The 72089-nt window shown below is 40.7% G+C and overlaps 1 protein-coding gene across 1 annotated transcript; it reads left to right on the forward strand.

Moving 5' to 3' along the window:
* Positions 1-1804: 1804 nt before the first annotated feature.
* Positions 1805-17459, forward strand: LOC149029013 (external alternative NAD(P)H-ubiquinone oxidoreductase B1, mitochondrial-like). Its single transcript, XM_089140098.1, has 10 exons — positions 1805-2044; positions 4050-4326; positions 5344-5550; positions 5748-5998; positions 7304-7523; positions 7631-7735; positions 14960-15223; positions 15344-15465; positions 16524-16643; positions 17120-17459. Exons 1-10 carry the CDS (start codon positions 1956-1958, stop codon positions 17205-17207), a joined length of 1743 nt encoding a protein of 580 aa, XP_088996224.1. The 5' UTR covers positions 1805-1955; the 3' UTR covers positions 17208-17459.
* The last annotated feature ends 54630 nt before the right edge of the window (positions 17460-72089 follow it).

Below are 72089 nucleotides of genomic sequence, written 5' to 3' on the forward strand. Positions count from 1 at the left end.
GCAGGTACTGACGAGTATGACAGCCAGTACTACGAAGCACAAGATGCATACTACTCTCAAGGTGCTAGCGGTTACAAAAATTACGGTGAAGATTCCATGTGTGATCATGCTGCGTACCAGGATTAGCCATGTCTTGGAGTGAAAGCAGTCGTGCTTGATTTCTAATGTTTATATTTATGAAGACGTTCTTTATAAGACGGAGACCTTAGTTTAGTTGATAGAACAATCTTCCTCTTTCTTTTAGCTTTTGTTTCCCAGATGTAATAGTTTAGTTTTGACTTTCGATCTACTATTTGCTATAGTTGTGGAGTGATTTTCCGCACACTCTACATTTTGATTATTATATGGGTATCATTCTTTTCACACTCTGATTATATTGTCATTTTCTCTTCTTATCTTGATCTCTTTGTTTATATAATGTTACATTGTTTATATCTTATTCATGATTATGTGATTGTATATGTGGGAGGATGATTTCCTCGATATTTGATCTTTGGGGCTGTAGATCACACAATACCAGGTAGGGTACAGGCTGGGTGGATGTGACATTAAAATCCCTTGCAAGAGCTATACAAGATTATGTTCAGAATGTGTTAGATGCTCAGCGGAGGGGTGAGTCCTTGTTTAAATAGTGTATGCGTTATCTTTTCCGGATTGGGCAGGTTTTCTTGACGAGAGCTGTTATTTCTCCTTGGACTACACTCCTTTGTTGTTCGTCCTGCTCAATCATCCTTGTAGTTGACCTTCTATTTAGGGCGTTGTTGCCATATAGGTCCAGCATGAGTGACGCTCTTCCTTGGTTAGTCGGTAAAGGTCTTGACTAAGTATTTGGTTTAGCCCCACTCGCGTCCGAAGCCAGTCGGGTACAAAACCTCCCATATCACATCCCAATCGATGTTGTCTTCCAGATTCTTCTCTTTAGACTTCTTCTCAAATTCAAAACTTAACAACACCAAGAGACATAATAAAACACAATTTTTTCGTGCTTTATGGCTATACCTTGAATGTATTTATAGATTGTAGGAGCCTTAGAAAATGAATTCTAAAACGATCAGGAAACTGAAGTAAAAACTAAAATGACAGGCCAACTAAACTTTTTTTTTTTTTTTGGGGAAAATCAAAGGCCAACTTAATCCTTATCAAAGTAGAAAATTAAAAAATGAAAGAAAGAAACTAAATGTGTAACACTAATTTGGTTTAGTTGACCCGACTGGATGGACACAAAATGACTCTGCGTCGAATCAAAAGTCAACAAAAGGTAGTTCATCATCAGAAAGGCAAAAAAAAATAAAAATAAATTATATAGATAATTATTCAACTTTGTCTTATTTCATTTTTGTCTATTACTTATTCGTTGATCCGCTGTTTTTTTTTTTGGTAAACGTTGATCCGCTGTTGCTGGTGAAGGAATGATTATCTTGGAAGATATTTCTTAATTAAAATCTCTTCCTTTTTTTGAAATTATAGCTTTATCTTAAAGGGGTGAGAGCGTGACTGCGTGAGACTATTATATGTATTACAAGGAGTATGTACCTGTCATTACCTAGCAACCCTTCGATGGTCTAAAAATCTAAAAATCTCTTTTCGGTGTTTTAAGTTGTAACGCTTTAGCATCAATTGTTTATTTCTACTCTCATCTGAGATCCTATTTTAACGGATATGAATGCTCCTACGACCTTATCAATAGTTATCATTGATGCTTCTCCTTGACTTGTTGATCGTTAGTATTTCCCGCTGCATTTTTCCAATTTCTAAGAATAAATTAATAATAAAATCTGTAAATAAATTCAAAGCTTCTACAGACAGACAGTTAAGTAAACATATCGTTGCCTATGTTCTTACGGTATCAGCGGAAGAGTGAGAGTGATTGTGAATGCGAATTGTGTTTTCCTGGATCCAGGAGCAACTTCACAGAAATATCTGATTTTGGCTTCTTGATCTGAGATTTCGCCGAAATGAGGGGATTTTCCTTCATTGGCCTAGCTTCCAGAGCTTTTCATGACAACCCTTCTTTGTCGAAGCTGCTGCTTCTCGTCACCGTCAGGTTCTCCTCTCCGTTTACTCTGAATTTTCTTGAAGTTGCTCTTTTCTCAATTTAGCATGCGATCACGTTAGTTTATTCTATTTCGTGTCTGTGGATCTTCGGGTTATTTTCGTCGGTTGATTGAGTGTTGGAGTTCAGTCTAAGTCTTCTTAGTCTAGATTTTGCTTTTGCTTGTCTTGATTAGCTCTGTGCTGTGCGGCATTGTTGTTCTCTTATCGTCTTAAGTACACAGTATTCGATGGACTACCTAATGATCTAGGAAGAAACTGCTTGGAGTTTCTGTTAATTTTCCTCTCTGTTTAGATCCTTTTTTGGTAGTTTACAATATAATTTAATCGAGATTAACTTTTAGTCTTACTCGCAATTTGCGTTGTGGATTACTTCGTCGACGTTTGTTTAACTGTAATAATAATCAAGAAGCTTTACTATTCAAGTAGAATTTCAAGGAGGAGAATTACGGTAATAATGTGTTGTAAAGAAGAATCTGTGAATGAAGAATGGAAGAATGGCAATGACACTTCTCTCTGCTACAAACAACAACCATAAGAAAGAGTCTTCACTGACTATTCGAACTGATGGACAGTAGTAATGCCCTCTCCTGACTTAGACGGAAGATGATGTTCTCATAAATATTCATGAGGCACACTCTATTATACTGTCCTCTGTGGTAATTTTGGCTTTATATTTCTTGGAGGTGAAAAGTATGCATGTGATATCACTTCAGGTTTGGCTGTTTAAATAGGCTGCAGTCTGATTTGGATTGCTGGGGTGAGTGAAGCCTATCAAGATCATCTTGTTATCATGCAGTAGATCCTACCAAAAGTATGACTGGCTTTCTACTGTTGATCAGGAAACAAACACGCCCATATCATTTAAAAGACAGCAACTCCCTTATTTGCTTTCTCCTGCGTAGATTGTAGCAAAATCACACAGTTTCCATTTTGGAAGGGTCACATGGTGGTTTTCCCCTGAATTTCTGTGTTGTATTCTGGTTGTTGATTCTCAAGTGGCGTGGTGGGGTGGGGGCCTGGAGTTAGGAGTTTCCGGTTGTCTCTGTAGTTCCTTCTCCTTTTCTTTTCTTGTGTTTCTTTCTTCTCTGCTTAAATTTTGTTCTAGTATCAACTTTGTAGTTTCTTCTCTTTCTTTTATACTTTCTGAAAGTTTGATCTACAGCAAATTTTGCTGCTTTTCTCTTTTCTGCACTTCCACTTCCACCCAAATTTTTTTTCCCATGTCAGAGCTTTTGCTTTGTGCCTATCCAGAGGTGTTGACCATACTGTAGGATTAGACTTCCTTGCACTCTCTCTGGTTGTAAGTGGCCTCCAACTTCTTGATAAACAAATTTCTCCAGTTGTTCTATTGATCAAGCTTAAACTTGGCACTACTGAAAATTTGTAATACTTCAAATTGAAATGATAATGTTATTTCCTGAAATTCTGCAAAGTTCTTGACTGAATCAACCTTAAGATTCGGTTGGATTCTTTTCCATGAATCAATTTCTTGGTTTATTTTACGTCTCAAAACCTAAATAATTTCCTGCAAGGAAGGATATACTTTGTTTTTATAATTCAGTACCACTTTCAGCTTTCTCTAATGCTTGATTTACCAATATGATTTTGGATATCTGGGTCATTGGATTTAACCTGTATTAGTTCTAGGTTTTTGAATAGAAAGCAATTTGGAGATTTAATGGAAAATTGATTTGAATAGCAGAAATTTCAAATATTGAACAAGTGTCCAAGTTTTAAATGTATCTGTACCAAAGTGGAAAAATAGCAGTCAAAAAAATGTTTCCATGAAATAAATAAACTGCCACACCCTATTATTTTTCATGCTGATTGATTACATGTGGGCAAGAATCCCTAGGGAATTTTCCTTTGAGCATGTTATACAAGCGGCTCCGTATGCAATTCTCTCTTCCAGTGAATTTGTGGTGTTTAATGTTGTAGACTTGTGGCATATCAAAACTACTCATTTATTGTACTCATGGTGTTGCTTATTACAGTAGTGGAGGTCTCGTGGCTTACTCAGAAACACAGTCCGGACTTGGCACGCAAAGTGGCCAGACTCCTAAAGTAGAACCCAAGAAGAAGAAAATTGCAGTGCTTGGAACTGGTTGGGCTGGCACTAGTTTTCTTAAAGAGTTGGATGTTGCCAAGTTCGATGTTGAGGTGGTCTCCCCATGTAACTATTTCACGTTTACACCTTTGTTACCAAGTGTCACATGTGGTACTGTGGAACCAAGAAGCATCATTGAGCCTATTCGGAATATAATGAACAAGGTGAATACATTTTCATAGCACATTAAACACCCTTCTTCAAGAGATAGAAAAAAATTTAAGCTATTTCTTTGAATACATTAGTCAATTTCCTGTCAAGCTAAGATAGTAGGATTCAGTTTATCCCTCTCATTCTGAATGTAACTTTGTAACAAGCACTTACAGCTTTACCATGCTACTCTAGTTTGTTTGTTGTCTTTAATAATATATAGTACAGATTTCCACAGTTGATCTTGGTTTCTGTCTTGGTATTTGTAGAAGCCAAGGTAACTCAGTCAAAATCCATAACCCTGCATGTAATAGTCTTGTGAAGACGAGCAGATGACATACTTTGGATGCATTCTCCTCTTGAGCACCATACTCAAGAGGTTACTCCATATATACTTCCATCAAGATCACCATTAAGAAAGCATTTTTGATATTTAGTTAAGACAGAGTCCTATTGACCAACGAGTTAAGAACACGACAAGATCAGTTCAGACATGTTATCAATGGAGAGAAGAATAATTGAAGGGAAGAAAGGAGTAACTGAGGGAGAGAGTTTATGCCCTCATTTTATTAAATGATAATCAAATCTTAGTAGGAATACTAGTGAAAGCCAAAGACAAAGGACAACTACCAAATTTAGAAAATAGCTAAAGTGACGTGATATGTAACAAGAAAAGACCTACTAACTACTATCCCAAGGTACAACACTGTTTTGTGGAATTCTAACCATCATACAAACTGTACCAATAACTAAAGAAATATGCCAGTAGTTTGTTGTTCTGTAAAAGTCATCTGCTTCAGTGCAACATAACTTAGAATTTGTCAATGTGGCACATTTCTTTTCACATTTGATGGTTAGTTATAATATTATCCTATTTTTATGTGATTTACGTTCTCATATTTTCAATTTTTACTTGACTGATCTGGTAGTAAACTTTTACATATTACTCTGTGTGTATCTCCTATTTATGGATAAACTTTCCATGTTCATCTTCACTTAACTGATCTTGTTTTCACTTTTTTTCCCCCAAGAGTGGTGGAGAAATTAAATTTTGGGAAGCAGAGTGTGTCAAGATTGATTCAGCAAATAAAAGAGTTCTTTGTCAATCTAGTCATGGCAAAGATTTAGTTGGGAAGTCAGAGTTTTTCGTGGATTATGATTACTTGGTAGTAGCATTAGGGGCTGAAGTAAATACTTTCAACACTCCTGGGGTTAAGGAGCATTGCCATTTTCTGAAGGTAAATCTCATCCTCCTTTTTAAAGTAAAATGTTCCAGTAGATTTTGATGATTGCCATCTGTTGGATGCTTGTTACTGTCCCAGATGGTTTTTTCTTTAGCTCTACATCTGAGACATTGATAATTTGATCTAATTGCTATATGTATTTTTTAAAGAAGGGTGGGATCTTTTTAAGGAAAATATGCATTATTGTGCAGGATTTAGAGGACGCTAGAAGGATCCGTCGAAATGTGATTGACTGTTTTGAAAAGGCTATCCTTCCAACTCTAAGTGAAGAAGAAAGGAGGGCGAACCTTCATTTTGTAATTGTTGGTGGGGGTCCCACTGGTGTTGAATTTGCGGCAGAGCTGCATGATTTTATCCAAGAAGACTTGGTCAAGTTATATCCCATGGTTCAAGAACTAGTGAAAATAACAGTGATTCAGTCAGGAGATCATATACTAAACACGTGAGCAATAATTGATTTGTGTATTGTTCTCTAGCACTTCCAATGATACTTTGGCAGAGTGGTATGCTTAATGGTGAATTATATATTATTCCTCTTTTCTTTTATGCTATTAATTGAGGATGGGGATGCGGGTTTCTTGTTTGAGTTGTCATTGCTGGTTGAAATGCGGTGGCTTGTGCAGTTGAAGGTTTTATTTATCTATGCTGCTTCATAGTGCTTCTTGAAATGAATATGTATTTTCCATATGACTTATGGTTCTACTTGAATATAAAAAAAAAGCATCCTGGTTAACGAGTCTCCTACTACTGCAGGATCTGGGAGGGGCAAACTATACACTATGCGCAGCCTTATCCCGAATGTGTGTAGAGAACATCTTCATATTCCAACATACAAACCTATGGTTGTTGTAATAGGGCAACTTAGGAATCAAGACTCGCCCCACTTGTGCTTCCACATTAATATCTTCAACAAAATTATCCACTGTGTCATGAAGAGTGGATGTAATGGATTTTATAGCAACCAAGAATTCTTATATGATTGATGACATTTGTCGGACCATGTAATTCTTTCTTTGTGCATGTACCTATTTCTGTGGGAGCTATGAATTCAGTCTGTCTTGCAATTCTACTTAAGATTCCCACCTTTTACATTTCTATCAGTGATCTGGCATTGATTATAATCTGTTCTCTGTCTTACTCTCATGAGTAAAGCTAAAGCAGGACTGTGGATTCAGAAACTTGATTTGGAAGACTTATTGTGTGGTTTTCCTTTTTCGTGAAACCTGAGACAGTAGTCTACCACTGGATATTGGATTCAAAATAATATGTTATATGGTGCTACGGTGGTCATGTTATTTAGGTTTTACAGTCTTCCTACTGTATAATGATATACAATGCATCAAATGCACCAGGGGGACTTGTAGAGGTTCAACGATCTTTATAATATCATACTTGAACCCTTGATTGTAATGTCTTGGAAACCTGGACCTGGCAGGGCTGCCCAAGAACCAGGGTTTTGAGTGGTTTGTCTAATCTGACATGAATTTGGTCAAACAACCTTCAACCAGAAGCCTGGTCCAGATGGATAAATTGGTGGCTTGAAGTAATCCACCACTATCGCTGGATTTGGAGAGGCCTCCCATTCTAGTTAGGTCATCCTATATTCCAGGTTAAAAAGCATTGCTTATGCTTAGAAACAATTGTACTAGCTCCACTCTACATGATTCCATCACTGTGTGATAACTGGAATAGGAAGGTAGTGGCATTGGCACTCAGAAAAATAAATTTATATTTTTGGTTCCTGTAGGTATGACCAGAGAATTAGTTCATTTGCTGAACAGAAGTTTCAAAGAGACGGTATTGAAGTGCAAACAGGATGCCGAGTCATAGGGGTTTCTGATAGGGCTGTTACTGCAAAGGTGAAACCTACAGGAGAAACTTCTACTATACCATACGGACTGGTTGTCTGGTCTACTGGTCTTGGGACTCGGCCTGTTGTTCGGGATTTTTTGGAACAAATTGGCCAGGTGCAATGTGTTAAACTCATTCTTCTCTCCTATTTTCTGTTCAAGTTATCTATGTTATTGTCATTGTTGTTTGCAATCTATGTTAATTTAGGTTATGCTACATGTAGACTAAAAGACGTGCTTTAGCAACTGATGAATGGCTGAGAGTCGAAGGGTGTGATAATGTTTATGCTGTTGGTGATTGTGCTACAATAAATCAGCGCAAAGTCATGGTATGTGCATCACTCAGCTTGTGACTTAGCCAAATTGAGAAGTCATTTTAGTTAGCTGATCATGGTTTCGACGTATAAGTTCCTTGCCATAAAGCTACAAAATCTGTTAATATCTGTGATTTTCACCCTCCTTAATAAAGAGTGCTCAGAATTTTTTTATTTTGGTGGGATTTGATTGCTACTGAAACCTATATGTTTTGGCAAAACGGTCAAATCCAACTTAATCTGATTCATTTTGATGAAATAACAGGAATGACCATTTTGGTGTAAAAAAGTGAAAAATTCCCAACACTTCAGTGAGTTCCTATTTTATCATCATTTCGCAATAAAAGTTGTTAGATTGTGGTGGGGTACCAAAGTTTTAGTTTGGAGTTTGGCTTCAATTTTCTTAGTGAGTTCCTATTTATTTGTTTCTAATTTTTTAGTGCGGTTTCTGTATTATTGTTTCTATTTTAGTTTCCATGTGTATGGCTGAATTGTAAAGCCTAGTGGTTTTTAAAAGTTAGTTTCTGTCTCTTTCAGCTTCTAATTTCATAACTAGGAAGTTTTATTTTTTTATTGCTGAGAATATTAGCTGATTAACTCCACTAAGTCTAGTTTATTTTTGGTAATTACAAGTTTCTTTTCTTTTCATTGAGCAAACTTTGGCTGTTTACAGCCCTCTAGTAATGATTCGAGTATTGGTTATTGAAGCTTTGCTTTGAATACAATATTTTCTTGTCCTACTTGTAAGAAGGGCCAGGACCTAGCTGTGAAAGCTAAACACCTAGGGTTCATGGAACCTTGCTGTCAACTGTTAAATCCTAGGGCTGAAAGAGCCTTGCTGAGAGGGCTAAACCCACCTCCCCTTGCTCCGTTTCTCATGTTTGAGGTCTATAGCTACTGCTCCTGAACTGCTACTTCTGTGGGGGACCATCATGCTGAAGGCACTTCACCCCAAAGCTGCTGCTGATGATACAGACCTGCTGCTACTCCGCCATTTGAATCATTTTTGGTGACTAAAATTAAACTGGTTCTTCTTCACCTACCCAATCCCTGTACCCCCCCCCCCAAAAAAAAAAAAAAAAAAAAAAAAGAAGAAAAAAAAAGAAAGAGGATAAAACCACTCCTTATCCGCTAGTTGGTTTTATTTGCTTTCCATCCAACTCATCTTTCTTTTCATTTGATTTACCATTTCCCTCATCCATCTCATTATTCTGCTATTAGACCGTAAGTTTCAACCCAACCATTGGAATCAAGTGAAACTTGCAGCAGTTGTCCACTGCTACAGTAAAACCTTCACTCGAACCAAGGCTGATCATAGTTTTGGCTGGTTACTTATATTGTCCCAGTTTCTAATTTTGTGGGTTTATTGGGGCTAAGCTATTACTAGTCTTAGCTTTACATTACATTCTCTCTCTCTCCCTCTGAGATTCTCCAGTTTCCTTTCTTCACTCCCATTGATCTGATTATCTCTTTGAGATTCTTTTGTTTCCTTTCTTCCCTCCCCTTCCATTGATCTGATTTCTTCCCATAACTACACAGTTGCGTCCTTTTCTCGGGTCTAATCACAGAGTATATTGTTGGTCCTGCTTGCTTCTAAGATCTTTAATATAGATTTCTAAATCACATCAATTGTTTCTGTGAAGTGGCAGCAGAGCCAGAGGGGAGAAGAGAAGAAAGAAAGGAGGGGGGAAGAAGAAAAAGATGAGCGGAAACACCTTTGGAAGCTTTACGTTCTTTTTAACCATTTAGTAACCCAGATCTCATATTTATAGAATGAAAAATGATCACAATTTAATATATGAAACACAGAAATAGCATTTCTTTTTTCTTTCTTTCTTCTTCTTTTTTTCCCCTCTTTGGATGAATGAAAAAAATCATTGACCAAAGGGGAAAGAAAAGGGATACAAGAGATAAGGGCAAAGCCTGGCCAAGCCAACGGCCCAAATCAGAGCAACACAAGGACAAAAGAAATACATTAAGAACTCAAGGCCAATGGCCTAGGCAAACACCAAGAGAGAAATTAGTGTTTTTTATTTGTCTTCTTCTTCTTCTTCTTCTTCTTGGAAGAATGGAACTCCACAACGAAGCCTTTATCAAGGTTGTGGCGACCTCTAGTAGAACAATTACTCCACCTGGGATCCCAAAGAGGGGGAAGGGGTTTTTTTGAAGAGGAGTCCTCATTCTCAGAGTTGTGAGAAACAATTTAAGGAAGGATCAGGATCAGGAGAGGGGGAGGGAGAGAGTTGGGAGTAATGGAAGGGATGGGTTAAGGGAGGGAAGTGGGACAAAGATGGGTGTGTTCGGCAGGGATAAAGGGGATGGGCCCAGCCTTGAAATGAAGGGGGAGATAGAAGCTGGCTTAACAAAGGGGTCCCTGGCCGGAGGAAGAGATGAGAAGAGAAAGAGGGGATTGGCCAAGAGGGGCAGGACGGGATAAGAGGGCCAGGATTGCCCAACCCAGCCAAGGGGCCAGGAGAGGAAAGAGGAGTGGGGAGAGGATGAGGGGGAGGGGCGACCACGAAATGGAGGAATTTTGGGTAAATTGAGAGGGACACTACAGGAAGGAGCAGTAGGAGGTAGAGGAGAGAGGGGACCACGGGGCAGAGCTACAGTGGGAGGACAGAGGAAAGGGATGGATCAACGGGATGGTCAGAGGGGGAAGAGGTAGCAGTAGGCAGACCGTGCTGCAATGGCAGCAATACTAGCAAAAGTGTTCCAAGAGGGGCCAGTGGAGTCATTAGCCTGATCGATGACAGAAGGCCTGAGCAGTGTCAGAGCAGAAATTCTCCCTATTCAAAAGAATGCAGCAGTGCCATTGACAAAGGAAAATAGGTTTCATCCCTAGACCATGGGCCTCCTTCAAGAGCTTTGCATTTGTCTTCCTCATCAGCAAACTTGAACAAGAAAAATCCATGGTCTTAAAGAAAAACCTCCAACGAGCGAACAAGCAGGTTTTCATTGCTTCTCAAGAGAAGATTTAACAATAGGAAAAGGGGGCCTGGAACCTAGGAAGTGACCAACTAGGCAGCTGCTCCAATGGGAAGCTTCATCATTTAACACTCCAACAAGACAGGAAGCAATTTTTGACCATCCATCAGGGGGAAGGGGATCAGATGAAGGGGAAGACCAGCATTGGAGGGAAGAAGGGGAGTGAAGAAGAGCGAAGACCAGGGAGATGGGAGGGAGAAGAGGGTGCCAGAGCAATGGTAGAAGGTGAAAGGGTGGCTGCCATTAGATCTTCTCCAGCCTTACGAAGCTTGGAGTTATTGTGATGCCCCACATCTTTTTATATTATTATTTTATCATTGTGTGGGAATGTTTCAATCCTCAACATTATTAAAGGATTATGGTGGTTGGATCATGTGTCAATGGTTTAACCAAATGTTTCGAGTGTAATTAAATGATAGCTCAAATGGAACTGGATTCCAATTAGTATTTTGGTCGAGATCTGACATCGCTTATGGGTCCTACAACGATGGAATTAGACTGAACTGAAAATAAGGAAATGATCAGCATAATTTTCTGAACCCGGAGGTATTAATATTTGCATCCCTATGTGGGCTCTGTGTAAGGAAATAGAGTGGGCCCACAAGCCCATAAAGAAGCCCACTAATTATTTAGTTAAATATATATGTATAAGTTACGGTATCTTATATAATAATTAAATAATAAAATAGAAAAAGTTAAGGAGAGAGAAAGAGGAGATGACACCTCCCCCTCTCTCTCCCACCTCCTCACGTGGAAGACAATTAAGTGTCTTCTAATGCATGTACATATGAGATTTATAAAAAAAGAGAGGAAGTGACACCTAAGTGGTGTCTTCACTCCATATTATTATTTTATATAAATAACTTTGATAAGGTAAAGAAAGAGAATCAAAGAGAAGGAGGCAGTTCTGCGTAAACAGAGAGAAGTGCAGTGGAGAGAGAAGAGAAAGAGAAAAGTACAAAGAGAGAGGAGAAGTGGAAAGGAGAAAGAAGAGAAAGAGAAGAGAGAGGAGAGAGAGAATGCAAAGAGGAGAAAGAGAGGGAGAAGAGAGAAAAAGTGAAGGGGAAACCTTAGTTCCGCATGAATTGAAATAGCCAAGGATTATTCGGAATATAGGAGAGAGGATAGATTTTTAACTGAGGCAAGATTGAGAGACGAACATGGAACAAGAACAGGTAAGTGATATTGACTAACCTATGTATGTTATAAGTGGGTGATTCCACTTAGTAAACAAGTGGCATTCACATGTTAATATAAAATCTACCTTATTTATTCACTTATGCAACTTATGGAAATGCATGATATATTGCTTTGTGAATAGAATAGAAATGCATGGGATCAAATGACAGCTTAAGAACTTGATTGAAATTCTTGAATTGAAACGCCGATAGATTCTTGAGGTGTTAAATTATGAACTTGAAATGATGCTTATGCTTGTTAAATTCAGAATTACTGTGCATGTTTTCTTATTTAAATGACGGAATTGTATGAATTGTATTAAGTCTTATTCAGATAAGGCTAAGTGATAATTGAAATGCAAATGGTACATTAAAATGGACAGGGTATAGTAATACAAGACTGCAATTGAATATATATAGAGGAAAGAAAAAGAAAGAAATAAAATGTTAATGGCTTTTGTAAGTCCTGGTAATTAGTGTACCCAAATGGGAGGGCATGAAGCGGCTTCTGTAAGTCCTAGTACTTAGTGTACCCAAATGGGAGGGTATGAAGCAAGACTAAAAAGTGGAAAGATAGACTAAACCGATGATGGCCTCTTGTGGAGAACACCTAGCCTTGTGCCAAAAGATTGAAAAGAGAATCTCTTAATGAGAACCTCTAAGACTGAGACTGATGCCACTTGTGTGGTTTAGATTGAAGGTGTTCTCTCTACAGGTAGCGCTTAGGTCTGGTTTAATAAAGAAAAAGAAAAAGGAAAATGAAAAGAAAATTGGAATGCATAATGTTATATGACTTTGATGTGATAATGGATGCATGATGAATTGCCTGACTTACTTATATGGTTGTCTATATTGCTTACTGGGCCGCAAAGCTTACTACTGTAAACGTTGACAGGTCCCCATATACATGACAAGGGCAAGGGTGTTGCTACCCAACAATGCCTTTAAAGTTGAAGATGGAAACTCTTTATCTTTTTGTTGCAACTGATGTTTGCTTAATTGGACTATGAATGTATATATTTCCTTTGAGACTGTATGTACTTAACTAGGTACTATTGAAAATATGAATGAAAACATAATAGGACTTTGGATTGTATACATCATATGTTTATGAGTCAAACTGTCAAACAGGTTATCGGTTTTGGTCCTTGGAAATGTTTAGTTTACCATTGTTTTTTTTAGTAGTTATAAATAGGTTGATAAGGAGAGGAACTGTCATGTGCCCTAGTTGAATGTTCGTAATGTGGGCCCCACCAAACCTGTGAAAACTGTCGTGATAGTTATCCTCTTAAAGTTGGAAGAAGGTGAAAGGGTGGATGGATCAGTCATATCTCTAAACTATTAACAAGAACATTGTTGTGAAACCGACAAATGTCACCTTCTTAAAGCAAATGACCACTCAGAAATAGAGTTAAATCAAACTAAACTTCTTAACAATAGGTTGAATGGCCCATATGGTTGAAGCCCATATGGAATGGTAATTTCATCTTTTTCTATAAATCCTAGAGAGGGTTTAATTTTGGTGTTGAAGAAGAGAAAAAGAGTGACATCCAGAATAGAGAAGAGAAAAGAGTGATTCCCGGTTTTGGAGAGGTTCTGTCCATTTTTAATCAAATGCTTTGTTGGTTGGTCATTCGGTCTCTGATCTAGCTGATTTTTGGATTGCAAGTTCATGACCACTTGCTCTTCAATTTTCAACGACTGGATTGTGCATTTGAGGTCTGCTACTCAGTGTGATTGGGGCATCACTGTTGCCTCTATTTGGTGAGATCTATTTGAGTTTTCTTGTTTTCTTTCTTCTAGGGTTCGTTTGGCTGATAATGTATACCGAGACTAGTTATTCTTGATAAGTGTTGATGTTTGCCTCTGGTTTTATCTAGAGAAGATCCTTGTATTTCCATTGATTTGGTGATAGTGGATTTTTGGGTGGAGTATGGTTCTGTGGTTTTTTCTCTTACATTGGCATTGATTTGGTGATAGTGGATTTTGGGTGGAGTACAGATACTATGCTTTTTCGTCTAACATTGGAGAGGTTTTCCATGTTAAAAATTGATTGTGTTATGTGTGTGTGCTAGTGTGGATGTTGTTTATAATGTATTTTGCAGCGAAGTTGTGTCCATAAGATTTTGCCCACTTTGTATTCGACATATTGCCCGAAGAATCTTTATTTGTTTGTTTCCTAATAGGTTCACCCAACACCCCATGGGGTTGGGGGAGAGAAGATTTCTTTGTTTCCACTGTTATTGTCAACCAAATGTGTTTCTATTTGTCATTCTTCTCATCAGTCAGAGACTCAGAGGTTATCGAAGAGGTAAAACACTAAAAGTAATGATCAAGATGAAGGGCACGGTCTGATCAAAGTTGCATTTGTTTTGATTTGTTGGTCTGATTTCAGTTGTGAACCACATGATCAGATTCCATCAAAGATATGTCATTTGCTAATGACCATCAGGAGGTTGTGACGGTTGTTTGTTATATGCATCAAATTATTGCACGATCAGATCTGAAGTTTGTGGACGTCAATCGAGGGATGCTGATCCTCTCATTTTCTAAATTTTTTTTCTTCTTTTTTTTCTACACAGGAGAATTGATGCAGGGGAAACTGGCTAAACGCATTAGGGGACCCAAATTAAGATGAACCGGTTCCAATTGGGTCTTTTGTTTCAAGTATATTTAGTTTATTATTTGTAGGGTTCTAGTTTTAATAGGTTATCTAGTGGTATGATCCATCATGATTTTGTTTCATTTATGAGTCCCATAGAGTAAAGATTATCAGTTTCATGAACGGGTTGGCATATGAGAATCCTGCACTAACTAGTAAGTACAGTTGCAAGTGGAGGTTAAATTGTAGGTAATTTTTCTGTACTCTACAATTGGGGTGTGCTCTGGGTATTTCCTCTTGTAACTTTTTTTCAGGTGAGCTTCCTTAGTTTTCCCCATCTCCTATTATCCTTTCCTCCTTAGTAAAGCTTCTTTATGTGCTGCCAACCATTATAACTTTATACCAAAAAAAGTTCCATTCACTTCTCTAGCATCTAAAATGCTTTTTGGTTTAATATCGTTGTTTCTCTAGGAGGACATTTCAATGATATTCAAAATTGCGGACAAAGACAATTCTGGTACCTTAACTGTCGAAGAGTTCCAAGATGTAATTGATGACATCATTGTAAGATATCCCCAAGTGGATCTCTATTTTCAGAAAAATCATTTGCATAGTGTGGCTGATCTCTTGAAGGATTCCCAAGGCCATGATAGGAAGGAAGTGGATATTGAAGGCTTCAAATCAGCACTTTCTCGTGTCGACATGCAGATGAAGAGTCTTCCAGCAACTGCTCAGGTGATTAATCTTTCATTTTTCAGTAAGACCTTTTTCTAAAAACAAAAATCTTACAATCTTGTGGACAGTAAAATAGAGAAAAAAGTAACCTTTAATCCTTTATATCTTATGAAAAAATAGGTTGCGGCTCAACAAGGTGCCTATCTTGCGAGATGCTTTAATCGCATAAACGAGTGTGAAGCTAATCCAGAAGGTCCACTTCGTTTCAGAGAATCTGGTCGTCATCATTTTCGTCCCTTTCAGTAAGAATTTTACTTTGTGATTCTCTTGCTTGTGTTTTTTTTTTTTTTATTGTTTCTGAGAGTCCATTTAACTAGAGTGAATTGAGTAATAACCTTGAAGTGAAATTGACAGTTCCGGTGGTAATCATTAAGTTTTTAGTTGAAGAATTCTCTTTTGGTTTCAGCTGAAAATGGTTTTTGATAAAACCCTACTAATACTTCCCAAAATCAATACAAGAATGCAAGAATTTAACAAGATAACACTGGCTTCTTTGGTGCTAGACACCCCCCACACCTCACAGTGTCCCTCAGCCTACGGCTGCCCAAGAACTCTCATAAAACATTCTATACTCTCTCCTCCCTCTTTCCTTCTATTTATTATCTCAAATAACCCTAACTAACCCTCATTCCACATGGCCTCATCCTAGGATCCTAACAACTCCTCCCTCTTTCCCTCTATTTATTATCTCAAATAACCCTAACTAACCCTCATTCCACATGGCCTCATCCTAGGGTCCTAACAGTTTTCCACTTCATGATGACTGGTTTACATCAACAGCATTGGTTCCCCTCCTTCCATTTCTTGGCACGTCATTGTTACAAGTGAGAATTTCATTTTACTTCCCTTCTAAGCTTGGGGTCCCAAGTTGAATTGGAACACCAAATTTGGACAAAATCTTCTGCCATGATGCAATATTCAAATTATTACCAAAAAAATTGTTCCCTGCTGGTATGATGCCTACTGGAAAGGCTTTTCTTTCTCTGCCCGACTCTTTTAATGTCACTTGACTTCTCTTAGCAATGAAATTATTTGTCATCAACTAAGCCTGAGTTGATGAAACTGATTTGTAAACTTAAGGAGCATTATCTAATGAGCCAACAGTCAGATGCTCCAACTGTAACTGAAATGTTGCCCTTTTGGGGGAAAGACCATTTGATTCCCTACTCAATAGCTGTCACTTGGTGGACCATCAGTTGCATGGAATATCCTTTTCTTATTGTATGTGACCTTTATTTTCTAAGATGCTCGATGTCAAGAGTCATGGAATATGTAATTCTGCTCTTTATATGTCCCTTAGGTACAAGCATTTTGGGCAGTTCGCTCCTCTTGGGGGTGAGCAGGCAGCTGCAGAACTTCCCGGGGATTGGGTTTCCATTGGGCACAGCACCCAGTGGCTCTGGTATTCTGTATATGCAAGGTAATACTCTAGCTTTAGTTCTGTAATTCAGTTGCTTGAAGAACTCAGATTGGATGTTAAGAATGAAGACTTTTCATTGTCTGACTCAATTAACTCTGATTTCACACATTTTTCTCCATTTCTGGTTCCAAGCCTCTTTGTAATTCAGAGAAATCCATTAAACTGGGTGTTACAAATGACAAACGAATACTCATCAAGCTTAGGATCGAGATGCCAATCATTAGATTTGATTGTTATATATTGTGTAGTCTTACATGTAGAATGTGAAAATGCAAAAAATCTCATGTCATCTGAGGATGTACCACAGAATATGCATATAAGCAATGATCTCTGACTGGATACATTTCCATTACAAGCATGGGTGTTTAAAATCTCATGATCCAAACTGATGATTAACGTACTTGACCCCTTAGGAATTTAGTATTATTATTATCATCAAAATGTATCTCTAATGAAATTCTTTTCCTCACTTTCAGTAAACAAGTCAGCTGGCGTACAAGGGTATTGGTCATATCTGACTGGACTAGAAAATTCATCTTTGGGAGAGACTCCAGCCGTATTTGATGCAGAATGGACCAAGCTCATTCATCTCTTGTTTTACCCTAGTTGTGTTCTGCTGCACTTGAGGGTAATGTTACCCCACCCCACTATCATACAATTAGGGGAGGTGCTACCTTGTCAGCTTTTCATGATTGTATTGTGGATATCACAAAGGTAGTGTGATGCGTTACTCTTAAAGGGAGGTGATCCCAAGTCTACTTGCTCGGTAATGGAATTGGTGATATCAATACTTCAAAATTTTCCTTTCTGACCTTATTAGCAAGAAGAAGTAGATCATCCGTGCTCTGCTGGTATGTTTAGTATGCGTTTGATAATGTTTCTATCCCAAAAGTACCCTTTTTTTTTTTTTTTGCAAAAAACATGTTTTGGTGTTTTTTATGCTTAAAAAATGTTTTTCGAACAATTTTTAGTGTTTGATAAACATGCTCCAAATTCCAAAAAAGGTTCTTAAACATTTTTAAAACAAAAACATGTTTGATAAACACATTATAAGAAATCTGTTATGGGTGGAACTTCATTTTTGATAAACACATTATAAGAAATCTGTTATGGGTGGAATTTCATTTTTAACAAGTATTGACAATTAGAAAAATGACATTATTATCTAATTAACTGTAAAAGATGAGCACATACTTGAAGTAAAATGAAATTAAGTTTACCAAGTTTGGTTGGTTGTAAAATTAATGCAAAATTAATGTAAATTTTTAAAAAAATTTATAAATCATTTGAATTTCTCCCCTGTTTTTGTCTATGGATAATGGGATGTATATTACATGCATTCCAGAATTGAATAGATCCTAATCATTCTTTGTGATGCATAAATTAAACTCATAAGGGATCAAAAGAATTTTGGTGGATTTGAACCACCATCCTCCTGAAACATGCTCATGTTCTAAGTGCTCTACTAATTGAGCTAAAGATTCAATGCTTCAAATAGTAAGTGTTAGTTTAGACGATGCTTTGGACATCAGTTTTTCTCCTTTTTTTTTTGTCAAGACTTTAGTTGGGAGATGAAGAAAGGAAGAAATGCTGAAGACGTATCAAGATCAAAAGTTCAAAGGGATTCCTTCATTCTGCACATATATAATAGCTCTACTACATCTGTAAACAAAGCAAGACATGGAGACACAAAAAATGATGACACACTGTAAAACCAGTCTCCAAATATGCAATCCAAAAATGAAATAAGACCCTGAAAATCAATACTTATTCGCAGTGTATAATAAGGATTTGAATTTTCATAACAACCAAAGTATCTCTAACTCCAATTCCCTGTGAATACTGAATACTGAACACTCTGTGTCCAAACTATCCTCACTGATTTGGGAGTTCATACGCAACCAGCACAATGTTGAATTCACATAACAAGATTTATAATCATGAGATAAATATATAAATGAACTACAAATTGGATTCTCATGCAGGAAACACTGCCCAATTGAGCCTGGATGAGCCAAACTCTTCACAATGGGTGAAATTTTTTAATGGGGTCAAACATATTAGAGGCCTAAAATATGAATCCAACATTCAGTAAGTTAGGGCCACTACAAGTTTACTAATTCACTATACCTGGTGACATTAGGATGACCATATACTTCACTCTGTCTGTTATGTGGCAGTAATGGGGATTTCATGTGACAGTTTATTTACAAATTATGAAAGAAAAAAAAATGAAAAATGCCATTTATTCTGCACTGGAAAGGAATTCTTTCTTACACTGAAACTTGTCAAGCTAGACGGATAGAAAGATTTGAGTTCCTCTATCATATGGACCCTCTCATGCGCTGACACTAGACTAGATAAATAGTGATATCAGAAGCTCAAGTTTTACTATTATTCCAAATGCAAGTTGATGGAAGTTAAGGTACAGAAGACGCCAGCAGGTAAAAACATACCTGAAATCCACCAAGGGGAATTTTCATTTGAGATAAAATACTGTCAACATCACGAATTTGATAATGAAGAGAAACTAATTTTTCACTTCCTTTATGTACTCCTGAAATGAGGAGGATGGTTATGGAAAGTATCTTAAGAGAGGGGACCATTATCTCAACCAAAGCCACAAATAAATGGGCGGTTTGGATGGATTAATTTTCCCCCACCACTACTAGCACAGTCTTGAAGGTTGAGTTCTGCCCACCACTACTAGCCCAGAAAGTGATAAGGCAGTCACCATAGGAAAGATCAGATATAGAAGATTTGGTCTTCTCACAAACATTAATATGCAGACACAGCTGCAGCACCTGGACTTGATTAAAACGAAGGGCACTAACCTTTATAAAAATTCTGGGTTTTGCAGATACCCTTTTAAGTTTTAAGATGGTTGAATCAAAGATGTAATAAGCATGTGTCACTACTCCCAAGACACCTGAGACTGAAGACTGTAAGCACTTAACAAGATTCAAGTGCAAGGAACCATGATACCAAAGATGAAGACCAAGTCCCTGAAACCAACGTAAAACTGAAATCATGTGGCACTGGGTACAAGAGCAACTTCCCTAGGATCCCATTGTTAAGTTGACTAATGGAAATGTGACCATTGGAATGAAGCTTGGAAGAACATACAATCATCCCAGCATTAGGCTAACAAGTCCATAACATTGAGAACCAACATCAATAGAACAAACAAAATCAAAATGTTGGTGTGAGTGAGGAGTCATTAATTGATAAATGACAATACAAGAAACAAAATAAAAAATGCAACACCTCAGTGTTTCTCTAACTGAAGTGAATTTAAAAACAGTTAGAGAAAGACATTGAAAGATTTTCTTAGAGCATGCAGTCGGGATGGTCCCCTAGTTGTCTAGGCATCTAGGAACGGCAACTAGGCAAACCAAGGTGCCTATATGCCTTGACAAATCATGGTTTACCATAATATAGCAGTATGACACATCCAAGCAACTGCTTACTACAACTATATCAATTTAGGAGTCTGCTAGGGTGATATGAATCAGAAACCCTGTTTAGGTTCACTATGGACCCATCCAGGTAATAGGAAACTCAACGAAGAGCATTAATGGAAAAAAGCAAACATATTGACACCCCGAAGGGGAGAGTACCAATTAGAAAATAGCCAGTTTATAAATACAGCAAAAAGAGCATCAAGCAACATGATGAACATAGAAATTATAACTTCACACATGCTGCTACCCATTTCAATTGCACGACCTGGGTGAAATAAGAGTTCCAACAAAAGTTCCAACTTGGCAACCGCATATAACCTGGGTGGACACCACGTTACAGGTATGTCACTTCAACCATTCATGCTACTGTGCTTCGTTCTTCTTGATTGTAAATTTTCAAAGACCAAATACAGGGTATTGATGGGCTGTCTTCGACGGATTTATCTATGAGGTCAATCAATTTCATGGCCTTATATCGTGTTATCAGTTGTTCTCCGCATTGGAAATTTTGTTTCTGCCACACTCGAACTGGGTGTTCTTCTTGGATTGTCATGCAGTGCCGGCGGTGCTTAATCTAGCACACGCTAAGTGTTGGTATTCGGATGGGTTATCTTCTCTTGATCTTGGTATTTATTCAATCTGGACATGGCGATCTTGCTTACTACCTGATATGGAGGAAATATGATCGGACCGGGTTCATACCTGGTTCGACCCTCGACCCCGGTCGAGATAGAGGGAATCGACTTGCTCCCGAGCGAACCCGATCCAGAAGATGGCTTGCTGAGGAAGAAAACTTATTCAGCTACAAGCACGCCCTAATTCAACTTATGAATTAGGTTAATTACCCTAATGATGACAGACTCAAATTGACGGCTGCGGCTAATCATTATCGAAGGGATAATCATCGCATAACCTAAAGGTTATCTCAGGAGTCCTCCAAACTAGTAGAAGTCTATCGCTCAACGGATCTAACTGTTAAGATCCAACGACTACCCGAAGAAGGCTCAAGTGCATCCAACGAAGGAGATTCGAAGGTACACTCTATATAAACCTCACTGCCATACGAGGTGAGGGACACAATCTGAGACTCAGACTCAGATTTAGATACATACTGATAGACATAACCTATCAGAGGCTTACGATCTAGATCACCTTTCCCAGTTCTTTATTCCTTAGCTCTGTGCTTCTAGCAGAGCCGTTTGTGATTAAGTTCATCAACTGACTTAGCCTTCGGAGGTGGACTCCCGACCCCCGCGGTCGGGCCACATCTGACGCTTTCGTTTTGCAGGTCATCATGAGGAGATCTAAGGGCTGAGCAGATTTTGGACACATCATTTGGCGCCGTCTGTGGGAAACGACTTGTAAAGCCATGGTGACTAGATCGGCAGCAGCCGCTGCACAGCGTGATTCCGGTGTTCAGATCCCTGGAGCGAATAATCCAGATGTTCCCCAGGGAAGCCAAAATTCTATCGAAGTAGATGGTGGTCAGGGAGGACGTAATCCTCCTGATACATTCCAAGATCAATTGAATCAAGTAAAAATTCACTTCTTGGAGGTGAGCCAAGCACTCCGCATGCTCACCAGACGAGTGGTGTTACCACAAGAACCTGACCATCGTGATCCAGGGAGGCGCTTGTTACCACGTGATCAAAGATTGGCCGAAGACCAGAATATTGGTCAGAACTTTCGTGAAGGTGACCGAGGACCTAGGAGAATTGACGATCAACCTAGATGGGACAATCGGTTCGACAAACCGCAGGAAAGTACAACCGATTCAAATACAAGGTTGGACACAGGGGTGAGAACTCACTCACCAACTGTCAGAAGAACCGGTCCCGATGATTGAGCAGTTCGTGACGAGCGGAATGTTCGGGAAGAACGGGCTGTTCGTGATGATCGAATAGCACGTGATGATCGTGTTAATCGAGGTCGTGATCATATCGCTGATGATCACCCGACCCAGATTGGTCAGGAATTGGCCAACATCAATAAGAAGTTAGGGCTGTCACATCCACCCAGCCGGTACCCCATTTGGAATACCCGGGATGTGATCCACAGTCCAAGGATCAATGATCTGAGGTCCATGCCTCCCACATACACGGTAACACAATCATGAACAGTACTAATCAATGGTAAAAACAGCTAATACTAAGTATCATGAATAAGATAAGATAAACTAAATCAGAGTGCGGAATATAGATAATAATAAAGTGTGATCAAAATCATAAAGGGTGAGAAGGTGTGGTAGCCACCCTCTCAGAGCAGCGGAAAAGAAGTAAATCAAGTTAGTTACATATCCAAGTGTCACCAGAATAATTCAAAGACAAGTTAATTACAATATCCAAGGTTCCACAAATACACGAGGGGAATGGGGCACTATGCTAGGGTTTCTTCTATACTAATGGTAGTCTCCTCAACCGTACGGATGAAGTAAACCCAACGCTGCTGCTCCCGCACAACTGTGGGGCTAACCCTGGTGCGGATAGTAATCCTCCTCGGCTCCAATATACGGATCCTCACTGACGCCACTACCCGGAGGGTAGTATGTGGAATCATAGTCCGCCTCATAGGAGGTGCCATCGTAATCTTCGGTACCTGGAATGTAATCTAAAACATTTGCACAAAAAGGAATGAGTTTGAAGAACTCAGCAAGGAAGTTATTCCATAATTAGAAATCATACACATTCAGAACATATAGTAATGCAATGCGATATGGAACATATGATGCAGATATGAGCCTAACTCTATGAATGCTGGTCTCTAGGGTAGACATGCTTTAAGTCATAGCACCGTACTTCTCTGGGTCGTCAGTCACTCTCCCATTTCCATATCTTGGGAATGCCCGGGGAAGATCGGTAAAGTTATCAAAAAGCTGTGGTAAGGGGATCGGTCACCACTCTCTCACATCACCATTTGGTCAAGTACTGGCGCATGTCACAGTAAAGCTTAGCCCAATGCAAGTCATCTACTCAATCGGTCAAGTCAGATTCAGATACGTCCATTCCTCGCCCCCGGCAATCCTTTCCGGTATCCTTCACACTAGAGTCAACGAAATCCCGGATTTCGGACTCATCAACCCTATTGGTCATCCACATATAGTAAACGGGAAGCTCTCACGTCCTCTCACGGATTGGTTACCGGTCTTGAGCGCCCGTGAGCCCAAGTCTATCCATATGCAACTCTACCAATAAATGGCCCCTTTCAGGTATCCGTAGCATGGTTTATGTCCCCTACCGGATTGGTTACCGGCCTAGAGCGCCCATCCAACCATACACTACCACGGGTTGTTCGGTCTCAATGCCCTTCCGATTTGGGTCTGACACGACAAGGATGAACCTAGCTACACAACTAGACAATCCTATGTATGTCATCCAATAACTCGGGAGAGTGTCGATAGGCACCATCGGAGAACATCCCATACTATTCCCTCCGATGCCCAAGGACAGAAGTGTCAGTAGGACACTCCCTAAATCCCAAGTCATACGTAAGCTATCACACATCCAATCTCATCATTTCTCGTGCATCCAATGCATATTCATAATAGTAATCAAATCATGATATTGAAACGAATCATTATAATCATAAGCAACTCAAAATGATAAAGTAACACAACAAAAGTATAAAGATTTAAATGCTACTGTTCTAACACATATGTAACAGTCTCATAATGATTGAAAGGAAATTTAGGGATTTCATTCTTTAAATAAAGCACAGTTCAATATTTGATGACTTATATGTTTATGGATATAACCATCCTTACCTTGGATGAGTTGATGATGAATTGAGAATACCAAGAATAGTCCAATAGAATTGTTAAGGCCCTAAACAAACATCAATAATAAGTTAGAAAAGAAGTCGGGAAGATCGGATGTCATTTAGGTCAAAACTGACCAAGGTTGCTGTCAGCAACAACTTTGGTCGATGGTTTTGGTTGATGGTATCGACCAAAAGGATCGACCAAAATTGTCCTCGGAGCAGAATAGTGGATTTTGGGGATTTTGGTCCGAAATGTGTCTTCCGGTGTTCGGATCAATCTGAAACTTGGAGGCATACTTAACAACAGTAGTAGGACACTATAAATCAAGGAATTAACCCAAACCAATGGTCTAATTAAAAAGCCCCAATTTGAGCTATCAAGTTCAAGTGATAAACATCATGGCATGAGTTGGAATTGATTGCATTGATGAGGAATAGCATGCAATAGCTAGAGGAACTAATAGAAATTCGATTGGAATCATATGGCAATGTTAAACATGAACACAATACACTCTATAGCTCAGTTTTATATCAAATGGTATGATGTTAATAGGTAAATCATGGAATACATATGCTAGGCATGAGATATAAGCATAGCATCAATGAATGGCTAAGGGAATCATGGATTGAGCATGAGTAGGCACTTGGAGTGGTGGTTGCAAGGTTGCAGCACCATTCCAAATGTCTCATCAGCAAGATGACAATAGAAAAGAGTAGAAAATGGTAGGGTAGAGAGTGGAATGAGGAGTCATACCTTAGTGTGGAAAATGAAGACAAGAGTCAATGATAAACTAAGTGTCTTTGATGAGATACCCTTCACACTAACCAAGGAGCTGCTTTGGGAAGCCCTCCCCACGTTCCCAGGTGAGAAAAATGATGCAAAAGGCTCAAGGCTCGAGGTCATATTAAATAGAAAAGGAATATTCCATGGAATCATTAACTTGGCAGACTGGGATATTTTGGTCGATGGTATTGACCAAAAGGATCGACCAAAATATTTTCAGCAGAAAACTCAGGTTTAGAACAGCAACTTCAAGTAGGGATTTGAAAGGCTCTACAAGGTCAAATTGAGTGAGGTTTTCTTCCACAATTCATCAAGAAGTTTAGTTTTGGGGAATACCTTCGGATTGTGCACAGGAGGTCATTTGGTACATCAACCATATTAATCTTCTCCGATGCGCAGACTTTCCTTAAACACTGATAATGCATTTAAGCAAGGGGTATTATTGTCAATGTCCATGGGCTCGGTCTCCGAATCATGATCATCAATCAGAATGGTCCATAAATCTCTTCTTCCACCGCTTCGGGTCCTCGGACCTGAATACAACAGTGGATCTGGGTCAGGGTGAAGGTTAGAATAGGGCTGGATATTACATTCTCCCCCCCCTTAAAAGAATTTCGTCCTCGAAATTGAAAGCGTACCTGTGCTTCCAAAAAGTTGAGGAAACTTCTCCTTCATGTCTTCTTCTTTCTCCCATGAAGCTTCTTCAAGGGTATGGTTTTTCCATCGAATCTTCACCAGAGGGATGGTGCGATTCCGCAACTGCTTGTCCTTTCTATCTAGGATCTCGGCTGGTCCTTCATCGTAAGAAAGATCGGCACTAAGTCCTTCGGGTGCTTGCTGTAGTATGTGCTCCGGGTTTTCTAGGTATTTCCGAAGCATTGAAACATGGAACACATTGTGAACTCCAGCAAGTGACGGAGGCAAGGCCAAGTGGTATGCTACAGGTCCAACCCTTTCCAAAATCTCAAAAGGTCCAATGAAGCGGGGACTAAGCTTTCCTTTCACATTGAATCTCGTCACCCCTTTCATAGGTGATACTTTAAGGAAGACTTTCTCTCCAATTGGAAATTCTAAGTCGGTTCTTCTCTTGTCGGCATAGGACTTCTGTCTAGATTGAGCAGACTTGATCCTTTCCCGAATCATGTCAACCGTATCACTGGTATCTTCAATCATCTCTGGACCTAAGACTTTTCTTTCACCAGTCTCAGTCCAATACAAGGGCGTTCTACAAGTGTTACCATACAAAGCCTTAAACGGAGCCATGCCTATTGTTGCTTGATAACTGTTGTTATAGGCAAACTCGACTAAGGCTAGGTGTTCATCCCAATTTCCACCCATGTCAACCACACAAGACCTAAGCATGTCTTCAAGAATATGAATTGTCCGCTCAGATTGTCCATCATACTGTGGGTGATGAGCTGTACTCAGATTCAATTGGGTTCCCAAGGCTTTCTGCTCCATTCCAAAACCTTGAGGTGAACCTATGATGTCACATCCTCCCAGCCGGTACCCTATCTGGCATACCCGAGAGTGTGATCCACAGCCCGAAGATCAGGTATCGAGTAATCAACCTCCCACATAAACAATAACATAATCATGAACAATAATAATAAAAGTGCGGAAGATAAACCATAGTTCCAATAAGGAAAGAATGAATCATATATAAATCAGAGTACTAGATATAATCAGAGTGTCAAAACAGATAAGTAAAGTAAGGCAAAATCCCACTCTACAACCAGCGAAAAAGTAGTTCTAAAAGAGAATAAGCAAGATAAAATCTAATCCCAGTAGCAAGTACAATGGGTAACTAAATTGTTCTCCACTTTATAGACAACATCCCTATAAGTATAAATCTCATAAACGGCACAAGGGCGCTTCCACTCAATGGTCCGATTAAGCATCGTACGGAGCATAACCACTCGCGGGATCTTCAGTGTAATTGTTGTAACCGCAATCACCTTCCTGGAGATATGCCTCTTCTCCTTGCGCTTCTTCATAGGGGCCGTCATAATATTCAGAGCCTGCAGAATAGTCTAACAAACATTGTACAATAAAGGAATGAGTTTCAAAGAAACTCAGTAAGGTAGTTAAATCCATAATAACATAAATGGCAGGATTTCAGAACAAACATAAATGCAATATGGTATGAGACAAGCAATGAATGAATGAATCTAACTCTATATATGCTGGTCTCTATTGGCAGACATGCTTTAAGTCATAGCACCGTACTTCTTTAGGAAGGTCTCAATCACTCATCATCAGTTGGTAATGGGTCCGGCATCCCTCGGGACATTCTATGGCTGGGGGTATAGGTCACCACTCTCTCACATCACCATTGGTCTAAGTACCGGCGCATGTCAGGGTAAAGCCTAGCCAAATGCAAGTCTTCTACTTAGTTACATCAAGTCAGATCCAAATACGTCCATTCCTCGTCCCTGACGATCCTTTCCGGTATCCTTCACACTAGAGTCCTCATAGTCCCTGACTACGGACTCATCAACCCTATTGATCATCCACATATGGTAAACGGGAAGCTCTCACGTCCTCTCACGGGTTGGTTACCGGTCTTAAGCGCCCGTGAGCCCAAGTCTAACCATATGCAACCCTACCAATAAATGGCCCCCACAATGTGATTCCTGTCCTCTCACGGGTTGGTTACCGGTCTTGAGCGCCCATGAATCCCCATTGCTACCACGGGTCGTTCGGTCTCAATACCCCTCCGATTAGGGTTTGACATAACGGGACATCCTAGCCAAACACTACTAGACAGTCCTAGATATGTCATCCAACAGTTTAGGAAGGTGTCCATAGGGCATCTCCGGAAACATCCCATAATATTCCCGTAGTAGTCCAAGGACAGAAGTGTCAAAAGGACACCTCTCCTTTCCAAACCATACTTAAGCATACACATGCATCAATTCATATCATCACATATATGGTAACTTCATATATGGAAAGAAATCAATAATTACAATCACTTTGTATATAATTGGTAAGTAAATCATACATGAGTCAATTCAATATGAATAAGTAATGCTACTGTTATCAAGATTATGCAACAGTAATATATCATTGTAAGAATCTAATTAAGGAAACAAATCAATGATATTCAAATATAGAAACTAGATTCATGCTATCTGTGTTGTTAAAGAAGTAACCATCCTTACCTTTTATAACTCGCAAAGGAATCCTAAGAAATCAAGTAAGATCTTGGCAAACTTGAGAAGAAGGTCCTAAACAAGTGTATACAACATATTAGGAAAGATCCCTAACAGAAAAGATACCAAAACATCCAACACGGACCAATTCTGGAGTTGCTTTGTACTCATTGGTCGAGTGGATTGGTCGACTGGTCCGATCGACCAATCGATCGACCAATGCGGACACGATAGCCCAAAAAAACAGAGTTTTAAGATATAAAATCCGAATTTGGTGGTTCAAAAGGGTACTAATCAAGGGGTAAACTACATCAGTAGTATCCTAACATAAAGGGGACCTCAAAACACTAATCCAATCAAGCCATCAAGATCCAAATTAGGAAACAAAAAGTTACCATAATTAGATCAACCATGGATCTTGAGGAATTCAAGATAGAAATCAAAGACAAGAACAATAGGAGAATGGATCATTGCTTCAGGTAAAGGTATCATGAAAAGCATACTTAGATCTTCAAGGAAATAGGCTTAAAAGCATAAATCTAAATAAGGAAACAAAACCTACCATATATGTAACTATCATGATTCGTGAAGAAAACATGGTATGGTAGAAGAGAAACAACTAGAGATTGATAGATCATGGATCATGAAAAGAAAACACAGCAATTGACTACTAACATGATCAATATAGAAGATCCAAGGAGATCAGAATTCAAATCAGAAGTTAAACAAAGACTAGATCATGGTTTGATCATGATTCCTTCAAAAGCTTGCAATGATCATGGTTAAGATCAGTGTTTTAGCCATTAATCCTTAGGATGATCATGAGAGACAAGTCCAGAGATGTTTGCAACAGAGAATGCAGCATCTCCTCTACTGTCTCAACTCAAAAAGGAAAGAAAAACAGAGATGGAGGAGAAGAAGAGAGTGTAGACATACCTTTGATGCAAAAGGAAGAGTTTTGGCGAAGATCCGTCAAGAAAATCACCAAGGATGCAAGGGAGATGACTTGCAGAGGTCTTTGGTTCGTTCCAAAGAGTTTGGAGGCAGCAAATACGAAGTAGACTCGAGATTGGACTTAAATAGAGCAAGCAAGACCTAATTGCCAAAGACAGCACCCATTGGTCGAGTGGATTGGTCGACTGGTCCAGTCGACCAATCAGTCGACCAATGCAGACAGCAATTCCAAAACAGGGAATTGAAGACCCAGATCAAATCCAATCCTAAAGGGGTTTTGCACACATAACAAGTGACTTACCTAATAGGTAGAAATGCCTTCAAACCATGATAGAGAGCACTCCAAGTCCATCAACTAATCCGATCTTCATCAAGATTCAGTTTCCATAAATAGAACTTCATCTTCAACTCTCATGGATTCAAAGCCAGACACCAAGTCCTCCACTGGGATGGCCCAAAGTTGACTTCTTACTTTACTTTGGGTCACTGGACCTACAAATAACAAGGTTTCCGGGTCAAGGTTAGGGCTGGGTTTTACATAGGATCACGGTCCAAAATGATACTCACTGGCACTCCGTGTAGACGAACTACATTGTCCACATAAAGTCTAGCTAGCTTATCCAAAGAGTAGGTGATCTTCATAGGAATGAAATGGGCTGATTTAGTCAACCTATCAACAATCACCCACACAGTGTCATTTCCCTTACTCGTCCGCAGCAAGCTAGTCACAAAGTCCATTGAGATATTTTCCCACTTCCAACTAGGAATAGGAAGGGGCTGAAGTAATCCAGATGGGGGTTGGCGAACAGCTTTCACACGTTGGCAAGTTTCACACCTGGCAACAAAGTCTTCAACGTCTGCTTTCAACCCATTCCACCAAAAATGTTCCCTTAAGTCCTTGTATTTGGTACTTCCAGGGTGTACTGTAAAGATGGACTGGTGTGTTTCTTTCAATATTTCCTTCTTGATTTCATCAACAGCGGGCACACAGAGTCTACCTCTAAACAATAAGGTACCATCCATAGATGTACCAAAAGCAGGGTCCATTTCTGAATTCGAGGCAATTTTATCAATCTTATCTTTCAACTCTTGATCAGAACTTTGCAAGGCAACAATTCTATCTCTAAGGGAGGATCTTGCAGTCATGGCATAGAGAATACAATCAGAACCCTTAGGGACCACTTCCAAACCAAATCTTTCCATCGAGGACAACAAAGGCCGACTCAAAGCATTTAAATCCAACTCTTTTCTTTGACTCTTTCTACTAAGAGCATCCGCCACTACATTTGCTTTACCCGGGTGGTACTGGATGTCACAATCATAGTCAGAGACCAACTCCAACCGTCTTCTCTGTCTCATATTCAGCTCCTTCTGAGTGAAGAAGTATTTCAAACTTTTATGATCCGTGAAGATGGTGATCTTCTCACCGTATAGATAGTGTCTCCAAATTTTCAAAGCAAATACAACAGCTGCAAGCTCTAAGTCATGAGTGGGGTAGTTTCGCTCATAATCCTTTAGTTGTCGAGAGGCATAAGCCACTACCTTTCCGTGTTGCATCAACACGCAGCCCAAACCGATTTTAGAAGCATCAGTGTAGACCGTCAATCCACCGGAACTATCAGGTATAGTCAGAACCGGCGCGCTTGTCAATCTAACTTTCAGCTCTTCGAAGTTCTTCTCACAAGAATCGGTCCAGACAAACTTCTCTTCTTTTCTAGTTAGCTTAGTCATAGGGGCAGCCAACCTAGAAAAGTTTTCAATGAATCTCCAGTAGTATCCTGCTAATCCAAGAAAACTTCTTATCTCGGTCACGGTCTTCGGTCTTTCCCAATCAGTAACAGTTTGGACTTTCTCTGGGTCAACACGAATACCCTCGGCTGAAACAACATGGCCAAGAAACACTACACTTGAGAGCCAGAAGTCACACTTGCTAAATTTAGCATAGAGTTTCTTTTCTCTCAACCTTTGCAATGTGCAGTTCAGGTGCTCCGCATGCTCTTCCTCATTCTTTGAGTAAATCAAGATGTCATCAATGAAAACGATTACAAATTTATCGAGTACATCGTGAAATACTTAGTTCATGAGGTCCATGAACACGGCAGGGGCATTAGTCAAGCCGAAAGGCATCACTTTAAATTCATAATGTCCGTACCTTGTTTAGAACGCTGTCTTAAGGATGTCACTTGACTTCACCTTCAACTGGTGATATCCCGATCTCAAATCAATCTTTGAAAAGACAACAGCACCCTTCAACTGATCAAAAAGGTCATCAATCTGAGGCAAAGGATATCTGTTCTTGATTGTCAGCTTGTTCAATTCCCGGTAGTCAATTCACAGACGCATATTACCATCTTTCTTCTTTACAAACAAGACCGGAGCTCCCCAAGGCGACACACTTGGCTGCACGAAACCTCTCTCTAAGAGTTCATTTAATTGAGTTTGCAACTCTTCGAGTTCGGTAGGTGCCATTCTGTAAGGGGCCTTGGATACAGGAGCCGCTCCAGGAATTAAGTCTATAGAAAACTCAACTTCCCTATCAGGAGGCAAACCTGACAAGTCATCCGGAAAAACATCAGGGAATTCACTAACAACTCTGACTTCTTCAAGTCTCTTCTTCTCTCTGACCTTGCTTCCAGACAAAGCATTTCCCAAAAAGGCATGGACTTGCATTAGAGTGGACAAGGTCTTCTTGCTAAATCTTCCCTTCTCTCCTTGGAATTCGAAAACTGAATTCTCTTCTACACGGAACTGAATCTTCTTTGAGGAGCATAAGATCACGACATTGTAGAAGGTCAACCGATCGATTCCCAAGATTACATCAAAATCTCTTATGTCAAACAATACAAGGTTTGCCTTCGGATTTCTTCCACAAATCAAAATGGAACAATCTTCTAACACTTTATCTAGTTTAACAAAGAGACCCAACGGGGGTTCAAATAGATAAATGACTAGATAAACATCGAGGTGTCAAGTTAGTTCTCAAGGCAAAAGTAGATGATATGAATGAATGTGATGCACCCCGTATCAAATAATACAAATGCGGGAAGAGAAGCTACTAACAGTACTGTTACAACATCGTGGCGGGGGTCTTGCTCGGTACCAGATATGCTAAACACTCTGCCAGAGGGAGGGGCAGAAGTAGCAAGAGGAGTACTCTTCACTACAGGAGCTTGAGGTTGCACAGACTTATTGGGGGCAGGAACGAGCATAATGGCCTGCTTGCTTGCGGAGGAAGCAAGTAGTATCTTTCGGTCCAATAGGAGCTGCAGCAGCGGGGGAGGTCTCGATAAGCTGGTCTAGGATTCACCATCCCAGGCCTAGGAGGATAAGTAGCTCCCTGAGGTCTGGCTCCACTGGACTGACCATAATAGCTCACAAGAAGGGAATTAGGATTCTGACCAACATTTCTTGGCTGAAAGGCGGGTGCAGGATAAGGAGTAGGTCTAGCAAAACGCCGATCAGTGCGGTCCACAAATCTAGAAGGTCTAGGTTGCCAGGGTTTCTGAACTCGAGCATTTTCCTTTTCATTTTCTTCAAGCTTCTTCGAGTTTTGAACAACCTGAGCATATCCTTCAAGAGGCAAGACAGTGAGGTATGCCTTAATAGAAGGTCGCAAACCCTTGAAAAACTTTTTCGCCTTGGCTTCTTCAGACTTAATAGACTCGGGGGCGAAGAAGAAAAGTTCTTCAAATTTCTGCTGATACTCAAGCACAGACAAAGTACCTTGTACTAAGGCCATGAACTCGGTCTCCTTTGCGTCCTTTACAGCTTCCGGAAAGTAGTTCTTGCAAAAAGCTTCCTTAAACTTCTCCCAGGTAACAACACCACCATTCAAGGTCTCAAGGATAGGCCTAGTGGAAGCCCACCATGCATCAGCTTCTTGCTGAAGCTTCTGCTCAGCAAACAACACTTTCTGAGCATCAGAACATTGCAGATGTCTGAAGGCCTTCTCCAACTCACGAAGCCACTTGTTTGGAAAGAGGGTGTCCTTTGTTACACCAGTAAAAGAAGGTACCTGTAACTTTAGGAAACTTTCCATCAAACGGGTTTGGGGTGTCCCGGTGAATCTTTCCATAAGAGGGGCTGCCACTCCAGAAGTTCCAACTCCGGCACAGTTCTCATTGCAAAGGGTAGAAAAACCAGTCATCATTTGATTAAATTGGGCAGCCTGTTGTTGCATCATGTTGGTCATGACGCTGGCGATATCTCTAAAGCTTCCGATATCGGGGGCACCAGGAATGCCATTCGTGGTGTGGCTATCGTCCTGTGTTTGCTGATCAGAGCCCCCAGCAGGGGTTTCTTTGTTTCCGTTGCTTCCGGATCCGACGAAACGATTTCTAAGTAAGACCATTCTGCAAGGATCAAAGATAAGGATACCAAAATTTCAAATTTGACAAAGACAACTTGGCCAACGAATAGGATAACCAAATCATGGTTAGAATTATCAATATAACAGTAAAATAAATCAGCATTGATCAAAATCCAAAGGAAATAAGTCAAAGAATCAAAAATTCCCAAAATAACCCAATGCAGAAAAATGAAGAATTTTGGTCGATGCTTCTTGGTCGATGGTATTGACCAAAAGGATCGACCAAAATAAATTCTGCGCGAAAATCAGATTTAAAGGGCCCACTTCTCATTTCATTTTCATTTCTCACTCAACCATTTCGAGTTTAGCTCTGGAGAAAGCGATTTTCTAGGGTTTTCAAAAGTGCTAGGACTTGATTCAAGGCTTCAATCATTCTTGATAATCTCACTTGATCATCTACACAAGTAAGTTCTCTTTCTTTTTCTCTTTTCTTGTAAACTTCATTCACCATTGTTGTGTTCTTCAATAAAACTGAGTAATACTTGTAGCTAATGGTTAGAATCATACATATAAATGATTAGAAACATGTTTTCATAACTTTTCAAGTAAGATTAAGTTCCAAACACAAGATTGCATCTATTTTGGTTACCAAAACACTATTCATTTCACAAAAACTCAACTTTACAAGCACTTGTCACATTTTCAAACCAAAAGGAATTTTGACATGAAACAAATTTCTACAACACTGATCTACTAGGGGAAAAGTGTTCCCACTCTCCATTCGGTCAAATTCCAATTTTTCAAAAATCACAAATGCAAGCCAAAAGAGGGATTTTTCTCTCTCTTACTAGCTAAATTTTCACTTTGAATATGCCAAAAAGATGGATTTTCACCAAATAAAGTATTCTAGCATGCTTATATAGGTCTTATGCATATGTTAGAATGATCAAATCAAAATTTCACCAAAATCGAATTTTCTAAAAATTTACGAAAATGCCCTTCATCTAACAATCACACACTGAGACTAATCCAAATGAGTTTCTTTCCTTGTTTCAACAGATACACCATGCCTAGAGGAGGGAGACGAGTGGACAGGGGTAGAGGACTTGTTCCCCGGGCTGAGGTCATAGACGAGGAGCATTTCACTACTCCTATGGCGGAGTTTCTATACGAGCATTATTTCCATGATATACCGATCGAGCACGGACGATTGGTGGATGTGGATGATTTAGAGGTATTTCGCATCTGAGAGAGATTAGAGGCTATGGATTGGCTTCACTTATACACTACGGCACAACCAGTCTACCCAGATCTTATCAAATACTTCTATAGTAATCTGACTTACCGTATAGAGGATGATCCGAGGGATGGTTCTAGGATTGTCATGGATTCCATGGTCGGAGGTAGAGAGATCAGTTTCACTACGAGGACACTGGCTCGCATCTTAGATGTACCGATCGTACGAGATTCCCGTTGGTGGATTCCCGCTGGTACAAATTTCATAGAGGTGCTTCTTCCCTATGAGGTATACGAGGTGTGCATGACTCTATGGGATGACATTGACTGCTATATGCCCCGGTGTGGTACCGCAATGCTTCCTTCAGCTAGAGTTATCGCTCTCATCGTCGGGCGAAACATCCTTCCGAAGGCAGGGCATCATAGCAAAGTGTCGGCGATGGAGGCACTGGTCATTTATAGTATGTATACTGGAGTACAAATCGATTTAGCATACATCATGCAAAATGTCATGATTGATGGGATCGAGTTTCTTGGGGATAGGAACTTGGCTTTCGGTCGACTCTTGACTCGTATCTTTGAGTACTTTGGTGTGGACTTGGAGCATACACCTACGATTCAGGGTCAAGATTTAGGTGAGCCCATTTGTACATGGTTGATCAGGAAGATGGGGCTCCAGGATGCAGTCAGATCAGAGGATGAGGATGATATCGATGATGCATCAGGAGATGACGACTCAGAGGATGATAGTACTGATGATGATGATGGTGGTGACGATGATGAGCATAGTGAGGATGATGATCAAGGTCATGAGGAGGCTCCGAGGCATGAGGAGGTTCCCGCTCCACGATTTACTGAGGTCGGAGGCCCATCACGCACGACTTCTGAGGCTCCAGATGTGGCTTCTCATCAGTCATTGATTTACTCTATTCTTGAGAGGATCGAGGCTCGGCAGGAGAGGATGGAGTTACACATGTGCACCCTCAATGAGAGGTTTGCATGACTGGAGGAGGAGTTCAGATCTAGGAGGGATCAGACAGATCGCAGGAGTCGTTCACCTACATAGACATCACTAGGAATTTTCTTTTATGTCATTATAGATGTATTTCTCTTTTTCAGACTTGTAAAAATTTCCCTATGAAATCAATGAAGTTCAGTTGTTTTGTCTATATTATTGTGTCTTATTCATGAGTCAAATTATGTTTAAATATTTTGGTTTCTAGTTCAGGTTATCTATTATTCACTTCTAGGAGTACTTGAGTCACTTTCGGATCTGTGACTCGGAATGTTCCGTCACCGTTTCTGTGGTCGGGGTTCCACTTGATCTTGGGTTCTGATACCAATCTATCACACCCACCCAGCCGGTACCCCATTTGGAATACCCAGGATGTGATCCACAGTCCAAGGATCAATGATCTGAGGTCCATGCCTCCCACATACACGGTAACACAATCATGAACAGTAATAATCAATGGTAAAAACAGCTAATACTAAGTATCATGTGTGAAATCCAGCCCAAACCTAGCCCGGGGCACCCTATTTATTTTGGGTGAAGAAATACTTATTTAATATTAGACATTGATGTTAGACCGTGATTTCTGTGTTTTTATCTTTGAAAGCCTTAGGAGGTTATGTTCAACCTTTTCCTTAGTGTAGATCTATGTCCCGAAATGATGGGAGTTGTCCTTGTGGGCCCTCTTTATAGAAGACATGGTGTTTGACCCGAAGTGGGGGAAATAGAGACTTGTGGACCCTTTTGATTAATGATTTGGTGTCGGAGCCCAAGCCCTTGGACATTGTCGATAATGCCCCTCACTTGAGAGCATTGTCAGTGTTAGTTTTTAATATGCAGCCTGAAGAAGGTGAGCTTAGTTGGTGGACCTAATGAACTCCCTTCCCAATCCAAAGAAATTTTCTGAAACTAGACTTCTTGATGGACTTGTAGAAGAAAACCCCACTCAATTTGACCTTGTATAGCCTTCCGAATCCCTGTCCGAAGTTGCTGAACTATGTCTGACCAATCCTTCCTGCGCATCGAAGAAGATTGAATTAGTTGAAGCAACTAATAAGCTCCAATGTTTGATCCAAATGTATTTCTGGAAACTAAACTTCTTGATTGACTTGTAGGAGAAAACCTCACTCAATTTGACCCAGTATAGCCCTCCAAATCCTTGTCTGAAGTTGCTGTTCATGTCTTGGTCGACTGCTTGGTCGACTGACAGTCAACCAGCCAGTCGACCAAGAGTAATGGAATTCTAATATTCACTAAATCACTTCCCATTTTGCCCCTACCTTTTTGGAACTCGTGAATGAGGACCTAAACTAAGCTTTGGCACTCCAGAGAACGAGGTTGGACACTCTCTTGGGCTTTTCTTGGTGTTTTTGAAGATCTTTGACTCCAATCATTTGTGTTGCACCTTAATCATCAACTCAAGGTATGATTTCTTCTATTCTTCTTCTAATCTATTCATTTTTCTATCATTTGATGATCTCGAAACCATGGCTGAAGTGCTGCAACCTTGCAAACACTTAACCATGAGTTTCCCCCTTTAAATTCCTTGATCCTTCCCCACTCATGCTATGTTATGATTCAATTGAGATTAATTGCACTCCATCACTTTGATTCTCTTCAATTTAACCTATTTTGATTCAAATCTGATATGTAGATTCATGTTAAGCTTAGACTATAATGAAATTAAGATTCTAACTTGATTCTTAACATTCATTTGTTTGATGCCCATCATCCTTTACAATTTCTATCAATTCCAATTTAATTCTTGATAAGTAACATATAGAACTTAAGATTTCGAATTGGGCATTTCTGATTGGACCATTGGATCATCATCAAAATTAGTGTGTAGTATCCTCTTACTGTTATAAACATGCCCTCCAAATTTTGTGTCGATCGGAGCACTGGAAGGTCAGTTTCGGACCAAGTCTCAATTCTGCCCTGAGGATAACAAGTCTTGGTCGACTGACAGTCGACCAAGCCAGTCAACCAAGAGATGGTAACACCCCTATACTCGGCCGAATTGATCCGTTTGACCTCCGATTCGATTGCTTTCTTCTCTGATGTTAATTGTGTGTTGTCTAGGGTACAAACACTGACTTTTGGGCTATTCTAAGTGATCTTTGGGATTAGTTTCGACTCGATTAAGGTAAGGATCGTTATCGCCATAAATTCATAGGCTATGTGCTTAAGCCTTGATTTTCATAACTTAGTGAACATGGTCTCTTTACTACTTTTGAATATCATATGACTGTTATACATACTTAGAATAGTGGTATTGTGATTTCATATATTCTTGTTATAATGATTGATTATTATTGTCACTTATACTTATGATGAATCATTTCAATATTATGACTGAACTTCTGTTATGATGATGTATCAAATGTATGTGAGATGTTGGACTTGAGTATGTGGTTACTTAGGTATAACTTGGGATTGGGGAGTGTTCTATTGACACTTCTGTCCTTGGGCATCGGAGGGAATAGTATGGGATGTTCTCCGAAGGTGCCCATCGACACTTTCTCGGGTTATTGGATGACATACATAGGATTGTCTAGGTGTTTGGCTAGGATGTCCCTGTCGTATCAAACCCAAATCGGAAGGGCATTGAGACCGAACGACCCGTGGTAGGGTATGGTTTGATGGGCTCTCAAGACCGGTAACCACCCTGTGAGAGGACATAAACCATACTGCGGATACCCGAAAGGGGCCATTTATTGGTAGGGTTGCAAATGGATAGACCTGGGCTCACGGGCGCTCAAGACCGGTAACCAATCCGTGAGAGGACGTGAGAGCTTCCCGTTTACTATTTGTGGATGACCAATAGGGTTGATGAGTCCATAATCCGGGATTACGCTGACTCTAGTGTGAAGGATACCGGAAAGGATCGTCGGGGGCGAGGAATGGACGTATCTGGATCTGACATGATATGACTGAGTAGATGACTTGCATTGGGCTAGGCTTTACCTTGACATGCGCCAATACTTATACCAAATGGTGATGTGAGAGAGCGGTGACCGAAACCCCAGCCAAGGTTGTCCGGAAGGTTTCAGGACCCAACTCCCATCGGCTTGAGTGATTGAGACCTACCCGAAGAAGTATGGTGCTATGACTTAAAGCATTTCTACCTTAGAGACTAGCATTCATAGAGTTAGAATCATACTTGCATCATGTGTTTGATATTATATTGCATCATGTTATGGCTTGTATCATATGGCTTATGTTTTATGGAATGACTACCTTGCTGAGTTCTTTTGAACTCACTCCTTTTTGCAACATATTTTGTTAGACTTTTCTGTAGGTACTACTACTGTTGACTGTGACAGTCAACACTCTGAAGACCAAGTTGGTGACTTGTACCACACTGGTGGCGGTGAATACGTTGATAAGATTAGCAGTCCGAGACTGATTTTTGTCATGAGCAGATGTGGCCTGGCTTAGTTTCTTATAATTTTGTTATTTAGGAAATATTGTATAAGGTAGAAGAAACTGTAATTTAGTTGTTTACCTTTCCTTTCCCTTCTTTTAAGAACTGGTTGTAACCTGCACCTTATCTCGATCTACCTTCCATTGTTATTGTAGAATGGGTTTCCGCCTCATTTCAATTTTGATTAATTATTTTATTAGTATCTTTCTGCACTCTGATGCTCTGAGATTCTTTCTTGACTTTTATTATTAAGTTAATTGAAAATTTTGATTTGTTCTTGCTTTTGATTAAATTATTGTGCTAAATGGATATGATCGTTCCTAAACTTGATCTTTCGGGCTGTGGATCACTCCATCGGGTAATCCAAATAGGGTACCCTTAGGGTGGATGTGACATCATGAATAAGATAAGATTAACTAAATCAGAGTGCGGAATATAGATAATAATAAAGTGTGATCAAAATCATAAAGGGTGAGAAGGTGTGGTAGCCACCCTCTCAGAGCAGCGGAAAAGAAGTAAATCAAGTTAGTTACATATCCAAGTGTCACCAGAATAATTCAAAGACAAGTTAATTACAATATCCAAGGTTCCACAAATACACCAGGGGAATGGGGCACTATGCTTGGGTTTCTTCTATACTAATGGTAGTCTCCTCAACCGTACGGATGAAGTAAACCCAACGCTGCTGCTCCCGCACAACTGTGGGGCTAACCCTGGTGCGGATAGTAATCCTCCTCGGCTCCAATATACGGATCCTCACTGACGCCACTACCCGGAGGGTAGTATGTGGAATCATAGTCCGCCTCATAGAAGGTGCCATCGTAATCTTCGGTACCTGGAATGTAATCTAAAACATTTGCACAAAAAGGAATGAGTTTGAAGAACTCAGCAAGGAAGTTATTCCATAATTAGAAATCATACACATTCAGAACATATAGTAATGCAATGCGATATGGAACATATGATGCAGATATGAGCCTAACTCTATGAATGCTGGTCTCTAGGGTAGACATGCTTTAAGTCATAGCACCGTACTTCTCTGGGTCGTCAGTCACTCTCCCATTTCCATATCTTGGGAATGCCCAGGGAAGATCGCTAAAGTCATCAAAAAGCTGTGGTAAGGGGATCGGTCACCACTCTCTCACATCACCATTTGGTTAAGTACTGTTGCATGTCACAGTAAAGCCTAGCCTAATGCAAGTCATCTACTCAATCGGTCAAGTCAGATTCAGATACGTCCATTCCTTGCCCCCGGCGATCCTTTCCGGTATCCTTCACACTAGAGTCAACGAAATCCCGGATTTCGGACTCATCAACCCTATTGGTCATCCACATATAGTAAACGGGAAGCTCTCACGTCCTCTCACGGATTGGTTACCGGTCTTGAGCGCCCGTGAGCCCAAGTCTATCCATATGCAACTCTACCAATAAATGGCCCCTTTCAGGTATCCGTAGCATGGTTTATGTCCCCTACCGGATTGGTTACCGGCCTAGAGCGCCCATCCAACCATACACTACCACGGGTTGTTCGGTCTCAATGCCCTTCCGATTCGGGTCTGACACGACAAGGATGAACCTAGCCACACAACTAGACAATCCTATGTATGTCCTCCAATAACTCGGGAGAGTGTCGATAGGCACCATCGGAGAACATCCCATACTATTCCCTCCGATGCCCAAGGACAGAAGTGTCAGTAGGACACTCCCCAAATCCCAAGTCATACGTAAGCTATCACACATCCAATCTCATCATTTCTCGTGCATCCAATGCATATTCATAATAGTAATCAAATCATGATATTGAAACGAATCATTATAATCATAAGCAACTCAAAATGATAAAGTAACACAACAAAAGTATAAAGATTTAAATGCTACTGTTCTAACACATATGTAACAGTCTCATAATGATTGAAAGGAAATTTAGGGATTTCATTCTTTAAATAAAGCACAGTTCAATATTTGACGACATATATGTTTATGGATATAACCATCCTTACCTTGGATGAGTTGATGATGAATTGAGAATACCAAGAATAGTCCAATAGAATTGTTAAGGCCCTAAACAAACATCAATAATAAGTTAGAAAAGAAGTCGGGAAGATCGGATGTCATTTGGGTCAAAATTGACCAAGGTTGCTGTCAGCAACAACTTTGGTCTATGGTCTTGGTTGATGGTATCGACCAAAAGGATCGACCAAAATTGTCCTCGGGGCAGAATAGTGGATTTTGGGGATTTTGGTCCGAAATGAGTCTTCCAGTGTTCGGATCAATCTGAAACTTGGAGGCATACTTAACAACAGTAGTAGGACATTATAAATCAAGGAATTAACCCAAACCAATGGTCTAATTAAAAAGCCCCAATTTGAGCTATCAAGTTCAAGTGATAAACATCATGGCATGAGTTGGAATTGATTGCATTGATGAGGAATAGCATGCAATAGCTAGAGGAACTAATAGAAATTCGATTGGAATCATATGGCAATGTTAAACATGAACATAATACACTCTATAGCTCAGTTTGATATCAAATGGTATGATGTTAATAGGTAAATCATGGAATACATATGCTAGGCATGAGATATAACCATAGCATCAATGAATGGCTAAGGGAATCATGGATTGAGCATGAGTAGGCACTTGGAGTGGTGGTTGCAAGGTTGCAGCACCATTCCAAATGTCTCATCAGCAAGATGACAATAGAAAAGAGTAGAAAATGGTAGGGTAGAGAGTGGAATGAGGAGTCATACCTTAGTGTGGAAGATGAAGACAAGAATCAATGATAAACTAAGTGTCTTTGATGAGATACCCTTCACACTAACCAAGGAGCTACTTTGGGAAGCTCTCCCCACATTCCCAGGTGAGAAAAATGATTGCAAAAGGCTCAAGGCTCGAGGTCATATTAAATGGAAAAGGAATATTCCATGGAATCATTAACTTGGCAGACTGGGATATTTTGGTCGATGGTCCTTGGTCGATGGTATCGACCAAAAGGATCGACCAAAATATTTTCAGCAGAAAACTCAAGTTTAGAACAACAACTTCAAGTAGGGATTTGAAAGGCTCTACAAGGTCAAATTGAGTGAGGTTTTCTTCCACAATTCAATCAAGAAGTCTAGTTTCGGGGAATACCTTCGGATTGTGCACAGGAGGTTATTTGGTACATCAACCATATTAATCTTCTCCGATGCGCAAACTTTCCTTAAACACTGACAATGCATTTAAGCAAGGGTATCATTGTCAATGTCTGTGGGCTCGGTCTCCGAATCATGATCATCAATCAGAATGGTCCATAAATCTCTTCTTCCACTGCTTCGGGTCCTCGGACCTGAATACAAAAGTGGATTCGGGTTAGGGTCAAGGTTAGAATAGGGCTGGATATTACAAGGGCAGTTGACTAAAGGAAGGATGACTGAGGATATTTACTCAGTCATTCGGAAGACCCCCTTTGTCGAGCCATTTGCGGGATATCAGTTTCCCCATAACTTTCGTTTGCCTACCTTTTCTACATTCGATGGCTCTGGAGATCCAACGGCCCACATTGGCTATTATCAGCAGACCATGGCAGTTTTAGGTAATTCTGACGAAATTTTATGCAGGGTTTTTGGTTCATCTTTAACCGGAGCAGCACAAAAGTGGTTTTCGAACCTCCCCTCTGGAAGGATCGTAAACTTTGATGAATTGGCGTGCAAATTCATGGGGCGGTTCCAGAGTGGGATACAGGTTAAGAAAACGGAAGAAACCTTGTCAGACAAGGAAAAAGCGAATCGATCAGAGTGTTTCTGAAAAGATTCAACAAAGTAACGATGGAGATAGAAAATTTGGATGAGCAAGTAGCCAAAACTGCTTTATTCACTTGACTCACTAACCGGAAACTCTTGGAGTTATTACTACAGGATATGCCTGCAACTTATGCTGAGTTGGTACAGAGATGCCAGAAGCAGGCCGAAGTCATGGAGATCCTAGATGCGCGCCAAGGAGATAACAAAGTCTCCAATAAGGAACGGGATGGCTCTCCCGAGCGAAGCGAAGCCAAAGAAAAATGTCCGTGATCGGGTTGGAAAATCTCAGGCTTGGCGCCAGAGGTCTCCCGGTAAAAGTGAATATACTCCATTGAATGTTCCTCGGGCTGATATTCTAAATATCATCAAAAGGAAAAATATTTTGAAGTGGCCACCTAAAATTCTTTTGAAACCTGGGGAGCAGCAGGATTGAGAAAAATATTACTGATTCCACAAGGACTATGGTCATTATACAAATGATTGTCGTCATCTGAAAGCAGATATTGAGAGATTAATATCTGAGGGACACTTGTCCAATTTTGTTAGCAGAAGGAGGGAGGAGCCACGTGAGCCACGCGCGGCTGCTCCTAAAAGGGATCGTTCGGTTAGTTCAGAACGATCAAGGGAGGCTCCGAAGTCTAAAAAGGGCAAGGAGGTGACTGAAGCTACTCGGTCACCTATCCTTACCATTTTCGGAGGACCAGAGCCCGAATCACTCCGCAATTTGAAGACAAAATCCAAATTTATCGGAATTGGGGAGACGCAGAAGCAAAAGAAGCTGAATGGTGAAGATTCTATCACCTTTGGCGAGGAGGATGAAAGAGGCTTTTGTTTACCTCATGATGACGCCATAGGCATCAAGGTAGAGATTGCACGTTGGGAAGTGCATAGAGTTTTGGTTGATATAGGGTCTGCAGCTGACTTGATTTCTTATGAAGTGTATCAAAAATTGAAGGTGGATGAGGACTTGATGGAGCCTTCATCCACGCATCTATATGGTTTTGCAGGGTCGTCTGCGGTGGCGGAAGGATCTGTCCAGTTGGACTTATCTATTGGAAGTTTTCCTAAGGAAACAACCGTCCGAATCAATTTTTTGGTGGTTCGGGAGTTGCCAGCTTACAATGTTATCCTCGGGCGACCATCTTTATCCAAGATAGGTGCTATTGTTTCGACAAAACACTTGAAGATAAAATTCCCGACTGATATGGGAATTGGTCAAGTTTCCTCTGACTAGAGGATCTCTCGGCAATGTTACGTTGCCTATTTAAAAGACAAGGAGGGCCCGAGGAAGGTGACTGCCCTACCTATAGAAGTTCGAGACGATCGGGAAGAAGCAGAAATGCAAAGGCCCAAACCAATGGAGAAGCTGGAGCAAATCCAGCTGTGTACCGAGGATGAGAAGAAGATTACTTATATCAGGTCTGAACAGCTGAAGAAATTCAAAGATGAGTTGAAGCTATTTCTTCAACAGAATAAAGACATATTTGCATGGTCTGCTGAAGACATGCTAGGAATCGATCGGACTGTCACAAAGCATAAACTCTGGATAGATCCGAAGGTGAAACCAGTGATACAGAAAAGGAGAAATTTCTCCATTGAAAAGTATGAAGCCGTTCGGGGCGAGGTTGAAAAATTGAAGAATGCTGGTTTCATAGAACCAATTGAATGCCCAACCTGGTTAGCTAACGTGGTAATGGTAAAAAAGGCGAATGGGAAGTGGAGAATGTGTACAGATTACACAGATCTCAACAAAGCTTGCCCTAAAGATTGCTGTCCGTTGCCTCGGATTGACCTCTTGATAGATGCGACTGCAGGATATGAAACTCTAAGTTTCATGGATGCCTACTCAGGGTATAATCAGATCCTTATGAATAAGGAAGATGAGAAGTTTACGGCTTTCATGACTGATCGTGAAAGCTACTACTATAAAGTCATGCCATTTGGCCTGAAGAACGCAGGAGCAACATATCAGAGGGCCGTCAACAAGATTTTTAAAGATCTGATAGGAAAGAATGTTGAAGCTTATGTTGACGACATGCTAGTGAAGAGCTTTACAAAAGCAAATCATATTGCAGATTTGACTGAGGTATTCTCAGTACTGCGAAAATATCAAATGAAGCTGAATCCAGAAAAGTACGCCTTTGGAGTTTCCTCGGGCAAATTTTTGGGCTTCATGGTGTCAGAGAGGTATTGAGGCTAATCCTGCCAAAATACAGGCTCTGATTGATATGGAGGCTCCCAAAACTGTTCGTGATGTGCAGTGTTTAACAGGGAGAGTTGCCGCTTTGAATCGATTCATCTCCAAGTCTGGAGAAAAGTTGTAAAACCCAGCCCTAACCTTGACCCGGAAACCTTGTTATTTGTAGGTCCGATGACCCGAAGTAAAGTAAGAAGTCAGCTTTGGGCCATCCCAGTAGAGGACTTGGTGTCTGGCTTTGAATCCATGAAAGTTGATGATGAGGTTCTATTTATGGAAACTGAATCCTGATGAAGATCTGATTAGTTGATGGACTTGGAGTGCTCTCTATCTTGGTTTGAAGGCATTTCTACCTATTAGGTAAGTCACTTGACTTGTGTGCAAAACCCCTTTAGGATTGGATTTGATCTGGACCTTCAATTCCCCTGTTTTGGTCTTCTTGTCGCATTGGTCGATCGATTGGTCGATCTGGACCAGTCGACCAATCCACTCGACCAATGAGTGCTGTCTTTGGCAATTAGGTTGTTCTTGCTCTATTTAAGTCCAATCTCGAGTCCACTTCGTATTTGCTGCCTCCAAACTCTCTGGAACGAACCAAAGACCTCTGCAAGTCATCTCTCTTGCATTCTTGGTGTTTTCTTGACGGATCTTCGTCGAAACTCTTCTTTTTGCATCAAAAGGTATGTCTACTCTCTCTTCTTCTCCTCCATCTTTGTTTTTCTTTCCTTTTTGAGTTGAGACAGTAGAAGAGATGCTGCATTCTCTGTTGCAAACATCTCTCGAACATGTTCTCATGATCATCCTAAGGATTTGAGGCTAGAACAATGATCTTAACCATGATCATTGCAAGCTTTTGAAGGAATCATGATCAAACCATGATCTAATCTTTGTTAAACTTCTAATCTGAATTCTGATCTCTTTGGATCTTCTATGTTGATCATGTTAGTAGTTAATTACTGTGTTTTCTTTCCATGATCCATAATCTATAGATTTCTAGTTGTTCTCTTCTACCATACTATGTGTTCTTCATGATGCATGGTAGTTACATATATGGTAGGTTTTATTTCCTTATTTAGATTTATGCTTCTAAGCCTTATTCCATGAAGATCTATGTATGTTTTCATGATACCATTACCTGAAGCAATGATCCATCCTCCTATTGTTCTTGTCTTTGTTTTCTATTTCAAATTCATCAAGATCCATGGTTGATTTAATTATGGTAACTTTTTGTTTCCTAATTTGGATCTTGATATCTTGATTGGATTAGTGTTTTGAGGTCCCCTATATGTTAGAATACTACTGATGTAGTCTACCCCTTGATTAGTACCCTTTTGAACCACCAAATTCGGATTTCATATCTTAAAACTCTGTTTTTTTAGGCTACTGTCTGCGTTGGTCGACTGGACCAGTCGACCAATCCACTCGACCAATGAGTACAGCAACTCCAGAATTGGTCTATGTTGGATGTTTTGGTATCTTTTCTGTTAGGGATCTTTCCTAATATGTTGTATATACTTGTTTAGGACCTTCTTCTCAAGTTTGCCGAGATCTTACTTGATTTCTTAGGATTCCTTTGCGAGTTATAAAAGGTAAGGATGGTTATTTCCTTAATTACATAGATAGCATGAATCTAGTTTCTATATTTGAATATCATAGATATGATTCCTAAATTAGATTCTTACAATGATATACTACTGTTGCATAACTTTGATTACAAGTAGCATTACTTATTCATATTAAATTGATTCATGTATGATTTACTTACCAATGTTATAAAAGTGATTGTAATTATTGATTTCTTTCCATAAATGAAGTTACCATATATGTGATGATATGAATTGATGCATGTGTATGCTTAAGTATGGTTTGGAAAGGAGAGGTGTCCTTTTGACACTTCTGTTCTTGGACTACTACGGGAATATTATGGGATGTTTCCGGAGATGCCCTCTGGACACCTTCCTAAACCGTTGGATGACATATCTAGGATTGTCTAGTAGTGTTTGGCTAGGATGTCCTGTTATGTCGACCCTAATCGGAGGGGTATTGAGACCGAACGACCCGTGGTAGCAATGGGGATTCATGGGCGCTCAAGACCGGTAACCAACCCGTGAGAGGACAGGAATCACATTGTGGGGGCCATTTATTGGTAGGGTTGCATATGGTTAGACTTGGGCTCACGGGCGCTTAAGACCGGTAACCAACCCGTGAGAGGACGTGAGAGCTTCCCGTTTACCATATGTGGATGATCAATAGGGTTGATGAGTCCGTAGTCGTGGACTATGAGGACTCTAGTGTGAAGGATACCGGAAAGGATCGTCGGGGACGAGGAATGGACGTATCCGGATCCGACTTGATGTAACTAAGTAGAAGACTTGCATTTGGCTAGGTTTTACCCCGACATGCGCCAAGATTTATACCAAATGGTTGTGAGAGAGTGTGTTGACTTAACCCCCCGCCAAGGTTTGTCCCGAGGGATGAAGGACCCATTACCAATCGGCTGCTCAAGACCGGTGAAATGATCCGTGAGAGAATCCAAGATATCTTAAATGGTTGAGGATGTGAGTGGACTTTCCTAAAGAAGTACGGTGCTATGACTTAAAGCATGTCTGCCAATAGAGACCAGCATACATAGAGTTAGAGTCATTCATTCATTGTTTGTCTCATATCATATTGCATTTATGTTTGTTCTGGAATCCGCCATTTATGTTATTATGGATTTTTAATCGCCTTTACCGAGTTTCTTTGAAACTCATTCCTTTATTGTACAATGTTGTTAGACTATCCCGCAGTGTACCGAGTACTATGACGGTCCCTATGAAGAAGCGCAAGGCGAAGAGGCATATCTCCAGGAAGGTGATTGCGGTTACCACAATTACTCTGAAGATTCCGCGAGTGGTTATGCTCCGTACGATGCTTAGTCCGACCATTGAGTGGAAGCGTCCTTGTGCCATTTATGAGATTTACACTTACAAGGATGTTGTCTATAAAGTGGAGAACAATTTAGTTACCCAATGTACTTGCTACTGGGATTAGGTTTTGTCTAGTTTATTCTTTAGAGCTACTTTTCCGCTGGTTGTAAAGTTGGATTCTTGCCTCACTTTACTTATCTGTTTGATACTCTGATTATATCTATTATTCTGATTCATTTATGATTCATTCTTTCTTTATTGGATCTATGATTTAACTTCCGCACTTTTATTATGATTGTTCATGATTATGTTATTGTTTATGTGGGAGGTTGATCACTCGATACCTGATCTTCGGGCTGTGGATCACACTCTCGGGTATGCCAGATAGGGTACCGGCTGGGAGGGCGTGACAAAAGTGTTTGCCATTCTTCAAGGCACTCAAAGATTTGAGGGGTAACAAGGAGGCAAAGTGGACCGAAGAATGCCAGAAAGCTTTCGAGGAGTTAAAAGAAGCATTCGGACAACCGCCGATCTTGTCCCGACCAGAGAAGGGGGAAATATTACAGCTATATCTAGCGACGTCCCTTTCAGCGGTCAGTGCAGTACTTGTTCGTGAGAAAGATAAAAAACAGTGGCCGATTTACTATGTGAGCCACGTATTGCTAGATGCGGAGACACGATATTCGCAGATTGAGAAGCAGGCTCTAGCTCTCATAATGGCCGCCAGGAAGCTAAGGCCATACTTTTAGGCTCATCCAATTGAAGTATTTACAACTTTTCCACTCAGTAAAGTTCTTAATAAACCTGATTTATCTGGACGGATGGTGTCCTGGTCGGTTGAACTCAGCGAGTTCCAAGTGAGCTTTAAGCCCAGAACGGCAATCAAGGCTCAGGCGCTAGCCGATTTTGTAGTAGAAACTACTGCACCAGTGGAGTCCACCATTGAGGATCCCATTATACCAACCACTTGGGAGGTATATGTGGATGGTTCGAGTAATAAAGACGGAGCAGTAGCTGGAATTCTATTGAAAAGTCCAGCAGGATTTATTATTCGATATGCTTTGAGATTTGCATTTGAAGCAAGTAATAACGAAGCAGAATATGAGGCTCTGATAGCTGGACTTCGGTTGTCAAAAGCATTGTCTATTGCAGATGTTACTATTTATAGTGACTCTCAACTTATAGTCAACCAAGTCCAGGGGGAGTATGGTATTAAAGAACCACGCTTGCAGAAATATCAAAAGATAGTGCAGGCATTTCAAAACCAATTTCGGAATTTGAAGATATCTCAGATTTCGAGGAATGAAAATTCAGTGGCAGATGAGCTATTCCGACTAGCCAATGCCAAAGAAAAGAATCTAGACCCTTTGGTCTATATTGAAGAGATAACATTTCCAAGTTATCATGAGAAAGAAATTTCTTATATTGAAGCAGAGCGTTGCTGGATGGATCCAATAATTGAATATCTGAGAGATGACAAATTACTTGAGGATCCGAAAGAGGCAAGGTTGATCAATATACGATCAGCGAGATTTGTCATTCAGAATGGGAGACTATACAAAAGATCTTATTCTGGACCCCTTATGAGATGTATAGGCCCCGAAGGAGCAAAGTCAGCTTTGGCTGAGGTTCATGAAGGAATTTCTGGGGCTCACATGGGTGGACGAGCCCTGGCCCACAAAATTCTAAGAGTTGGGTTATATTGGCCTAAGATCCAAGAGGCTGCTATGGAGTATGTTCGTCGATGTGGCAACTGTCAAATTCATGCTACAGTATCGGAGCGCCCGGCGGAAACCATGACTTCAATTCTAGATCCCATTCCCTTTGCTATGTGGAGAATTGATATCATGGGCAAATTCACCAAGGCGTCAGGCGGACGGGAATATCTGATAGTAGCAATTGATTACTTCACGAAATGGGTTGAAGCCAGCGCACTAGCAACAATTACTGAGAAAAAAGTGGAGAAATTCGTGCTTGAGTCAATCATATATCGCTTTGGGATTCCAAAAATTATCGTCACTGACCATGGTACTTAGTTCGACTGTCCGCAATTTGAGCAATTTTGCAGAACGTATATGATCGAGCATCGTATGTCCTCAGTGGCATACCCCCAGAGCAATGGACAAGTAGAGGTTACTAACCGAACGCTACTGGAAGGAATAAAGAGAAGACTCGAAGCTGACAAGGCTTCTTGGGTCGAAGAACTTCATAACGTACTGTGGGCCTATAGAACTACGGTTCGAACACCCACTGGAGAAACTCCATTCAGGTTAGCATATGGGTCCGAAGCATTGGCACCGGTGGAGATAATGGCGGGGACATTACGGGATCGAGAGTTCAAGGAAAAAGCAAATGAGCAAGGATTGCTTGATAGTCTTGATCTGTTGGATGAAGTTCGGGCAAAGGCAATAGCACGAACTCAACATTATCAAAGAAGGATAGCGTCTCATTATAATACTCGAGTGAAGAATCGTCGGTACTTAGCCGGAGATTTGGTGTTGAGAAACACCTTAGCTTCTGACCCTCGTCACCAAAGAAAATTGGACACTTCCTGGGAAGGACCTTATATGGTTGTAAAACCAGTTGGTTCAGGAGCTTACAGGCTGAAGAACATCAACACCCTGAAAGAGTTGGATCGTTCGTGGAATGCCAGGCATCTCAAAAAGTTTTATCCTTGATGATGATTTCAATTTTGTTCGTGATGTAAACATTTTCAACTCAATCAATGCAATTTTTGGCTTTCAACAAATTATCTTTTGATTGGGGGGCATCATACACCACATTCAAGAACAAGATTCAACTATAAGGCATCGAATGAAAATCCGTGTGGGTTCTTCAACACTTATGGATTTTTTTCTGAATTTCTTAAGTCGAGGCATCGGATGAAAATCCGAGTGAGTTCCTTCCGCAAGGCGTCGGTTTGAAACCCGAGTAAGTTCCTTCAAGACTTATTGAATTTTTGAATTATCCTTAAGTTAAGGCATCGGTTTAAAACCCGAGTGAGTTCCTTCTCAGACTTTATGTATTTCTCCGGAAATCCTTAAGTAAAGGCATCGGTTTAAAACCCGAGTGAGTTCCTTCTCAGACTTATTGTATTTCTCCGGAAATCTTTAAGTAAAGGCATTGTTCTAAACAACTAAGACCTAGTACAATAGCGATTCAAGTGGCTAGCAAAGTTCAAGATGAAGTCAATTTTTTATTTCTTCAAAAGACCAGAAGAGGCCGGTCTCAACATCAAACATAAGATTACAAGAGCTGGATACAATCTTCGGTCCAAAAAGAAAGTCATCATCAATGATCATTAAGAAGTCATACAAGATCGGCACAACTTTGCTAGAACAAACACATGAGTCAAACATTGGTATGGATTCAAGGAAAAGCAGAGGAGAAATGAAGATTACAAAAAACATTTCAGTATGTATAAAATCCTCCACAATTTCATAGTCTTTGTCCAGCTTGTCTAGGAGAAGTATGGTCCTCGACCAAACTTGCATTCAAGGCAAGCTCGTCATAATTGAATCCTTCCAAGGGAGAATAAACAGGAGAATCTTCCATATAATGCATAATATCTGGATCAGAAGGAGGAGGATCAATCTTATTTTTGGTCCACTTAGGAGGAGGAAGGCCCAGTTTGGTAAATACTTCAGGATGGGAAACAGCACTGTAGGTAGTCGTATCAAAGTGATGATCCTTCCTTAATATTGATTCCCATACTTCGTTCTCACCATCCCGGTACGCCTGCAAGTTATAAGCATTCAGCATATCAACAAAGGGCTTACTGTGTAAATACTTGAAGATGCAAGCTCTGCGAACATCAGTTGGAAGGGATTCGGGCAAAGGAACGATAGCTTGCCTTTGGGGTAACGTTTCAGATCCTTGGGCTCCTGACTTTCCAACTCCTCGCTCCAGTTGCAGGATCTTCTCCCTGGCATCATCCAAGTCTGACTGAAGATGATCGATCACCGAATTCTTTTCTCCTGCAATCTCCCAAGCTAGTTTCCTAAGGCGAGCAATCTCAACATCTTTAGCTTCAGAGATTTCCCGAAGCCTGGAAACTTCATTGCTCAACCTATTGAGCCTAGAGGCTGCTTCCACTTAGTTGTGGAAGTTACCAGTAAGACTCCTGCAAACAACTTCCGAGTTAAAAAGGAGCAGAAGAGTAATATTTAGAATCAAAAGATAATGAAGAAAGACTTGCATCACCAGTGACTTCATAAAGACTTCATCTGGAAGTTTGGAAAGAACTGCGCTCTCAGAAGTCATTTGAGCAGCAGTGCACCATTCCAACGCTCTGTCAAACTCGTTTGACACTAATTCGGGCGAAGGATGAGCTACACCAAGAGAAGGATGAGCTGCATCATTTGTCACCCGACAGCTCTTCCTGGTGGCAAAATCCTCCAACTCCAAAGGAGAGGAGGAGGATGCCAAACAAGCACTGGAATTGGAAATAGGAGCAGCACCTGCTGGGACCACACCTTCATCAGACGCCAACATAGTTGCCTTAGATGCCCGAAGAGTCTCCTTTGGGGGTGCACCAACGGTCTTTGCAGCAGGGGCGTCTGCAGCGCCATCAACAACGGAGTGATCATGATCTTCTTGGGAAAGACGAGCGATCACTTCGGGCAGAAGAGGCGTAGGGACGACATCAATAGAAACTATGGGAATCTGACTTGAAAATTCACCAACAGCAGTCGCCTTACGCTTGGAGGATTCACTAGCTGAAACCACCTCACTGGCCCCAACCACCGCCGACGGAACGATTTTCTTACAAGATTTCGCTCTGATAAGGTTCGGGTTGATCTTGGGAGCCACTATATAAACAGAAAAGACGTATCAGTACAGATATCCAACGACGAAAGAAAATAGGGAAAACCCTAGTTCTCTAAGCTATGAAAAACCCGATTAACTAAACCCCAAGTACTACTACTGTGCAGTTTACTCAGGGGGAAAGGGGGAAAGAGATGAGTAATCAAAAAACTCACTTGTTCAGAAGTTGATAGAGCTATTGTTGGAGTACGAGGAATACGGAAGCAAGCAGGAGGACGGAATGTCGCTTTAGCAAATCTAACTTGCAGATAGCAGGATAGATGGAGAGTACCCACGAAGGCTTTAAATAGCCTCAGGTATTAAGATGACGGTTGAGAGCTAAAGACAACCAATGGCCCAGATCGAAATGACGCTTCGAAATTCGTAATAAGCCATGGAAACATGTGGAGGCAAGCATCCAATGCAGGGATACCTCCAATCGTCGCACCGCCATTGTGATAATGGATGTATTACCGATTCATTGGAAATAGTGAATGGTATACCAAAGCAAGGAAACGTTTGGACTTCGCGGATACCAGAAGGGAAACGTGTGGACTTTGCAATAAATGAAGGAATGGGGAAGATTAATGCATCTTTCCAAAACGCATCTTCATAATATCTCTACAAGATTATTATTTGTGGAGGAGTAAGAAGTTAAGTGATAAGTTTTATCATTTATATTTTATTCAAGACAAGATTTCGGCAGGAAATGAGGAAATAGTAAGGCCAACATGAAAAAGAAGTGTATTCATTAGCAAGGAGGTCAATCTTTACAAAAAAAAAAAAAAAAAAAAAAAAAAAAACTCCCTAAGCCTCTTCTTCATTGTTGCCCGAGGAGCCCTGGTCAGGAGGACTTTTCTCAGGATCCTGAGAAGAGCCTTCCTAAAGAATAACATTGCCAGAGTCCTCTTTAGTAGCAGCTTGTGACTCAGCTTGTGACTTCTCCTCTGGAAGTGCCGGCTCGTCAGCCAGATATGCCTCATATTGTGGGTCGGCTGGAAAAGGATCATTTTCTTCCCGAGCCCAGTCTGGGAGATCCATGCCTAATTTCCCAAAGACCTCTTTATGGCACACCTCACGAAAGGGAGCAGTGTCGAAGGAAGGGATTGATGCGAGAATTCACTCCCAAACGTAATTTTGCCCCAAGCGATAAGCTTGGATGTTGTAGACACCTAGCAGTTCGGAGAAAGGTACGTTGTTCAGGTACTTCCGAACACACTCCTTTCGAAGCTCTGGCTTGATGTGCTCGGGCTTGCTAGGGACCGCCCACTTCAGATATTCTTCATTCTCCATACATTTAATTTCAAGCCTGTCACCGAACAACGTGGTAGCTTCTTTTTGCTTCCTGGCCTCGCGTTCGGCAGCAGCGGCACGAGCCTTTGAAGAATCAAGGGCCTCTTTGAGGGAGTTCACTTCTTCCTCATGCTTTCTTTGCAGCTCCTCGGCAGCTACAGTCAGCCGGTCTATCTCAGAATTGGCTTTGGCCAAATTCTCTTCACAGGTCTGCAGCAAGGAGCTGTTGCGGCCAACCTGGCTCAATGCTTCCATGTGTTGATAGAAGCTCAACACAGCATTCCTGAGAAGGCGGAAATTATCAGAAGAAGTCATAAGAAATTGTGAAAAAATAAGTAAGCAAGAAGACCGGTACCTTGTAGATTGACTAACAAGGGCAACGTCGTCCAGGGTTTCAAATTCCTGGAGATCAGAAGGAGCAAGACTGAGGGAGCTCCACTCTGTAGCTTTCTCAGGATCCAATGTTACCCTGTCGGTCAACTTCAGGGTCCACTGGGGGGTGAAGACCTCCTCACAATCCGCAGAATTTTTGGATTTTTTGTGGGAGGAAGCATCAACTGTATCATGCCTCCTTTTGGTTCGGGCGGAGGAGGAGACATTTGACCTCTCCACCATTGGCTTCTTCCCTTTACCCGAAGCATCAGCCACGGGCCTGATATTCCTAGTACCCCTGTAAGAGGGGTTGGGAGAGGGAACAGAAGCCTCTTGATCAACGGTCAAGGCTCTAGGCGATCATTGCTTGGCTGTCACAACGGCCCTAGCAGCCTTCACTCGCAGGTTCTTGGGGTTCATTCTTGGAGGCACTGCAAAGAAGAGAAAAAGTCAGAATTGAAGACGTATCACTTCAGTAAAATTAAAAGATGATGGTTAGAAGCTCACAATGAGCCAAGCCCCAGTACTGAAGAATGGAGTTATACTCCACCTCAAGTCCATGTATCTCTTGATAACATGGAATGGATTTGATCCTCCTGACGGCCGCCTCATCTTCTTTGGATAAGGGAAGGCCTCGATTATTCTCGGAAGAAGAAGTACACCGCCTCCAAGCGGTCGGGAAGTTAAGATCCAATGGAGGCGCTCGACAGAAAAAGTATCGTTCATGCAATATTTGTGGTTAGAAGGGCAAGTTCCTTTGGCAAGGATGTTGCCCCTCTAGTCAAGTTCAGCCTTATTGCGTTTGGACAGAAAAATCCATCCGGGAGGATGGGAGATAGAAAGAACATGAAAATGCACAAAGAGAGAAAGAGATGGCGTAATGCCAAGTTCAAAACACAAACCCAAGAAGCCGACGATGAGACGCCAGCTATTGGGAAGGAGCATCCCAGGACAAATGTCCCAATGATTCAGAATTGCTGGGAACAAAGGATTAAAAAAGGGAAAGCGAACCCCGCTTTCCAGTGCATCTATGTACAGAGAAAATTCACCCGAAAGGGTTGAATCAACCCTCTCATCAGGATGGGGAGCCCTAACCTGATAAGAGGAAGGAAAATCAAAATCTTGGATGGCTGAAAGAAGGGTTTCCTCCTGGTAAATGGAGGGAATAGAGCCAGGTCCGCCATCGGACCTGGAAGTTTGAGGTTGCCTAGAAGACTCGGCAGTCTTGGAAGATCCAGACTCGAGGAGGACAGAAGGAGTTTCGGTTTTTCTCTCTAAACCTTTTTGAGAAACTTCAGCAAACTCGCGCCAGAAGACAGTTAGGGTTTTATTATCACTATCCGATTGTTCGGAAGGAGGAGAAGCAAAAGCTTCATTACCACTACTATTACTAACATTGGATGCCAGAGAAACCCTATTATCCGCCATTACTTGTTTCAGTAAGGTACAAAAAGAAAAAGACCAGTAAACTTACTAATTCAGTGAGGCAAAAGCTTGAGAGCAGGAAGGCGCGAAGCAGACGACGAAGGTTCAAATTTTGGACAGGAAGAATGAAACTATGAAGACAACGAACAGCTTTTAAAAGCACCCGCACGAGTGTTCGGGAATCTGAACGATCGAGATTGATTCAAAATCAACGATCGAGATTGGAAGACGTTTTGAAAGTTTGAACTCACGAATCCGAAACAGGCGTTCGGAAACCATCGCTTGGATTATGTGAGCCACGACAGATCGACTACAAGGAGACACGTGGCCTTACCCTCACAATGCTCGAGGAAAAGTGACCACCGCATTAAATGTGATATGACATTTAATGGAACACGTAGAGACTATTGCCTGACGAAGAACCCAGTTAAAAACCAAGCCCTCGGGGTCGACCGAACGCTTGGTCTGGGGGGCTCGTGATATGGAGGAAATATGATCGGACTGGGTTCATACCTGGTTCGACCCTCGACCCCGGTCGAGACAGAGGGAATCGACTCCCTCCTGAGCGAACCGGATCCAGAAGATGGCTTGCTGAGGAAGAAAACTTATTCAGCTACAAGCATGCCCTAATTCAACTTATTAATTAAGTTAATTACCCTAATGATGGCAGACTCAAATTGACGGCTGCGGCTAATCATTATCGAAGGGATAATCATCGCATAACCTAAAGGTTATCTCAGGAGTCCTCTACTAGTCCAAACTAGTAGAAGTCTATCGCTCAACGGATCTAACTGTTAAGATCCAACGACTACCCGAAGAAGGCTCAAGTGCATCCAACGAAGGAGATTCGAAGGTACACTATATATAAACCTCACTGCCATACGAGGTGAGGGACACAATCTGAGACTCAGACTCAGATTCAGATACATACTGATAGACGTAAACTATCAGAGGCTTACGATCTAGATCACCTTTCCCAGTTCTTTATTCCTTAGCTCTGTGCTTCTAGCAGAGCCGTTTGTGATTAAGTTCATCAACTGACTTAGCCTTCGGAGGTGGACTCCCGACCCCCGCGGTCGGGCCACATCTGATGCTTTCGTTTTGCAGGTCATCACGAGGAGATCTAAGGGCTGAGCAGATTTTGGACGCATCACTATCTCAACCGAGCACTGCTTTATGTGCTTGCTGGAGTTTAGGCATTCACAGCAAAAATCAGCTTCTCTCAAAGTGTTGTAAGGACTGTATCATCATGTATTCATCCCATTGTGCTTCCTCCTCCTCCTCCTCCACCCCCTCTCATCCGACCGACTTGCTTCAGACTTTGCAAAGTTGGATATCCCAGTTCGGCCTCTGTAAACTATTTCTCTGCCATGCAACAAGCTTGCTAATATTAAGAAAAATTTTAAGTATACTCTTGTAGGCTGGGTGGTTGATGGAATAGTCATCACGATGTATGACCTGTAGAACTTCCTCAACAAAGCTTTCAACAATGAGTTTTTTGAAGTCGATGGCATACACCTAGTAGAGTTCTCACATGAAACTTCTACATATTCATCTCTAGAGAATATCACCATGTACACCCCTCTCCTGCTCCACCAACTACACCAATAGAAGGATTGCATAGTTCCATTTCTGCCACTGTGGGGCTCGATCTTCACAATCTTTGGGCTGCCACATTCCCATCCACATCAGCCCGGAAGAATACAGGAAAGCTGATAGTTACTGAAGACATTGATGTGTTTCCCTGCAAACGCAAGTTGATTCTTTAGGAAATTGTTGAAGGGGATCAGACTGATCAGGAAACAGAAAGTGGACCAGTATGGGTTGAATCTGCTGTGCACAGAGGCAATGACGGCTAGCCTAGAAAGGCCATCGAGGGAGAAATGAGAGCTTTCGCTCTCAACTGTAGAAGATTGGATCGATCCTCTATGCAAAAGGAACTTCATGCCATATTTCGAAAGAATAGACCCGACTTTGTTTTTCTTTCTGAAGTTATGTCTAGTAGTTTAAAGCGTGTGCTATGTAATAAATGGGGTTACAATCAGTTTATTGTAGTCCCGCCAGTAAGTAATGCAGGTGGTCTTGTTTGATGTTGGAAAGATATTATTACTATTGATGTTGTGTGGTCTTCGTCTTGGTGTGTACACTTGCTTTGCGGTGACTCTCCAAATTTATGGTATTTGTCGTTTGTGTACATGAGCTCGATCCTATCTACACAACATTATTAGTGGAAAACTCTAGGCAATCTCGCATCTTTCATTGATAAACCGTGGATCATTAGAGGAGATTGGAACTCGTATCTCACCTCCTCAGACAGATAGGGTGGTCGGCCAATTCTTGAATCTCAGCTCCGACCCATGTAGCAATTCATGAATGAGAATGACATGATATGCATTCCTACTATTGGATCTAAATTCATTTGGACCAATAGACAACAAGGGCATAACAGAATTGAAGGTTTATTGGACAGATTCATTTGCAATATTGACTAGTTATCTGCCTTCCCAGATGGTTAGGTAACTCATCTTGTGGTTACTCACTAAGATCATAAAGCTCTTCTATTATCTCTTGAAAATGAAAGAGTTTGGCACACACGACCTTTCCGATTTGAGTACTTTTGGACACAGGAAGATTCATATTCAACTTTAACACCTAACTCGTGAAATATTCCTGTACGTGGTTCTTCTTTTTATATATTAGTATCCAAGTTGCAGAGATTAGCTAGAAAGTTAAAGTACTAGAACAAATACTTAGTAAGAAGACTGGAATGCAAGGAAGTTGAACTCAGGCAACAAATTGGGAACCATGAACAATCGTTACTTGAACACAGAAATGATCAATGGTACACAGAAGAAAAATGCCTTATTGCCAACTTGAAATTGAATCTGTCCCAGTAGGTAACTAAATGGCAACAAAAGTTCTGCATCACATGGAAGTTACAGGGATCGAAACACTTGATTCTTTCATCAAAGCACGGTAACCCATTGAGCGAGGAATAAGATTAGGGCCATCACTCAAAATGGCATATCGTATACAAGAGCATCGAGCATCCGGACATCACAAAGGCCTTTGTTACGTACTTCAAACGGCTATATACGACAAATAATCCACAGCAACAAGATGAGTTCTTGACACCAATCAAAAACAAAGTATCAGAGACAGACAAACAATGGCTTCTCCACCCTGCTTCAAATGATGAGATTAAAGAAGCCGTTCATGGAGTCAATGGACTTAACTCTCCAGGCCCGGATAGGTTCCCAGGAATACTCTATCAACAGAGTTGGGAGGAAATTCAGACGGAAGTAATGGATATAGTCCACCAATTCTTTGAGACAAGTACGTTTTGTCGGAAACATAATTCTACTTTCATTGCCATTGATCCCGAAAATCTATGATCCCTCTCAAGTAGGTGACTTTCGACCCATCAACCTTTGCAATGTGAGCTACAAAATCATTTCCAAAATCCTGGTCTCAAGGCTTAAGCATATTTTACCCCACCTGATTTCTTTCCAACAGAAGGGTTTATCAAAGGAAGACACATCCAAGACAACATCTTAATTGCCATGAAATCATGCACAAAATTCAAGGACACAAGGGCAGGAAGAATGGCATCATGGCAGTCAAACTAGATACGAGTAAAGCCTATGACAAATTAGAATGGAGCTTCCTCAAACTCACCCTTCAGGCTTACGGGTTCCCTGAAAGATGGATTGATTGGATCATGTTTTGTGTTACAACGGTTACATATATTCCTTTAATCAATGGGTCGAAAACTAGCACAATCACTCCAACCAGAGGTCTCAAACAAGGGGATGCCCTGTCACCATATCTATTTGTTCTATGTGTTGAACTAGTTACTTCCCACTTGGAACAAGCGATTCAAAATATAAGTCTCAAAGGCATACAACTATCCAGGGGAGGTGAAAGGCTATCACATTTAGCTTTTGTAGATAACCTCATCTTATTCGGCCAAGAAAATAAGAAAGAAGCCAGAACATTTGTGTAAAATCCAGCTTTTACCTAACCTTGACCCGACCCGGTCATTGTTATGTTTGTAGGTCCAAAGACCCGAAGTGGTGGTAGGAGAGACTTATGGGCCCTACTGGTTGATGACGTAATGTCGGGATTCCAGTTTATGGACATTGATGATGCTGCTCCTTCCTTGAGCACATTACCAGTGCTAAGTTAGAATCTACGCACTGATGAAGAGCGAGACAGTTGAAATAGCAAACGGACTCCTGTGCATAATCCAAGGTACTCCCTGAAACTAGACCTCTTGAGTGAACTGTAGGAGAAAACCCCATGCAATTTGACCTTGTATAGCCCTCCAAGTCCGCACCTAAAGTTGCTGAACTATTCTGTAAAATTTCTGCAGAGATTGGTTTGGTCGATACTATTGGTCGATACCATTGACCAAAGGTATCGACCAACAAGTCTGCTGAGCCCAGATTTAAAGATTCTTAGAATATTCTTTTCTATTTATTTATTCCTCGAGACTGGAGCCCTATTCTCGCGTTTTTAACATCTGGGAACGTGAGAGAGCCTCCCAAGAACTCCTCCTTGGTAGTGGTGAAGCATCTTCTTCATCAATCATTGCCAACCACTCATTCCTACTTTCTTGTTCCACTTTAAAGGTATGACTCTCTCTCCTAATCACTTTCTCACTCATCTTTTCTCTATTTTACTGTTGGGACCATGGCCAAGGTGCTTCAACCTTGCATACACCTTGCCATGAACCTTCTAAACCCCATACAATGATGTTTTCACCGATATGACTATGATTGATTCACCTCATGATCATTGACTACACATTTCCATGATTTATTGCTTACCAACTTGCTTTATTTACCAAAATTGGGATGAAGCTCATGATTAACCTAATCTATACCTTGCATATGTGCTCCATGTTACTTCTAAACGATTCCCTACCTAATCCCCCATGTTTTCCCCTAATTTGCATTGAGATATAGCCAATGCCATGATCTACAACTCTTAACCTTAATATGTCAATTTGGGGATTTCCAAATGGACCATTGGATTATGAAAGTTTCTTGATAATTAGTGTCCCCATGTTGTGCTTAGACTATCCTCCAAGTTTCATGTCAATCCGAGACCCGGAAGACCAAATCTGGGCAAGAATCCGAAAAGCCAGCTTGCTGTCCTGGAATTGATTTGGTCGATACTATTGGTCGATACTATCGACCAAATGTATCGACCAATAGAGTTGCTGTCAGCAACTTTTGCCCAATTCTGATTCGTTTGATCTCCGATTGTTCTGATTTCTTCTCTAACCTTTCATATATGCTTGTTTAGGACTTTAAGACTATTTGGGCCACTGCTTGTGATCTTGGACCATTCTCTTCTCCGATTCAAGGTAAGGATAGTTATCGATGTAATTACCTAGGATATGGAAATCTTGACTTGGTATTCCTAACCTCTTAAATATAGTTTCTATTTCATATTCTTATCGTGTTAGACTTGCTACATATGTCTTTTAACAGTAGCTTTGTGTTTACATTATATTACTTCAATGTTTTATCATGTTTATCAATTTCAATATATGATGACTTATGTCAATGTCATGAATTGAATGTTTATTATGACGTTGTATCTTGTGAACTGATATGATGAACTTGGGCATGTGATTGCTTAAGTATAACTTGGGATTGAGGGGTACCCTACTGGTGCTTCTGTCCTTGGACATCGGAGGGAATAGTATGGGATGTTCTCCGAAGGTGTCCATTGATGCTTTCCCGGGTTATTGAATGACATGCATAGGATTTGTCTAGATGTATGGCTAGGATGTCCCTATCATATCAGACCCAATTCGGAAGGGCATTGAGACCGAACAACCCGTGGTAGTAGTGTGGATTTGTGGGCGCTCAAGACCGGTATCCACTCCGTGAGAGGACATAAATTGCATTACGGTTACCCGAAAGGGGCCATTTATTGGTAGGGTTACAAATGGCTAGACTTGGGCTCACGGGCACTCAAGACCCGTGAAATGATCCGTGAGAGGGACGTGAGAGCTTCCCGTTTACCATTTGTGGATGACCAATAGGTTTGATGAGTCCGGTGAGTAATATCCGTGACTCTAGTGTGAAGGATACCGGAAAGGATCCCGAGAGGGGAGGAATGGAAGTATCTGGAACTGGCATGATATGATTAAGTAGATGACTTGCATTGGGCTAGGCTATACCCTGACATGCGCCAATACTTAGACCAAACGGTGATGTGAGAGAGCGGTGACCGAAACCCCAACCATGGATTTGTCCGAGAGGGATGCAGAACCCAATTCCCCCCGGTGATGAGTGATTGAGACTACCTAAAGAAGTATGGTGCTATGACTTAAAGCATGTCTACCATAGATGACCAGCATACTTAGAATAAAGTCATATTGCATTATATGCCTCATATCATCTCGCATCATTTTATGATTATCTTGTGGTTTATGTGTGGTGGGATAACTTCCTTGCTGAGTTCTTTTGAACTCATTCCTTTTCTCGTTGCAATATTTTGTTAGGCTATTCTACAGGTGATTACTCCGATGGCACCCTCTCCCGAGGCGGACCCGGATACCTCATACTACCATCCGGAGGCTGGCTACGTTGAAGACTTTGGTGACCATACCGAAGAAGATTACCAGGCGTACCAGGGTTAGCCCCGGAGTTGTATGGGAGCAGTCATGTTGGGTCTCCATGGTCCTCAACTTTGAAGAAGATATATTTATTATGGAGGAGACCTATGAGTAGTTACCTCTTCTTTTGTGACAGTATACTTAGAAGAATTGTAATAACTTTAACTTACCTTTATAACTTGAGACTTGTACTTAACTAAATTTTGACCTCACTTCCGTTTGGTGAAGGAGTGGATTCCGCCCACTGCCTTCTTAATTTATCTGATTTGATATTTATTTCCGCACTCGATTATGTCTTGACACCTTATTTCTGAATTCCATGATCATTCATTGTTAGTTTATGATTATTATCTGTTCATGATTGTATTATCATCGATGTGGATTATGTGGTCCCTAAACTATGGATCTTCGGGGCTGTGGATCACATCTCGGGTATGCCAGATAGGGTACCGGCTGGGTGGATGTGACAATTTGCCCACATTATCAAGCAATACTGTGACATATCAGACAAGAACTAAATGGCAACAAAACTCGAGCACATTACAGCCCAAGTACCTCGGCATCTATGAAGCGTGATTTATGAACCCAATTTCAAATCTCTCCTACGGCGGCAGTGGGCATATATTTGGGAATTCCAATATTTGCAAAAAAAAAAATGAAGAAGAAACATTGTGATACACTTCTTGACAAGGTTACTGCTCGATTACATGGATGGAAATCTAAATATTTTGCATCACCAGGTAAGGCTGTTCTCATTCAATCTACCCTCGCAGCCCTCCCAATGCATTTCATGTCATGCTTTCGACTACCACAGACTATCATCCAACTAATGGAGAAAAAGATGAGAAGATTTTTTTGGTCAAATGGAAACAAACAAAGGGTTCATACCATTGACTGGAATTGTTGTGTACCCCAAAATCGAAAGGAGGGCTGAACTTTCACAATCTCCTTGCTTTTAACCTCGCCCTTCTATCTAGGAAGGCATGGGATCTTCTACAGAATCCCAATTCTCTATGGGGTCATCTATGTTGAAGAAGTATTGTCATCATACCTCCTTCCTAACGGTATCTCCATCGGCCAATGACTCCTGAGTTTGGCTTTCCATTTTAATGGGCAGAGATCTACTGAAATGAGGACTCTACTGGCAAGTGGGTGATGGTCAATCAATAAACCCCTAGCCAGATACATGGATCCCGTAAATCACAAAGGATTTGGGATGCATCCCTTTTGCCTCAACCGCCCCAAATCAGCTCTCTTACTTCATTGATGGACGTACTCACTCATGGAATAAAAATTTATTGCTAAGATGGTGGCAGCCATAAGTGGTACAAAAAATCTTGGAGATTCCTTTACTAGTAACTCAATAATTAGATCGACAAATCTGGCAATGGACCTCAAACGGAATCTTCACGGTAAGATCGGCTTATTTGTTGGCTACCACTCCTACTTCAGCCACCCATTCACCAACAAACAACTAGAAACACTTTTGGAAAGTACCACTCCTACCTTGCATCCAACACTTCTTATGGAAAGTTCTGCATCAAAAACTGCCTACCGCTTCTCTACTGGAACAACTAGGTTGCTCGTGTTCCACACAAGGCCTTCACTGTGGTGAACAACAAACAAACCCTAATCACATATTTATTAGTTGTCAGCTTGCCCATGTAGCCTGGTAGGACTTACACTTTACCATCCTAGAACATCCGGGCCATCTAGTGGACAAAGTCTTCTATCTTCTCAATCAGTGGCACAATGATCCGCGAGCAAAACAACCTCTGAATATTCTCACAGCACTATGGATCATGTGGAAAGCATACATAGGTCTATTTGATACTCAGGAACGCCCTTCACTAGCAAAGGTTTCCTTTCATATTTGGAAAGGCCTTCAATTCTATAGCCAGGGGACATCAAATTAATGGGAGACTGAGTCTTGATCCGCCCCATATCAAATGGGAACCACCAAATCCCAACTCTGTAAAATTGAATGTGGATAGTTCCTATTTTTCAATCCGTAGAGTAGGCAGATTCGCAGGCATAGCTCGTGATCATAGAGGAGAAATGATATTTTGCTTTGGTCGAGGCACACAGGCTCAAGACATACTCATAATAGAAGCTTTAGCAGTGTGTCAAGCATTGTTGTGGCTCGTGATTTTAATTTTTCCAACATCGAAGTGGAAATTGACAATCAGGCTCTTTTCTACATATTGCAAGCACAGTCCACCGAAGCACCATGGAAGCTATTCCCCTTCATAGTGGACATTACAAACCTCAAGCACTCATTCGCTTCTATCACTTTCCGACACATTTATCGAGAAGCTAATATGGTAGCTGATGTTCTAGCTAAGGAAAGTGCCCTTACACAAGAGGCATTCCTAACTATCTCCTTCCCACCCCCTAATATACGTTGGCCGGCCTTTAATGTTTAATCAATTAGGATTAGGTTGTAATAGGGGATTCTCCCTTTTAAATGTTTTTCTTTCTTGATCAGAAACATCTAGCTTTCTGTCATGCATCTCCAGAAGGATTTCCCCACTTTTTGTAAACCCAAGTGGCTTCAAGCATTTAAAATTGCCAACCATTGGTTGGCCGATAGAGAACAGTTTAATCCAAGATTATTTCACATTGTAATCCTTCATCACCCATATCTTGACCAGAATATCATAGTATGTACAAATCATAGAAATAAATCTTCCCGAAATCTCTAGCTTGCTTTGAATATCCATAGTCTTGTCTTAATGCTGTTGTCACTAGTAGTCTAGTAAGGGGAATTCATCAAACAGGTTATGGGCAAAGTAGAAGAGGTAATTAGAAGTGTAAGGGGTAATTATAAGTGTATTCTAGGTTCAAATACCTCCCCTCATGCTTCTTACCTTATTGTTCAGTATCTTTCTCTATCTAGAGTCAACGTATCCTATGGCTCCAATCAGCTCGGACTATACCATCTCTTAACCCTATTGGTTATCTACATATAATGGGCGGGAAACTCTCATTGTGAAACCCCACCGAACCCTAATCCGAAGACCCTGTTTGTTTTGGAAGAAGATGTGACTTGAGTGAAGTTTGACTTGGAAGGTGGACCTTGAGTTCATTGTTGACATCTTTGGAATAGGATTCCTGTGAAATCCAGCCCAAAACCTAAATTAGACACCCTATTTGTTTTGGATGAAGAAGAACTTGTTTGATGTTTGACCTTGAAGTTGGAACTTGAGTATGGTGTTGATATGTTTAGAAGGTCCTAGGAAGTCAAGTTGGACCTCTCCCTTAGTGTAGATTTGAAAACCCATAGAAAATTGATGATGGAATTCCCTACTTGAAGAGCTTGGTTGATTTAGAAAAGAGAATGCACCTTGATGAAGAGAAGATGGGTTGATGACCTTAGAGCATGGTTAGATATGATTTAAAGCCATTTTCCTATGCTAGGTAAGTTATAGTTGTTGTGTTTAAAATTTTGTTTGATTCCAATAAGAGAAAGGCCCTCAAATCCCTGTTTTAGGCTATGCTGTCAGCCTGGGTCGACTGGCTGGGTCGACTGGGCCATGCTACCCACCCACTCGACCCAAGCAAATAGAATTCGAGCAGAATCTTCTAAATAGGGTTATATTGCTATATATACCTCATAACTTCGTGTTTTTAGTATCCCTAGCCTCCAAAACACCTAGAGAACGAAGGGAACTCATCTCCAAGCCTCCATTGGTGTAGAAGAAGATCTACATTCAACTCTCAAGCTTTCTCTCTCTTGTTCTTCAATCAAAGATTAGTATTCAATCTATTATGCTATAGATTCATTCTTACTAGGATCATTCTCTTCTCTAATCTGAGATTATGAGGAAGATATTGCATCTCTGCAATCATATCTTCTACAATCTCTTCTCATTCTATATGCTATGATTTCATATTCATTCTCTACATGATTTTCATGATTTCTTCTTAAACTATGATCATGTTCTTATTTCGATTTCTTCTAGCATATTAGATGCATCTCTATGATCATTCTTACTCTTGATTTACTGTGTTCATATACTAGAATGAGGTCTCATCATCTCTAGTTCATCTCTTTCATTCATAGCTTGTTTTCAATGAAAACCATGTTGTTTTCCAAATTAGAAAGTCTTGTTTTCCAAAATAGAAACTATGATTCTAAATTAGTAAGTAATGGTTTTAATGGTGGTTTGATGTCTAAATTATGCTTTTTAGTCTTATACTACTGTGTTAGACAATCTCTCCAAGTTTCGTCGCATTCCGGTTTGTGTAGCATAGGTTTCGGATCAAGATTCTCTTTTTATTTTCGGATTTGCTCTTGGGCAAATTGCCTGGGTTGACTGGAGCACTCAACCCAGCCAATCAACCCGCAGTGACAGCAACTCTGTTTTTCATCCGTTTTGACTCCAATCTTTTGGAATCACTTCTTATGACCTATACATGTTTTGTCAAGCTTGTTTAGGTGATTTTGGATATGTTCTCTAATCTCTTATTTGAAGACTATAAGTTCGGATTACGAGTTGAGTATTCCAACTCACAATATGCCTATTTACATGTCTTTATGTATTATGACATAAATGCATGATTTAACTAATGTTATGTTAGTTTCCATTATGATATGAATGCTGTAAGTACAGTAGGATCTTATTTCCTTATTTACTTTATGTACTTGATCATGAATGAATACTTATTCATGTATATTTCTTATTCATTTAATCTTGTCTTATTATACTCTTCTATTTGATGAGATATCTGTCGTGACTGAATTATGATTGTGATTGTTTAGGTATGATTTGGGATTGGGGAATGTCCTTTTGACATTTTTGTCCTTGGACATCATTGGGGATAGTATGGGATATTTCCAATGTTGCCCTTTGACACTTTCCCGGATTATTGGTTGTCACACCTAGGACTTGTCTAGCAATGTTTGGCTAGGATATTCCCTGTTATATCAGACCCGATTCAGAAGGGTATTGAGACCGAACGACCCGTGGTAGCAATGGGGATTCATGGGCGCTCAAGACCGGTAACCAACCCGTGAGGGGACATGAATCGCATTGTGGGGGCCATTTATGGGTAGAGTTGCATATGGATAGACTTGGGCTCATGGGCGTTGAAGACCGGTAACCAACCCGTGAGAAGACATGAGAGCTTCCCGTTTACTATATGTGGATGACCTATAGGGTTGATGAGTCCGTAGTCCGAGTTGGTTGTAGCCATAGGATACGCTGACTCTAGTGTGAAGGATACCAGAAAGGATCGCCAGGGGCGAGGAATGGACGTATCTGGATCTGAGTTGATATGACTAAGTAGAAGACTTGCATTGGGCTAGGCTTAACCCTGACATGCGCCGGTACTTAGACCAATGGTGATGTGAGAGAGCGGTGACTTAACCCTCAGCCATGGATTGTCCAAGATGGATGAAGGACCCTTTGCCAACCGGCGTTGTGAGATGAGACCTACCCAAAGAAGTATGGTGCTATGACTTAAAGCATGTCTGCCAATAGAGACCAGCATACATATATAAGTTAGAAGCATATTTGCATATATTGTTTCATATCATTGCATATATGTTTGTTTGTGAATGCATGTGAAGATGCTTATTGTGTTTGGATTACTTGCTAAGTTCTTTTGAGCTTACCCTTTGGGGGACTTGTTTTTAGATGACATTGCATGTAACACCTAGCCCAAATCTAGCCCGGAAACCCGATCTGTTTTGCGTGAAGTAGGTTTTGTTTAATGTTGACTTTGAAGTTTGACCGTGATTTCAGTTTTACTATCTTTGAAAATCTTAGGAAGATGTCTTTGTGGGCCATCTCAGTAGAAGATATGGTGTTTGACCCAAAACCCATGGATATTGATGATGGTGTTTCCTTATGGAAACCTTATTTGATTTGGTGTTGAACTATTTATTTGTGAAGAAGAACTTGGTTGATGGACCTAAAGCTTAGTTGGACCTAGTTTGAAGACACCCCTCCATACTAGGTAAGTAGTACGATGTATTGAAAGAAGCCCATCCAAAAATATTGAAGTTTAGCCCATTAAATCCCTATTTTTGAATAAGCTGTCCAGGCAGTGGCATTTTGGTAAATATCTGTTTTGAAGGTTTTCAAAAGCTTTATTTCTTTTAATTTCGTGGTAAACTATTCCCACCATGTTTCTAAACCTCTAGATAGTGTGGGATCGACCTTTGAACTTCCTCTTTGGCAACCAATCAACCAACGAGGTCGCTTTGGTCGGTTTGGTGAAACCCTAGTAACTCTTGAACTCTTTGTGCATTTTAAAAAGGGGGAACTCCATGTGTTTCATTCTCAATCTGTTTATAAGCCTTGGAGAACGTGGGAAGATCCCTAGAACCTCTCCTTCGAAGCCAAGAAAGATCCTCAAGCATCTGTTCAGATTTCTTCATCGATTCCTCTTCTAAAAGGTTGGTATTCAATTCGCTTCTTCTTTAATTCATTCTTTCTTCTCTACTTCTGATATTCTGATTTTGAGAAAGGTATTACACGTAATGACCTCTTCTTTAATTCTTTTAGCCCTAGAGTGAATCCCCCAATTCACTCTATGATCTTGAAGCCATATGGCGATGATCCTTGAATTTGATTCCACCAAAGCTCTTAATGATACTTTCCCTAATTTCCTACCTATCTTTATTATTGTGGGGAAAGTCTCATATTATTACCATGACCTTCCCTTGTGTCCTCATGATTGAGGAGTTGATCCTTGTTTTTCCTTGGAACAATTGGCAACCCTTTTATTTTCTATTAATTCATTGGACTCTCCCCAAAACCTTTCTTGATTGTAAATTCCTTGAAACCCTAACCCTTGAATGATCTTTTCCGGAAACCTCTTGTAACCTTCCATGTGCGGGAAACCTCATGGGTAATGTTTCTGTTAACATAAACTAGATTTCCTATGATTTCTTGTTATTTTCTTGATAACAATCATTCCCTCTCTTTCCGTGATCATAACCTTTTCATGAGCCATATGTTATGGTGAAACCCTAACCTCTTTGTTACAAACCTATTATGATTGATTTTTCGGACTATGATCTCCCCCATGTCTTCATTTGGGTTAGGTTGTACTTGGTCTTCAACCCCATGAGCAAAGCACCCTTGTATAGCAATATACTTGGGGGCGGTTACTAGTGGCGGTTGATTAAACCAAGCGACCGCCTTTAAGCGACCGCCCGGTTCTCGCTTTGCGGGAAAATGCCCTCTTTTGCCCCCTCGTTCGTTATAAATAGCATCCCTCGCCCTATTAATGCATTATTATGTTCGGGATTGCTATTTTGGGCGATTAGGCGGCAGTGGAATCGTGCAGGATTCAGGTCTGAAGTGCTGTTAATGATATGAAACATTTTCTCTTCTATTCTTGGTGATTCTTATTAAGGTAATGAATCTCCATCTTCTATTCTCTTCTTTTTAACCTCTGATTGATATGAACCCATCCCCATTTTGTTAGTGGTTACCCAATTGATTTGTTGTATCTCCCTTTTCAATGTTCTTGATGAGATCCTCGTCCGAAACGAATCCCCGCATTTGTTTAATGGATGGATCCCATCAAGGGGAATGATTTGGGTAATAAATCTTTGTTAATTCTAGGGTTTCTTGTTACCCCCTTGTTCTAGACTTATTAAGCTTGAATTTCGGACTAAGATCATCCCAAAACGGATTGAAATCGGATGATAAAAAGTCTGATTTTCGGAGTTGGAAACTGTCTGAAGCAGGGCGGTCGCTTGTGGAGGTCGCTTAACTTAAGCAACCGCCACAAGCAACCGGCTGGTTTCCAAAGAATCGTGTAGGTTTGATTTTTGAATTGTTTTGACTCTTGACTCTTATACATTCTTGTAACCCTATGCCTAGGTGTTCTCTGTTTCAAATAAAAGTCTTATAATAGTTTTTGGATTGCAAGTTAGAGGACTTCTACTAAATTACAGGTAAGGACATGCATTCTTATTTATATGCAATTACATATACATGATGATTCTCGTTGTTCTATTTACTATTCTTTGATCATGTAACTTGCTGTAATTGTATAAAGTATGTGAATCTTATTGTACACTTGCTGTTTGTGGTATTCCTTGATGTACTTCATCTTTCATGATATTGCACAACTGTTCATGGTATGATAAAGAGTGTTGTAGTGTGATTGTGATGGAAGGGGTATTCCATTGGGATATCTTGGCTTGGGATATCGGAAGGTCTGTGGAATGGGACACATGCCCGCTGATGTCTCCAAAGCACTATCATGATTACTTGATGACATACTTAGGGAGTCTAGAATTGCATGGCTAGGTACCCCACATGCTATTACCCTTTCGGCAGGGGAATTGAAGCCGGGTGACCCGTGACAATGGTGACGTGACTATGTTTCATCCAACAGCGGTAACCAGTCCGTGCGGAGACTCAGTGGTCCACTATTGGTCATGTAATGGTAGGGTTGCATATGTTAGGGTTGGGCTCATGGACGTCCAAGGAGCGGACCGGGTGTCGCGAGGAGTCATGAGAGCATCCGCCCCAATAATATGTGGATGACCATAGGGTTAAGGAGTGGAGTCCAACAGAGGTAGCCAGTCCGTGAGGATTCTCACTCCTAGGTTGCGAAGGATACTGAACCGAGTTGGTTGGTGCCATAGGGGAAGTATCTGGACTTCATATAGTATGTTACCATTATGACCTTGCATTGGATTAGAAACCCCGACATGCGCCAGTACTCATTGCCAATGGTCGTGGTGAGAGAGTGTTGACTTAACCCCCAGCCACGGTTTTGAGAGCCAGGTGTGGACTTACCCCTTTGCCCAGGATCCCTACAGAGGTAACCAGTCCTTGCCGGATCAGAGTGATGAGACTTACCCAGAGGAGGGCTGGTGTATATCTTAAAGCATGTCAGCCATTTAGAGACTTGCATAGTTAGATCTTAGTAGCATTCATATTTCTGCATATCATCCATATCATTTCATATGTGCATTCGTGGATTGTATTGACATATATATGAGAATTGCTTGTTCCTTACTGAGTTCGTTGGAACTCATTCCTTTCATTGTATGTATTATATAAACTGTACAGATGGTTGCACAACGTCAGAAGTTGGAGATGATTCGTATGAAAGAGCCTTCTCGTTTGAAGCTGATGTGGCACAGACAGTGATACATGAACTTGCAGAGCATGAAGCCTCCTGAAGATGAAGACTATTTAGTTACTTATTTTGCTTCCGCTGAACTCGATATTACTTTTGATTCTTGATCTTCCTTCTTTCGTTCGTTCTTGGATTTTTATTGGAGTATTTGGACTCCTGTAACCTGTTTATTAATTATTGCACTATTCTTGCTCTTGATTATCTGTATTTGTATTTATTATTATTGATAGACTAAAACCATGGATCCTGTGACGGTTCACATCCGCGGGTTGTCGGGCGGTTAACCGGGCCTAGCGGGCGGGGTGTGACATTGCAGGTACGAAAGAGAACCCGTACACCAGCACGAAGAACCTTTCCTTATATGGTTCAGCTCCGGATGTCCTTGGACAAGGTAATGAACAGCGAGGCAGCCAACACTCGGATTTGGGCTGCACTAACGACTCCCATTGACGGCAGACAACATCGTCTTATTCGCCGATGGGATCGTGCGCTAGATGCTGATCTGAAGCTTCAAGAGCATGACCCTAAAGTGAAGAAGATGAAGATTGAAGAAGAAGAAGAAGAGCCGACTGAAGATGTGGATTAGATTCTCTTGTTTTACTTGTATTAGCTTAGAGCTTGCTTTAGATTTCGATCTACCTTCCGCATATGTTGTGGGGTATATTTCCGCTATACTCTACAGTTGTCTTTTGATTTGGTATCTTGTTATTCTGCACTCTGATATTCTTTAGTGATCCTTCTGTGATCCTTTCTTGACTTTTATTATTAACTTATTAGAATACAATGATTTGTTCTTGCTTTTGATTAT

The sequence above is a fragment of the Hakea prostrata genome, chromosome 1 (genome assembly GCF_041222555.1).
Source record: "Hakea prostrata isolate BN-2017 chromosome 1, UWA_Hpros_2, whole genome shotgun sequence".
Classification (NCBI taxonomy): Eukaryota; Viridiplantae; Streptophyta; class Magnoliopsida; order Proteales; family Proteaceae; genus Hakea; species Hakea prostrata.

Bases quoted from the DNA above. Each gene is read 5' to 3' on its own strand.
- LOC149029013 (XM_089140098.1), top strand. From the start codon at position 1,956: ATGAGGGGATTTTCCTTCATTGGCCTAGCTTCCAGAGCTTTTCATGAC. The intron at 4,327-5,343 runs GTGAATACATTT...TTTTCCCCCAAG, and splicing joins TTCGGAATATAATGAACAAG to AGTGGTGGAGAAATTAAATT. The intron at 5,551-5,747 runs GTAAATCTCATC...ATTATTGTGCAG, and splicing joins AGCATTGCCATTTTCTGAAG to GATTTAGAGGACGCTAGAAG.